Source organism: Papilio machaon, chromosome 27 (genome assembly GCF_912999745.1).
Source record: "Papilio machaon chromosome 27, ilPapMach1.1, whole genome shotgun sequence".
In the NCBI taxonomy this organism is placed as follows: Eukaryota; Metazoa; Arthropoda; class Insecta; order Lepidoptera; family Papilionidae; genus Papilio; species Papilio machaon.
In genome coordinates, this window is record NC_060012.1 from 3,469,113 (window position 1) to 3,541,201 (window position 72,089).

The following is a 72,089-nucleotide window of genomic DNA, read 5'->3' on the forward strand; positions in this document are numbered from 1 at the left end:
CTTGTCCTATAAAAGCTTAGTCTTTGATTAAAAAACGTATTATAGAGGTTGGTTACCGTCGCTAATTAAAAAACTTTGTTTAGTTGCTCTATTGAATAAGAGATGGCGCTACTGGTTTCAAAGTTAACGAATAAAAGTTTTGTTCATAAAACGTTTCTAGACTCTAAAGACTTATCCAAAAATTTGTGACAATTAACTTTATTTAAAAAAAACGAAAAAAATGGAGTTGAAAAAAAATGAGGCTATGTAAAAAGTAAATGTTTAAGATAAATCAACATTATGTTCTAAATAAGAAATGTGTATTACATACGCCATTACGAATAAAGTATGTACCTATGTCAATAATAAAAATGTATATTAAAACGTAATCATAATATATCTCTGTATTAGTAAACGTAAAATAAAACGTAGTACTTTTCTTAATTTAACATGAAATTAAAGAATACTTACATGCAAGTTTTCTTTCTGTTCTTATTTCGAATTTCATAAGAACAAAAACATTTAACTCACGAAAGCTACTAATTTTGTACATAAATTAATCAAAAAAGGAACACTTCATTGTTTTTTTTTACACTGACTTTTTTTTAAATAATGTTTTATCAAACGAATAAGAACACTTTTTTGGTTTGTTTTGAAAATAACGATAAATGCGATGCAAGTTTTTTTAAAAACATGTATCGAATGACGTTTCTGTGACGTAATACATTTTGATTTGTGTTTCATTTCACGTAACATGGTGACGACATAACATCAAGATGTATATAAAAATATTACATCCTTTCACTCCAAATTTATTTATTTCATATTAAGAAAAGTATTTGAAATATTGTTTATAAAGATAAATACGTACGATACGTTTATAAATTACAATTTTAAATGATATTTTAGTTTTTCTTATTATGTTACCCACTAAATGCATTTATTTCAACAATACTAGTGATTGGTAGGTAGACTGAATTTTAAATTTTCATACTTTCTTATATTTGTAAGATACTAGCTTTTGCGTGCGAATTGATCGAATTAAAAACAATCTAGTAATAATTATAGTATTTGTTACTCAGTCATAATGTAAATTTCTAATGGAAAAAAAATTAAAAAAATCGGTCCAGTATATTTTTAATATTATTAGCATAGATATAGATGGCAGAAATCTGAATCCTAGCCTTTTATTACACGTATGTATTACACTTTTGAAGGTAAAAGTTGAGTAATAGCGTAGGTAATTAAAAAATAACAAATTATCTACCAGTTAGGAAAATAAATGAAACGTCTGTATGAGTATCCGCGTGCAAAAGCTAGTAGGTATTATCACAAATCAGGCATTCGAATTACGAACACAAAATCTTTTTTCACAAAGTCAAAGGCAGGTGTGCAATACGTTACAATAAAAAAAATATTTTGAATTCAAAGCAACATTATAGGTGGCGTGCCAACATAAAAACATTCCAGACGTCACATTTAAGGATATTCGAGGAACCAATATGGACTTTTGTAGTTTTTCATCTCACAATAGCGTTGGAATTTCGATAATAATCCCAACATTTAACCTCAATACGCATTGGGATAGTAGGTGGGCATGAGTTTTTGAGCTTACATGCCGCGCCCTCCGCCCTCTTGTCCCGCAACCCCCGCTCGCGCAGTCGACAGTAGAACTTCGACGTTGAATGTGTTTGGTTGTGTTTTAAATGTCCGAACCGTTTAAATCGTTCTATGATCAAACGCTGTTGTTAAACAAACGATCCAACCTATTTATACGATCTAATTCCGTGCCCTTTGATAGCTGTTGTGATTTGTGTTTACGTCTATAAAATATACGATTGTTTTCCTTGTGTTTTACAATTTAGTGTTGGATTTTGTGTTGATGTGCACGAAACACTATTGAAATGGAATAGTGCATTTTTTTTTTTTTAACACGGTATGTATTATTAACTACTTAATTAGGTGTAATGCAGATCAAATAAAATGCCATAAAATGGCGGTTTATTGCTATGTGACATTTGGTTGCGTTTTATTTGAAACAATGAATTTCATTTTATAGTTTATTCGGGGACAGATTTTATAGGTTTTTATATTTAGATGTGTTATTTCTATAAAAGCAGAATTTTACTATCAAATAAAATGAAGATTTTAAATAGTCGATAGATACAACAAATGTAGTATTTAAGTATTTTCTAGATATAACAAGACTATTTATTTACTATTTAATTGCTAGATGTTTTGTTTATTGTGCGTCTTATATATTAGTCTCATAATATCTTACTAATATTATAAATGTTAATTATGGATGATTTGGATGGATGGATGTTTGTTACAAGGTTTTTCAAAACGGCTTTAAATCTCTCGAAGAAGAACCAAGAAGAAGTAACAAAACGGCTGCATGGATCTTGCTGAAATTTTTTATGGATGTAGAATATAGTCTAGAAGAACACATAGACTACTTATTAAGATTTTTCTTTTATTCCGTGCGGACGGAGTCGCGGTCGACAGCTAGTTGTTTGTAATGCAAATTTTATTGCGTTTCTGTTACTGAAAGTGCAGTAATCTAATGAAGTAATTCAAATACAACCATAAATCTCTGCCAAATTCGATATTTAAAAAATGGCGGAACAGTAATATTGGAATAAGACTTGCTTAATATAGTTCATAGCCGATTCGTGGTTTGTTTATTCTTAATAATTATTTAAAATATTCGTTGATATTTTTAAGTAATTGCTGTTGTAAATATAGAATATTTATTAATATTCAATTTCAGGGAGTGACTTACCCGAAACTTCCAAACGTCGTTGTACTATGGGACTATCGGATCTACCATTAATAAATTTCATATATACGAATAGACTTAAATATATTTATTTTTCTACAGAAGTAGTAATTATGCAAATTTAATGTCGATTAATTAAAAAATCAAATAACAAGATTTGATTGCGTCATGAATATGAATCGTAACTTGACTAGTTTTTTTTTAAGATGAAATTAATTTTATACTTCATATCGTTAAAAGAGTAGTAATTGCTGTTAAAAATAAATAAATATGATAATATTTACTTGACAATATTAGATCGGACACAAATTCAATAAATAAATATTGCGTCCTTGTTGGAATCTTACTAATATTATAAACTAGCTTTTACCCGCGACTCCGTCCGCGCGGAATAAAAAATAGAAAACGGGGTAAAATTATCCTTTGTCCGTTTCCTGGTTCTAAGCTACCTGCCCACCAATTTTCAGTCAAATCGATTCAGCCGTTCTTGAGTTATAAATGGTGTAACTAACACGACTTTCTTTTATATATATAGATGAATGGATGGATGTTTGTTAGAAGGTATTTTCAAAACGGCTTTATATATCTCGATGAAAGGTATAGATATATAACACAGTCTGGAAGAACACATAGCTTACCTATAATCCTGCGAATTATGAAGGTTCCTGTGGAATACGTTTGTTTACGTATTTACTTGCTAGTAGATATGTATACGTTCAATATTGTTGAAATTTGGCACAGATATAAAACATAGATTCGAGTAACACGTGAGATACTTTAACCCTTTTTTTTAATTCTGCGTTAACGAAGTTACGAGCAAAAGCTAGTATTTTTTATTAAATCAGTATTTATTATTTATGTAAAAATACTGGCATATATTTGCCTATATTTTTTGATAACAAAAATACAATTTTAAAAACAGTTCATACGTGTATTTAACTAATTTCTAACAAATAATAAATGAAGGTTTGTTAGTTACCATAACCTCCTTTGTCATCTAGTACTCTTCAAGGTTGGCGGGAATAATAAATTTAGCTCGGATGAATAGAAATTAATATCTATTCTTTGTGATAAATAAGAAAAAGAACAAAGTCACTGTCTGGCCGCCTTTTTGAACGAGTGAACGAACGAAGAGTGTATATCTAATGTCCACATTGGTGTTTATTTAGAACTGGTGGTCGCCCATTGGTTGAAATTCGATCATAATTCATAATCAAAGGATTTATTTTTATTAGTTATGCACCAATTAATATTAACTTGAAGTTCTTGTTAAGCCGTAAGCACAATTTAATTAAAAAAGGGTAATGTTTTCGGTTCACGTGTTTACGACTTTATTTGTAAAAGCGACGAATTTTTTTTTTCGTACATTATCATCATAACCCAATGCAATATTTGCGTAGTTGGTGCATTGTTTTGGTCGTCACTTTTTCATAATGTATAATGTCTATTGAGAATTGTTCGCTTTGTAATATAAGATTAAAAGCATATAAAATGTCACAACTTTCAATGTGCCAATACAGCGGTTCTCAAACTTTTTTAAGTCCAATACCCTTCTTGGAAGCGAAATGTTTGACGGAACTATAGATTCTCAGTTGATTAGTCTAGACTCTATAATTTGTAATTGTTTTTTTGCGTCCCTCGTTCAGTTCGTGTCCTAATTTTTTGTAGATAAGTAGTATTAATCTTTTGACGCATTTTTACATTTGTTTTGTTTTTTACAACTTTTTAGTTTTTTCCTTTATCTTTTTTATGACCTATTTTCGTGGATCTCCAGAAATGCTTCGTGGAGTCCTGGGAATCCGTAAACCACACTTTGAGAAACGCTGTACTAATAATTCTTCCTAAATAATATAGCAACAGAATATTATAGAGGAGTATATTAAAAAGGTTGTTTTTTTTTTCATAAAAGAACGTACCGTAAAGTTAATTTAGAAGTTTTGATTAAGTTATCAGTAAATTTGTTAACGCCAGTTCGAATCTCGGTGTGGTTTTTACCCTTAGCCGCATTTACGAATAACGAAGTAATACTCCCTAACTTGATAAAAATAAACTTCGAAATTAACTTTACGTTTCGGAATTTGTTTCACGAATCATATCTAAAGGTGAAAATTTCCTTGATCTCATTTCCTTATTTTGTGTTAACAGATATTTACGACCGAACTTAATAATTAAATCACGTGAACTTCGATGTAGGTACCGACCCTTCGGGGATCTCGAAGAATTATACATTTTTGTATACTATAACTAGCTGTCGCCCGCGACTCCGTTCTACATTTGTGCCAAATTTTATCAAGAGAAGTTCCGGAGATACCTTCAAACAAACATCCATCCATCTAAACTTTCGCATTTATAATATTAGTAAGATAGCAAACGAGCAAGCGGCCACTAAAATTGATCGAAATGTCGAAACCACCGCTGCCCATAGATATCCGCAATTGCATATGCGTCGCCTACCTTTAATCCATGGAGGAGGGGACACCCAGAAACATAATATTTCCCCTTTCTATGCGTCCCCTCCTCCATCAACTACACTTTCCCTTCCAATAATCTTCTTGTAAGAAAACAGGACAGAAATAAGGCCTCCATACGTACTCATCAGACTGTACGCGGAATTACTTCCACTTGACGCCTGTCTTCTGTGTAGTCGTGGTATTGGGCTGGTCGAGCCGAACCATTCGAGCAACAGATATTGTTGCTGGCCTATACAACGTGAGGCCGTGATGAATAAGTGTAGAAAACATGATCTATTATTTAGAGAGTCGATCGAAAAATTGTTTTAGACGAAGTTAATTTTTGACTCGAACTCTATCGAATTTATAGATTTTTGGTGGTTATGCAATAACTAGAGATACGCATCGTTTTCTCACAGGTAGAAACACAGCTATTAATAATTGATGAGGCTTATTACACTATTGGTATAATATTATAACTTATGGTACACGATGTGTTTTCACTGTCTAAACACTTGTATAAAAACATGTTGTAATCTCTCTATGAGAAAAAAGAGATGTTTTAAAACCAGGTATGGAATTTGACGGATAGGTTTTATCGCTAACTACGTAATTTCTCGTTAAATAATAAAACCCAATATTCTCAAATTTTCTTGGGTTGCGGGAGTATCATGGATGCGGGTGGCACAGGACCGATCATCGTGGCGATCTCTGGGGGAGGCCTATGCCCAGCAGTGGGCGTTACGAGGCTGAATGGATGGATGGATGGATGGATTCTCAAATTTTCTTATGATTTATAACTTTCCCTTACAGTATCATTAACATTGTTAAAGATATAAAACATTTTAATTTTAATTAAATAGCCCTTTACTTTGATGTTTTAAGATTAGCACTAGAAAATAATCCATACGCTACGAATTTATTAACAGTTTTGATGGAACTTTTCGTTTATTCCATTCCATTCCTTGTTCCAAGAATTTATTTTAATTTCCATCATGCCAGTTCGTGAAAATTAAGTTTTCTCAGCTTGTTTTGTTTAGTTCTTCAGCGAGACGGTTCCAAAGTCTAAAGTATTCCAAATCCGTCTGAAAAGTTGAATAATTAATATTATGATATTAATGTTACCGTCTGATTGTGAATGAAGTGAATTTAAAATCGGACTATGTATTTTTTTTATTGGGGCGGTATTTAATTACCTTCCTAATTAATGTTTGCATTTTTCTGTATATGTCTAAACCATTGGCACATTGCCGAAGTTAAGCATTGATCAATTGTTTCTATATCTGTAAGTAATCTATCTGAAATCAAAGATACGATGTCTGTGGTCACTATATCAAATGATGTTATGAAATATCATAAACATATTTGTGGGAATTTATTATAAAATGTGAAGTAACATGCACATCTCTGATTTCAAGGTGAAATAAATATAATAAATTTAATGACAAAGTTCAAGACCAAAAATCTTACTGTCGCATTGTGTATGTTTCAACGTGAAATAAACCTACAATATCGTAACAATTGTGTAAAAAAAGGAAGACATTAATAATTGATTTCTGAGAACAAAATCTTTGTTTAAAAGATATCGTCATCCCTGTCAGTATCTTTGGCTAAACAGAGATAACAATAAACGGAGATATTGGTCTCGGAAACCCACGGTAAAGCAGACGTTCCCTTCGCAAAGATTAAGGTTGCCATGATCAAAGTTCAAGAAAAATAAGCTTGTCTTAATGTACCGTCATTTCCAATCGGATAGGATTTCTTAATGAGACCTCCGTAGATATTTTTAAGCCTGTAGCACACTGTTGCATAAGCGAAGAAAGCAGCACGAAAAATAACACACTAGATAAAGACAAGTCTAAAATGGAACGCGCAGTTAGCTTCATATTAAAATCGATTTCGTATTGTTAGTCTAGATCAGAGATTTACAAAGTGGTTCAAGACCCAACATGAATTATAACAACGGCATAAAACTGAGAGTACAATTCACCGAGACCTGTAAATTAAAAAGAGGTTACAAGAAAAATGTATGAGAATCCTTAGTCTAGTCACTAAATGACTCGCTGGCAATAAAAAAGCCCATGCTTTCGTTTCGGAATCGGTAGTGTGTTAGAGGCCTTAATCCTATAAAGCGTAACGCTAACGACCTAACATTGATTATCTCGTAGAATTGATACCATTATCTCTTAGCTATCAAGGGCTATTAGAGCAAAGGTCGTATCTTATTAAAAGTGTAACTGCTTCTTGCCTTAATAATTTCTTGGTTCGTATTTTAAAACTGAATTCCCTCGTTAATATGACCGATAAACTCAAAAACTACCTAAAAGATTTTAATATGGTTTTTAATAGTTTTGTTTAAAAAATTCAGTTGTACGATTCATGATAGTTTTTAATTTAATTGTAATGTTACTTCTAATATTATAAATACGATGTTTGAATGGATGGATGGATGTTTGTTAAGTATCTCCAGAACAGATAATCGGATCTCGGTGTCTGGAAGAACACAGACTAAATAAGTATGTTTTTTATTTCCGTTTATATTTTTTAAATCTAATATATAAAATTCTCGTGTCGCGGTGTTTGTGGTTAAACTCCTCCGGAACGGCTTTCCCGATTCTCATGAAATTTTGTGTGCATATTGGGTAGGTCTGAGAATCGGACATATATTTTTCATACTGCTATTAAGTTTTTTTTTAAATGCGCGCGGACGGAGTCGCGGGCGACAGCTAGTATTATATCATAATTAAAATAAATAGGACAGATACTCGTATTACGTTAGCGTTGAAAGAATGTAATTCAAAAACTTATGAAAAAAAAAACTTTCCTAGGACTAGAAACTAGACAGGTAAGATCGTAGAATATCGAAGTATACGAAGTGAATGCGGAACTATAAAAAAGAGGTCGTTGGCTTGTTTAAGGTTTGTGATAAGGAAAGATGTTATCAGATAGCGCATGTTGCAGACAAGCATACAAGAATTATCACACGTTTTAGAATACTAGGAACGCATACAAATACGGAAAGTGCAATAAATCACCAAAGTGTGCTGAGTACTGGGCAGATATAAAATATTAGGTGGTTAAATTCTTTATTCACTTGGAATATATATACGCGTAGAAAATTTAAAGTATTTGTATGAATATGCATTTAAGAAGGTATTTTTCACTTGTTTTGTGCATGTCTTAGTTTTTTGTTAAACTTCTTACTACTAACTTCTGACTTCTGACTGAAATTCCACGGGCAATAGCTAGTTAATAGTTATAATATTATTTGATTCAATTCTTAGTAAATTTATACTTACAAGTAAAGGATTTTCACAGCTTTTGTCAGAATTTGTTTTGTTATTTTTTACTAAAAGGCTTGTCTGGGTCTTGAAGTGCCCAATGAATTTCAATAGTCCATTTTAACATTTTAACTTAAAAAACACTTAGATGTACCCTTTTCAGATTTTCTTTTTACGTCCTGACTTAACTGTTTCATCAACTTTAAAGGACTTTACGGGGAAAAATTTTCAAGTTCCCAATTTATTATTCAAGCCTTAAAATTCTGTTATTAAAATTTTTAAACCCTTAAAAACGTCTTACTTTTCTTTCACTATAAAATAAATTTTGTAGTATACTCAAATAAGATTCAGATTTATTAAGGTCTAAAAGAAACTCTGTTCTGTTTAGTAAGCAAGCATACTGATCACTAGTCCACTACCGAAGTACCAGGCGTGCAGAAATATGTAAGAGCTACGGAATAAATGTAGTTCAACATTATTAAATGCCAAGTATGCATTCCTTCAGCTCAAGTAGGAGAGCATGAATTACGTGATGAATAAATTCTTTCATTCGAGAATATTCCAGCTTTAAAAATGGAGAATTTTAATATTCCTCATCAAATAGTTTTTCATGTTTAGTTTTAAACAAAGAGATACTAATAAATTCATTTACAGAATATTCCAAACAAACATACGATCTTACTAATATTATAAATGCGAATGTTTAGATGGATGGATGGATGGATGGATGGATGGATGGATGAAGGATTGTTTGAAGGTATCTCCAGAAGGCCTCAACAGATCTGGATGCAATTTTGCATGGATATAATAACATAGTCTGGAAGAACATATAGGCTAGTTATTATGTTTTTTTAATTCCGCGCAGATGGAGTCGCGGGCGACAGCTTGTTTAATCATACTCGTAATCTTCATTAATAAATGCCACGTGTAAACCTAGACTTGTTACCTAGTGGTAACAATTCGTGAATTATGGTTTGGTTTGTACATTAACCTCCTCGTGAGTTTCTTTAAACAATTAATCTATGGTAAAATTATGCTTGAAAAAATTCTAAGTAACTGTTATCTATAAGTACCTATAATATTAATAAATTAGGATTTTCGAGAATTCATCTTTAAGGAAATACGCCTTTCATTTCTGTCTCATATAAGCTTTGACAAGTACGTGTAATGTGAAAAGAACCTTCCCGAATCCGGTATGGATGTTTCTTGTAAAGGAAATTAGATGATGAATCTTTATCTTCATATAAACGAAACAGAATTCTTTGACTTTCTTTATTTGGGATGTTTGATTATGTATTATTTATTACTTTACTCTTTGTGACAAAAATTATTCTTTTTTTAATCTGTTATGTTTTAAGGTAACATGTTTTAAATTTTACTTCATCATCAGTAATGTCCCCAATGTGGGGCTGAGTGCCTACCCTAAGTTAGGGGTGACTAGGCCATAGACAACCACGCTGGCCCAGTGTGGGTTGGTTGACTTCACACATATCTTTGAATTTCTTCTCAGATATGTGCAGGTTGCATCACGATGTTTTCCTTCACCGTTCGAACATCGAACAAATGTACATATGTAAATCGAAAAACACATTGGTACATGGCGGAGCCACCGACGTTCTCAAAGCATAGAAAACTTTCCTTAAAGCGTAGAAAAATCTATTGAAATCACGTAGAGAGATGGTCTGGTTTCATGAAACGGGCAATGCAGATAGTAAAATTGGTTAAAAATAGCCTTATATTTATAAATAAAACTAGTATATTTATAAATAATATATTATATATATATAATATAAGAAGGCTACGTGTTCTTCCAGACTATCTACAATTATGCTAAATTTCATCAAGATCCTTTGTGCCATTCCAGAGATACCTTTTAACATCCATTTATCCATCTAAACTTTCGCATTTATAATATTAATAGGACTAGTAAATGATGCACCAAAATACTTTTTCAACTTCAAAAAAATGTGAACTACTTAACGATTTTTTCTCCGTTATTCTGTGAATTTTCATTGTTTAAATTCTAAACAGTTTTACTTTAGTATGCGCATTTTATGTCTGTACAGATCAATATATCTTTTGTTGTCTGCAACAGACGTGCTTGTTCACCCTCGTCGACTAAAAGCATATCTCTCGACGTGAAATGACTGGGTTGGGCACTCCTGTTCTCGGGCACTCCGAAATCCATTTTACAAGCTTTTATTTAGTTTCACCTGTCCCTATGTTTAACATCAAATCTTTAAAATTAAATTTGATCCACTTCCCGGTAACAGATTAAGCTAAAATTATGAGTACATATGTAAATTGCGTAACAATACAATATTATGATGACATGGTGCTGTTCTGATTATGTATCTGGAAGATGGCCATAGGAATTTCGCATTGAAACGACATAACCTCATCGAGTTTGGGCTCAAACTCAAGCTCTTTCAATCGTTAACATACACTTCTTTATAACGGAGGATCGTAGCAACCACGGCAAATTTTTCAAATTCTTATTGTAATTAATAGCCCTATTACTTTAAGGCTATTTTCTGTGTAAATTGAAAAAAGTTTTTATGCGAGACAGGGACAAAAATTGCAAGCCAATAGCAGTAAATTCCCACCCAATGGCGAAGGCCTTCGTTCTCATTTACGCATCTGAATTTTGACATTTGCAATTGAAAGTTTTAACAAAGATTTTTTAGATGAAGTCGCACGGGAACAGCTAGTAATATTATAAGAATATATAAGTGTAATATTGAATAAAACATATAATATATAACTATGTTTTGGACACGTTATTTAGACAACTATGTTGAGACAAAGTTGTACAAGAGAATATGTTTGCTATGTTTAGTAACTCCAGAATATTCTCTTACATTTAAAATTCCCTATGTACACAAAACGTATTCCTGATTACATATATAAAATTTACTATAGTTTTGTATTAAATCTATTTTCAGTACTAAACGTGAATGTTAGAGACAGATTTTAATATTTAATACAAATGAAATATAATGTTCTTTGTGTTTGAAATTTATATTATGTTTTCCATTTCTCGTCAATCCCAGCTTTGTTAAACAGAGCCGAGGCAAAATTGGATGGATTTACAATTCAGTCGAAGGATTCCCTTTTAATATTAACCAATGTATGTACCTATCGCTAAAGTTGGCATGTCATGGAAATGAGAACTCTTATTCCCCACGTGCCAACTCAAATGCTTGGATATTGTACGCATGTTTGTATTAGAATTCGTTACATTACCAAAACGTACTTGTAATGCCGTAAGCCTTTTTCCGATACAGTAATACATCGTGCTAGTTATACGAGGATTTGATGTAGTTTTCGCATAGAAATATACACCACAGCAGATAATGTTTTACGTGATTTTTGTGAATTCGATTGTATCCAAATATTTAATATGTTTTCTGTTGTATTCATTAATGTTGTCAATTTAAATAAAAAGAAGAGAAAGAATAGACCAAAAGGAGAAAATTAAAAGAAATTAAAAGGGAAAATAACTTTTAGTTCCTTTATTTTAATCTGTAAATAACTTATTATTGGAGTACATAAATTGTTAATTTATTTAAACACTCGAAGTTTCTTTTCCTGTCTAACACCAAGGAAAAAGCGGTGTGTTTAATCCGAGAACAAAAGGGCAAACATTTTTAATTAAGTCGAAAAAAAATCACGCGTTAACCACCCGCACGTGCGTCTCTGCTTTTATATTAGCGTCAAACTTTTTAACAAACCTTTTTTCACGCCGATTTAAATGTACACGGCCCTCATGAATCCCTAGTACTTAAGCCTGTACAATCACCCCTTCCGTTTCCGGGTTTAAAAAAAATCCTAGGGTTTGATACTGGTGAAACCACAATGAAATCGAGTGGGGTCCGACTATTGACCTCTTTTGTAGGTACCCGATAAAAATCGCGGCATTCTTTTGTTTAACCGCTTTTTGTTTTTTCGGCATTCTTTTTATTTTTTTTTAGAGTATTTCTTTCATGCTCGAATGAATAGAGAAAATCGTTGAGCTGTTTGCTTTTATTAATGGTAGAAATTTTTATGCAACTTAGTTTGAAAAGAGCTAAATTCGTTTTTTAATTTTTTATTATTTGTGTTGGAAGTTTTCGTATAAAATCGATGCATCACTGTATTAAAATTAGCCATGATTTTTAATGACGTCAAAAAATAAGACATGTAAATTTTTCTGTGTTTTTTTTTTTAGATTTTGTCGCATTTTCATACAAAAACAACAACTTAATAGCATTTCTGCAGTATCCGATGAATAATAAAAGGTTTATTTATGTTAAAATTTTAATACTGGCTGCAATAAGAAATAGGCGTAAGAAATATCAATAAGGCGTAGTACAGGTTAAAAAAGTTTATGTGTACGCGTCATCCAATCCGGTCTGAATACGCGAGTCAATTAAAAACGAAATAAAAATTTTTTCTTTTTTAAATGGCGACAACGTCAATACGGTCAAGTTTTTAAATATTCGCATGATTGCTAATTAAATTACACAGCATCAATTATTTTTTATTACGTCCACAATATCCGGTATAGATTATAAATCATATATTTAATTAATGTCAAATGTAATGCGTCCAAATGTCAATAGAAAAATTAATTTTACTAACGTTTTAGTTATTTTTTAATAGTTTCGTTTTTAAAAGGTCTAGAAATCGATCTTTTATTGGATGGATTATCTGAAAAGTTTATGCATATGTGATGGCTGATAGAAATGTATGGAAGAGTTTACTTAACGCTTCTGTCCAAAGACCTTATATAACACAATGATGTATTATTGAAAAAAAAAAGAAACAATGTACAAGACAAGAGTCACGGCATTATTACTCTGCAAGATCGCTGATTATTAAATTAAATAACATACTAAAACGAGTATGTAATGATATTAAATCAACAGGTCTAAGTAAACACAGGCGCATTTAGTTAACAACTGGACACATCCGCTGCAGGTTGACATGCGAGATTGTGAGATAGGGGCAATTTACTTTCAAGAATACCAACATAATAGCTTAAATTGCATTACCACGATAAAAAACAAATAATATTACATACCAGTTTGAAGGAAGCGTTTAAAAATATATTTTTATTTATAGTAGCTTTATTAATGTTTGTAATTTGTACTCTCTGTAGAATGACTTGTTTACACTACGCCAGTTCAGTGGGTACAGTAGCGCTCAAAATCACTGGCATAATGTAAACACTACCTGGTGTCAGTAAGCCAAACAGCCCATATACAAAGCCAGCGCTACTTTCGTACTGTACTGACATAATTTAAACCAGGCATAAATACGTTTTCTGAGTGATGCTTCAGTCCATCTAACCTTTCGAAAGAAAACAGCTGTATTTTATTTTAGTTTCCAAAAAGAAAAAAGTCATAATTAATAATTTCATTATTCACATTAAACGCATTAGACTTCTTCATACCCATCACGCCCAATTTATGTTCTTCCAGTCTAGCGCTGGATTGGATTGCTGTACTGGAATTATGTAAACTGTGTATCAACTCAATGTTCAGTAATGCCGGTCAAGTCACGAAAACGATGTTAATATTTAACCTAAATATGTCTTAATGTTATCCTAAATCGCCCTAATTCCCCCTTATCAATATATCCGGCGGAACTACAAATCCTCCCTTATATCCCCCCTTATCGTGAAACTTGAAGTGCGGTCTATTTATTTAGCCTGATAAGGTCTGCATTGTTATAAACAGTAGAGGTTTCTTTCCGTATTAAATTATGTTAAGAAAATATTTATTTTTCCTTAATTAGATCTAACCTGGGGTCTATTTCAGTTCTTAAACATTTTAAGGAACGGATATTCGAATTTATTCTTTGTAAAAGTCAAAACCTTAATTTCTCTTTTAAACTATTCCTCCTTCTAAATTAATCAGCCTTAAATATCGTCAATCGCAGGAAGTTACAAAACATTTCCCGTAAAATATATTTTTTTCCACATAACTAGTAACATATATGAAAATTAAATATATATTTTCGCAAAATTTAGTATGAGTTTTGTACACTAAGGGGCTGTTTAAGTGAACATTAAATATGGTTCTGAGTGAGCATGTTAGTTATTTTAGTCTTACAACTTAAAAATTTTAAACGTGAATTTAAATAAGTGCAATTTGTTTACGTTAAAACGGGCAAGCGATGTGAACTTCTTTATTTGTAATTCGCTTACGTTGCTTTTAACATTTCCAAGTAAAACCTGAGTAATTTTTTTGTTGTCATGTTTCTCGAGTCAAAAGCACTTGTGTGAAACATATAGTCATCTCTTTTTTGTTCCCTTTGAAAGGACAGAGACAACATGTTTCAATAACAGTCATGACACTAGAATTTCTCCGTTACCTTTGCGTGTTCGTGTTGTCAAATTTTTCATAATTATTATTACTTATTTTTTGTTTTATCGTTCTGTCGACAATTACCCGCTGCGGATATTTATATTTGAAATATTACTACCAACTAGTATCGTTATTAAATTTGTATTAGCCTTTTTTTTTCGGTGCGGCACAAATTACCTTTTTTAGTTTTATAGTTCGGTTGTGTTTTATGTATAGTTCATTACAATCATCGCTGCGGCGTGCCCTCCCTCCGAATCTCGCTACGTACGCCACCTAATCATTGTGTTCTGGGCAACAACTCCCGCGATGTTAAGAGCCGCCAAGATATATGAAAACTTCTATAACTACCTACTATTATCCGACCCTGCTTCATTTCCCTGACCTTGTCCCATACGTAGGGTCGGTGCACCAGGTTTCCGTTTTCCAAAACAATCTGTCTGCCGTCATCTACATTGTCTCCACCTTCTTGATCATATCAACTTTCACGCAATCCATACTCTTCCTAGACCTACCTCTCCCACTGTACCCTGTGTTCTCCTTGCCACATGCGATTTTTTCCCTTATAACATGCCCAAATCCGACAATGCTTTAATAATTTAAATGAAGAAGATTGGATTACATCCTACTACTAAATCCTTCTATTGGTAAAAAGTTTTTTTTTTCAGTTTCTTCAGTAAATTGTACAAAAAAAATGTAAAGGATTAAGATTTATATATTAGTAAATACGTATAAAAATCTATTAATAAAATCAAGCGTCTTCCGAAGGAAATCTTAATCCAGTCTCATTGTTTAGTTTTCTTTATTCTCGTATAATAAATCTTCTAATCAGGACAACTGTAACCGAGCGGCCATCTTGATAAGAGAAGTGATACCGCAATTCTAGATGTAATATATTAAGAAGGAATACAATTAAAACAAAATCTGAGATAACTTTATTTTACAATTAAAAAAAAAAAAACTTTGACGTATTAATTTAAATTTTAATTACTGCCAGTCTTTGTTCATTTATTAATATAGGGAACATATAAAAAAAAAATTGGAGTGTGTATATCGAGAAAAAAAAATTCGTACACATGATGTTGTATTTGCGTTGCTGAAAATGATAAACCATTTTTTTTTATATTACTGTTTGTTTATATGTCTGTCCTTAGCGCGTTTGTTCCGGGTAATCTCCGGAACGGATGGATCGATTTTGACCGGACTATAACATGAAGGTAGCTAATGCATGCAGGCATATTATAGGCTACATTTTTAAATTCTACGCTGACGTAGTCACGGGCGATCGCTAGTTTAATCTAAATTTGTTGTTTTCATTACATAATTGCTGTAAGGTGAAAAATTTCTTCCAATATAAACACTCGAACAAATCGCCATGATGAGGAAGAGCGAAACAATTTATCGTTGCGAAAATTGGAATTGATGCAAGCAATTGGCTCAAGTAGTATGCGAGACAAGTGTTAAGTGATAGCAATGAAGGCAATTGCACCAATCTGTTCTCAGTTCAATACTACGCTCGAATAATTAAAAACAAACTTTGTACATATTACATTACGTACTAAGCGCTAAGAGTTAAGTCGTGGGTTCAAAATATTTGCCTATTAACTTATTGTACAAGCTTAGATTAATAGATATTTATATGTGATTGCAATAAATAACAATATTTAAATATAATTTTAAAATTAAGCATTTATGTATCATTGGAGTTTGTAGAAAACAAATGAATATTGCACAGCAATGCTGTCTGCCGTTGCGGCACATCACTTCGCCGTCTGCTGCTGCCGTCTGCCGCGTCCTGCCAAATTGTACCTTAATAGATCTTATTAATGAATCAAAAGCGAATGTTTAAATGGATGGATGGATGTTTGATAGAATGCATCCCCAGAATGGCACAACGGAACTTTATCGAAACTTTTTTTTTAGTATACAGTCTGGAAGAACACATAGACTAATTAAGTTTTTTTTTGGTACGGAGCTCCAGGGGTATAAGAACGATGTGTTACACATTCATTATTCTGATTCGACTTATTCAATCAAAATTATCATTTCTCACGAAACGTATTCCGGAATGAAAAAAAAATACTTTTTTTAAATGAAAGTTTACGAAAGCGTTAAAGTTTGTCGATGTCAGTTGCTTTAATCTCACATCAAAGGACGCGCTTACACGTACACCAAATCCCTGAGGCTCGGTATTTACATAAAGGTACACACCAGAACTGTCAGGCAGAGCAGTTGGACAATACAGTACTACTGGCAAAGCGATATAGTATATCAATGAAAGATTTCTCTCAATGTATTGATCTATGTTCGTAATGTAATTTCATTAATTGTTTCAATTTTGGTATTAAAATTTTCATGCCGAGAAATTTTGTGGCACATTTGACGACACGTTTGTTTTTTTGCGTTAGGTAGCGTGACATTCAGAGATCCACGGTAACAGTTTGTGTTCAAACAATAGCAGTACTGCACTGTCATTTTGCTCTTTCTCTTGTCATCGTGTGAAACTAGCTTAACGCCACACTGTTTGCCGCTTTGAAATTATTTATCATCCCTTTTAACCGGAAATCTATCTTAATGTGTACGTAATACGGGTTAGTATTCCGGATCAATGATTGCTGTGTTTATTCGTGAATATAGCCTCACCTGTACAATGAATCTAATATATGTTTATAACACAAACTGGTTGAAAATATACAGGATTTTTTTGAGACTGATATTTAATACTGGAAGTTGAACTTTAGAACATAAAAGCAAATATACAAGTTGTTCCTATCATTTTATTAATAAAAAAAAAGAACTAACAAATAGGTTTTATCAATGTATTTGTTTTCATGGAAATAAGTTGTTTATCTTACTTTTTTTGTTACAAGGTATCTCCAGAAAGGCTGCATGGATATCGATGAAATTTAGTATAGATGTAGAACACAGTCTGGAAAAAGACATAGGCTACTAATAAGAATCGCGAGTAACAGCTAGTTAGTTTAAAAAGTAAAAAAAAATTGTTAAAAATTATAGAAATTTGAAAACATCGTAGTTCTTTTATTTATGATATAGTTTAAACAAAAAAAAAAAACAATAATAATAAATATTGTATTTGATAATAAATCTTTTATCGTCTCAAACCGTTAGGAATGTTTATTGGATACAATAAATCTATCGAATGGGAACTAAAAAATGTTACTGTTGCGTGTGAAATAAATGTTTAGATACAATTTTCTATGATGACAGCAAGATAGAAGATGTTCTCGATTGTCGCATATCGATATTTTTTATTTCGAATCGATTTCTCGCATCGCAATCTACGTTTTGCGATCTTGTATGTGGTGTGGAATACTAATCCTTACACTGGATTCTTTAATTGATTCCTAATCGATAATCGAAAAAATTACAGATATTTAAGAATAAATTTTGAATTATTAAAAACTAGCTTTTACCCGCAACTTCGTCCGCGAGGAATAAAAAAAATGCACACAAGATAAAAAAGTTCCTATGTCCGTCTCCTAGTTCTAAGCTACCTCCCCATCAATTTTCAGCTAAATCAGTTCGACCGATTTTGAGTTATAAATAGTGTAACATTTGCTTTTATAATATTAGTAAGATTTTCTATATAACTAAATAAAATGTTATTTTGTTCCAGGTAAAAAAGTGGCAGAGACAACAAATTAGTGCTGTGAACCGGTTAAAATATCGATATTAGTTAAACATGTGACAATGACATATTCGATACCGTCCAGTCTATGACTGGTGTTTGAGTAACACTAGTGATGTGCCGATGTCGATAATGAGTGTGCCGCGGTCGCAACTAGTGCTGCTCTTCATGCTACTACATTACCATGTCGATAGTCAACAAGAGGTGCTTATTGAGGAGTCGTGTGAGTATACATTTTTGTGACGTTTATAATATTTTATTTCCAGAACTAAATCAACACTAAGGGTAGTCCTAAGTAGTGTGGGGGTAAGACCTTTTTATTTACATTTAATCTTTCTTACTAATATTATAAATGCGAATGTTTACATGGATGGATGTTTGTTTGTAGGTATCTGAGAACGTCTCAACGCATCTTGATGAAATTTGGCACAGTTGTAGAACATATTTAGGAAGAACACATAAGCTATTATTTTTTTAATTCTGCACGGATGGAGTCGCTTGCAACAGCTAATTTCTTATAAAAAGTATCTATAAGCAATGTGTCTCTAAGTCTGCAATTCTCCTAGTGTTGCGGATGTCCATGGGCGTCGATGATCACTTCGGTGTTCGCGCCGCTCGTTTGCCCCCTTCTCTTATAAAAAAAAAAGTTTTTTTATACTTGTAAAATTAAGTGTAGGTACAGGTTCATCAAATGTCCCTACTTCCTTGTATCACTGAATACGAAAACAGATTTTAAACTAAAGTAGTCAATGAAAATGGACAATACCATATAACTCGGATGTCCGAGTATTAATATGACATTAAAACTCCTACCAGGTCCAACATTTTATTTGAGTATAAGAACAGGATCTGACTTTACCATATGTGGGCGGTCGTTGTATCAAAGACCACCTACGAATATGACGTGTCATTTGTCACTTTCATAAACATAAGAAAACAAATGACTACTAGGGTTGCTAATGCGTTTTTTGAAGTATGAAGTTTTGTCAATCTTAATGACTAGCTGCTCGACTCCGCTTTGCATGTGTGGATATTTAAATTTAAATAATCTTACTAATATTATAAATGCGAATGTTTAGATGGATGGATGTTTGTTTGAAGATATCTCCGAAACCGCTCAACGGATTTTGATGAAATTTGGCACAGATGTAGAACATATAGGTTACTTATTAAGTTTTTTTAATGCCGCGCGGACAGAGTCGCGGGTGACAGGTAGTGTAATATAAAGATAATTTTGTATTTAGTTAGTTGTTATAGATTCAATTTCTGCTAGTTTGCCGAATAAGGTATAATTTAATTATAATAAAATGTTTTGCCTCGGCCAATTTTGAGGACAGATATAATTCCGGCTTTTCAAACCTAATTGATGCCGGTTTCTGAAAAGCCCATCATTTAAGATTAATCTCTAGTCAAACGTTTAATATAATCTCAATTGCTAGAACGTCTGTTTTAATAATTTAATACTGACTGCATGGTTGTCAAATTGACAGAAATTTAACTATAGTGTGTCTATTTAAGAATGATTAGTTTAACAATTCATTTAGAAATTCACTAGAGGTGGTTGAGTAAAATCGGTTATAAATCTTTTTATGTTCGATGGTTATTCTCATAAAACTTGCAGTCGATAATTCGTGATTATTATTTTCTAATCACGAAATAAATGAAATTGTTTCTATTCCTAACTTGGGGTAGGCTCCGAGACCCTCGATGGAGACGTATAGTGAGCTGATGATGATTCCTAATTTATTCTACAATACATTAAATCTAAAATTGAGGTGTTCACATACATAAAAGAAATGTGTCATATATAGACAAATAACTGTAATAAATTAAAAAGCAAAACACCTAAGTTGTAACACTTACTTGTTAGTGATATGTTTTCTACAGAGATTTTGGTCTCAGAAACCAACGATTAGTAGAGCAAAAAAATTATTACCATGGTCAATACAGTATTTCGTAGTCTGTGCCTTAGCAATTATCGTAGCTCTAACGAACGACACATGGAATACCGACAGATAATTGGCACTGATAATCTTCGCGTTTCAAACTTTGAATGATGAATGAACGACGCTAAATTGTATTAATTTTCGTCAATCATTGTGCCAGTTGAGCGCCACACAATTAGTACGCCATCAAAATGTGACAGGCGTTATTAGATACTATAGTTTGTCAATGTAATTGCTTTTCCTTTATGTCAGGTTTACTAACATAGTCAACAAAGATAATCTATTATGAAGACTAAGCGCAAACTTAACAGAGAGTTTTTGGTGAATGTTGCGAAATCTGCCGCCGAGTTCCGTCATCGAACGACAGGACAGATCGCCAGGTTCCATCCACACAATCTCGATGGCTGGTAATCCGCAACTGTATGGTTTTCGCGAAATTTTCTCCCTCGCACAGCTGCGTTGTGGAATGGTCTGTCCTCGGCGGTATTTCCAAACCGCTGCGACTTAGCGACAAGAAGCGAGCGTGTCACCATCTCAAAGGCCGGCAACGCATCTGCGGTTCCTCTGGTATTGCAGACATCCATGGGCGTCGATGAACACCACGGTGTTCTCGTTGCTTGTTTGCCCCCTTCAGTTATAAAAAAATAACACTATGTGCTCCTAAAACAATTCCGAAGTTTTTCCTTTGCTCCGATTGATTTTATGGATTCGATTAGCTGTGGCCTATGACTCCGTCAGTGTAGAATTAAAGAAAACTTAATAAGTAGCATAAGTGTTCTTCCAGACTATGTTCTACATCTATACCAAATTTCATCAAGATCCAAGGAGCCGTTCCGAAGATACCTTCTAACAATCATCCATTCTTAATTAATTAAGAAACGGCTTAACTCACGTTTGATCGTCCGGTGACGGCACCGACTAGTTTCGAACCCATCGGGGGTCCATCTTCAGGGCGAGTGTTTGAAGATGGACCCCCGATGGGTTCGAAACTAGTCGGTGCCGTCACCGGACGATCAAACGTGAGTTAAGCCGTTTCTTAATTAATTAATTATGATGTCTCACGAAAGTTTAAACAATTTAATCATCCATTCATCTAAACTTTAGCATTTATAATATTAGTAAGACTGGGCAACTGGAAACACTATGTACAACTCCACTGCTAGAACAGCTGCAAAAATATTATTATTTCTCTCATTATTTTTGACAATATAGAAATAACAATATATACGGGGATTAAAAAAAATACAAAAGCGAAGAAAGCTAAAAAAATGCGTAACTCAAATAAAACAGAAAGAATTTTTGTTGAATCGAGAACATTGGACGATTGGTGTTATTGATAAATAGGCCGTATTGATCGTCTCGAGAGATTTAGAAAACGTTCACTCTACAGACAGATCGACCTACTTGTCTTTGAATAAAGTTTCTTTTGCAGATTAGTTGGCCTTAGATGGAAACTTATATGTTATATGTTGAAGTGGTCGCATGGAAGTAATACTGTCTAGTTTCTTTTCGTTCTTCCTTCTATTTAAGACTATTAAGAAATAAGATGTGAAACACAAATAACTTAATAATTAATTTTAAATCAATAAGTTATATGTAATTTCATAATTATTTTATATCTCTGAATTAAGGCCTGATAACAAGGTTACAAAGAAAAGTAAATTCTTTTGATGTTAAAAAATAATTTTCACTGTTTATTAAAAAAATGTTGATGTAAACTTCAAATTCGTTCAAGTGTTGAGCCAGTTCATTAACGGCTTTACATTTAGAACAAAGGGAAACATCAAATGGTCGGGTACTAAGAAACTTTCTTTAGTATCTACCGTCCGCCCGTCAATCCAACTGTCATAAAAAATAGGCCGCGTGTTCCGTAAAAAGTAAGGATAAAATTAATATAGAATTTCTGCGAAAGTCATTGAACAATGAGAGAAATTTTGTATCGTTACAATAACGTCAATGGAAATTCCAAGTACTTTTAATTCAATCCCAAATTAAAAACAAAACAATATTGATATTTTAAAACTTACGTTGTTTTCTGTGTGATTGGTTTTTAAAGGTATTCCGTCTTACTGAGCAACTCACAGTAGTAAACATTAATGTAGTTACTAAATCTACGATAAGTCGCTACCTTAGTAAACTCTTAACGCTAAGTGCGGTAGTTATAATGGAAGATAAACTTTTTCAACTATTTAATAACAACAATACAATACAAATATACTTTATTGTGTACTATCATGGAGTTACAAAAAAAAATATATATATATATATATATATATATCAGTATCAATATATATATATATATATATATATATATATATCAGGATTTTCACAAAATGCAGTTTTCACTAAGCAGCGATCTCTGCCACCTTTGAGTAGAAATGAAACTATGTAAACCAAATCAGTAAGGTGCACACGAACAGTGTAAAGAAATAATATAATATTTTAGCAATTCTAATTTCAAATGCAAATCTAATTTCTACTATATATTTCTACTATATAGTAGAAATATATATACATAATATATATATACAATGAATAATGAGAATGTTGATCATGTTATAGCCAAATTAGAGCTGCAGATAGTGATCTTTGACGTGTTTTTAAACCATGCAATATAGGTACTATATACATTCAATAACACAAGTATACTAACAAGAAACCAATTCAAAATAAAGTACATCATATGTTTTATTTTTAAATTCATCGTGTAGTCAAACTTTTATTATTGCAAAACAGAAATTTTTGGCTTAGATTAATTAAGAACTTTTCAAAGGGTCGTGTTGTAGTTACGATGTTTTCCCCACTTTTAATGACTTCCACAAACATCCCTTATAATGGGCTCAGCGATGCTTTTAGCGTGTATCCTCGTGACTTTTGTTTTAAACAATACAATGCCTATAACCTAGAAGGGTAGGCAGATTAAGGATTTTTGGTACGGTCCTCTCTTGACTCGTCCCAATTCATTTATCTCGGAGATACTTGAAAACAAACATCAATTCAAACTTTCACATTTATTAATATTGTGACATGACATAATGTTAGTAATATTATAAATGCGAAAGTTTAGATGGATGTATGTATGGATGGATGGATTTTTGTTTGAACGGCTGAACGAATCTTAATGAAATTTAACACAGATTTAGAACATAGTTTGAAAGAACATATAGGCTACTTATTAAGTTTTTTTTAAATTCCGAGACGATGAAGACACTGGCAAAAGCTATTTTTGTTATTCAGCATAATGTTCCTAACAAATCATTTATTGAATACATTTAAATTCGTTGAAGCGAATTCCAAGATTTACTAAAGATTTTCCTTGGCTTTATGAATGGAGTGAAATAGGACCGTTTTTGAATCAACTAAAAAGTATTGACCTACTTTTAACTAAGTCGACGTTTAAATTTTCCAGAATTTCTAATGTAAACAAAATATCGTAGTAGGGTATTTTAAATTCGAAATAATATTGTAATAGAACCCTATTGAACGGTATTTCAGTTCGTTTATGACGCTTAAAGGCCGAACACAATATTTGAACTAGCTGTAGCCCGCGATTCCGTCTCCGTCCGGAATTTAAAAAAAAAAACGTAGTTAGTAGGCTACGTGTTCTTCCAAACTATGTTCTACACCTAGGCCGAATTTCATCAAGATCAAGTGAAAATAGTTTTTGGATTTGGTTATTCGGCTTTTTAGATTATGACGAATGAGGTGTCATAAGATTTGCATTATTTCCTAGTTTCGTAGACAGTATGAATATTTGATTAATTAAACATTATGTATGTTCTGCTATAAATTTTTGTGTGATAAAATGACATGTAACTAAGGCATATACAGTCAAAACCGTTTATGGCGACATCGTTTAGAACAACATACCGGTTAAATTGACCAAAATCAAAGGTCCTGGCTGAATGTTATATACATATCTTTCCTATTAATACCTGTCACCGGTTGTTACAACTATCGGTTTTTACGACTCAATATGAGTAGTCCCTTCGATGTCGTTATAACAGATTTTGACTGTAATTACGTAAAGTCAGAGCCCTTCGCGGTGTTCCACTTACAGAAAAATTGCCTTGTTCCTTGCAACGAGAAAAACTCCGACCCTTTATACAACATAACCAATTGAGTAGCAGCTTTGCGCAAACGACGACATAATAGTAAAGAGTAATTAGTCGTGTACCACTGACCAACCTTTTTTGTACACTAAAAATCTGTATCCTATTAATTATTCAATACTTATGAAACGTTCAAACGACTGTTTCTTGTAAGATGGAATACCGACAGAATCCCCGATAGTACATGTAAAGGTCAGCCTAATTGCCAATAGTGAGTGAACATTGTACAAATAACCTTCTGTTCCTATTGTGCCTGTAATGCTCCAGTGACTGCTTTGTCCTTCCCTTACTGTACTTTATTAAACACATTCGCTTGCTTCCGTTTGAGGCAATATCGACGTATGTAAATATAATATACTGCCGCAATTAAAATGTTGAAAATGTTTATATCAAAATCTCTAGAAAATAGAATGGTTTATCAATTTAGAAATGAACTATGTATGATTGAAAAACTATGAAATTCTTTCTCAGTACACAACTTTGTACTTCATCATCATCATCAGCTCACTATACGTCCCCACCGAGGGGCTCGGAGCCTACCCCAATTTAGGGGTTAACTTTGTACTTACTAAGGAAGTATTTTTAAATACTTAAAATATTGTTACGATCGATAATAATACGAGTATATATTTTTAGTTTATTTCAATTAATTTGTTTGAGAGGGTGAATTAAGAAGGGAGTGACAACTGAAAGGAGGGAAGATAGATCGATTTGGAGGACGAAAACTGGTGCATTTACCCTAAGTGAGTGGGATAAGGGCAGCGAAATGATGTTAATAATGAGAAGGAAAAGTAATGCTGCGGGTTAAATGGTTCTAGATCGATTACATGGTTCAGCTGTTAATATCTGTTTCATTGTGACTTTTAGCCTGAAAGACTTGAATTTTGATGGGCGAGTTTATTTGATTCATGTTATACCCGTATTGTTTAGGTAGGAATAGACTACGACAGAACTTGCGACATTAATATCTATGGACCTAGCACGAATATTTGTGACTATCGGTTTCGAATTGTCATTCAATTATGTTAAAATTAGTAAGAGATTTTTGATGTGCGGCCCTCTAAGGTCGCTGCATAAATAATACAATTTTTTTCGATGACGATACAATGGCGGTTATCACACATATTCGTAATAGGCCTACTGTACTATTTACAATACACTTCAAAGTATACACTGAGTGTATTCATGTTTTAATTAATTATTGCTTTCCTACAGTGGAAGTGGAATCACTACACGCGCCTACAGGTGGTACTGTTGAATTGCCTTGTGACGTGCGACCGGCCCAGCCTGAAGATAGAGTCGGATTAGTCATCTGGTACAAGCAGGGACACGAATCTCCTATTTACTCGTAAGTTATTTATTCTAACAATATAAAATATAAAACAATATTAAATAGCTTATGTTACTCAGGGATAATATAGTACTGTGATGATGAAATAATTTTTGAAATCAGTTCAGGAATTTTTGAGGTCATTTATTACAAATATGTATTAACCAAATCTTTACTATTTATAATGTTAGTGTAGACTAGTAACTTGCGTGACTTTACAAAGGTAAAATAACATTTTAAGAAGGCAATACGGACAGAAGATTGATTTTTTTTTATATAGATGAAAGCTTTCGCTCGCGATTCTATGCGAGGAATAAAAAAAATAATTAGTAGCATATGTGTTCTTCCAGACTATGTTTTACATCTATACCAAATTTAATCAAAATCCATTGAGCCGTTTTACAAAATACCTTCCAACAAACATCCATAATCGCATTTGTAATATTAGTAAGATTTTACATGTACATGTTTTGTTACGAAATAATCTTTTCTTTCTTCATACAAAACATTCTGACATATATTTCAAATCGAAATATATGTAAATTTTATATAAATATACACGAAGTTGAGGTATACTAAATGAAGATATAAAAATACAGACATATTTTCAACATAATATGAAAAGAGCAGTCATAAAAAATACCGCACAATTTTCATATTACATTTTCCCTGAAGCGGGGTTAGCCTTGAAACTTGTACAATGGAAAATGTTACCAGCTTAAAATATTATACTAGTTTTTCCGTTATAAGGAACTTTGCACGTGAGTTGGCGCTTAAGCGTAGCTTAGTGCTTACAAGTTAGGTTTAAGCTGCGTTGAAATGGATTATTTTGCTCAACTCATAGCTTAATGGTAAGGAGTCTGTTACTTAAACTTTTGATTCTCATCTATGTTTTTACTAAGTGTGATTGGAAGACTACGACTGTGAAAGGTCTTCTATAAATCTAAAAATAAATGCGTCGATTATACGCACATTTTAATGTTATAAATGCGAATATTTAGATGGATAGATGGATGGATTTTTGTTAGAACGTCCTTCAAGAATGGCTCCATAAATCTGGATGAAATTTGCTGTATATGTAAATACTGTCTGGAAGAACGCATAGGTTAACAGGTTTTTTTTAAATTATAGAGACTAGATTCTAAATAGTTTATGTATTCTTCCACACTATGTACCTACTACATCTATCCCTAATTAGTAAGATAATAAGAAAGGAGAATTCTCTTATCTTTTTAGTATAGTACAGAAAATATCCAAAGAGAATAAGAGCGTTAACAATATGTATACGTTAATATATTAGTATTTGGATTGTCGAAACTGACAGCAATTTGTTTACAGATTGGACACACGAGAAGGTGTGACGTCACACTGGTCGGATCCCACCATCTTGGGCACTAGAGCGTCATTCAGAACTAATACAACTCCTGCTGTACTCATACTTACGAGGTTAAGGTATGTAAATTAAAATTATACATATAGCTTATTTATTTCATAGGAATTGTGAATCGTATGGAATTCCATTTCAATATAACCGACGATGTAAGTTCAATACCTCTTATGTGATCACTTTTACCGGTTTCTGAGATCAAAATAGCCGTTTAAATTAAAACATACGTTATCTCTGTTTTGTCAAAGCGAGCGTATACCTTCTCAAAGGCCGGCAACGCATCTGCGATCCCTCTGGTAATGCAGATATCCATGGGCGTCGATGAACACCTTGGTGTTCCCGCTGCTCGTTTGCCCCCCCTTCTTATAAAAAAAAAGATAACCAGGATAGCAATATGTTTTAAACGGATATTTAGATTCTAGAAATCCACGGTTAGTCGATTAGTTTTATTCAGTCCATCAGTGATTCAAAATAAGTTCAGACTAATAGAGATTGTTTATGGAATTTTATTGTTCGTATTACAAACATAAACTTCTGAGATTTTATTTAAGTTTTCTAATCTAATATTTAATTGTAACTATCATTGAAATAATTTTAAATCGATAATATGGTAAGCTATACATATATTACAAATTGAAATGTTGATATAAAACGACTGGTTTCTAGCCACAGTAAAACAAGTTGCATGATAAAACTCTGATTTATTACATACAAGATATTTTCCTAAGATTCCCACGATTTTTTATAACATTTTCGAGGATAGAATGTAACATGTAATCTAACGTAACCTAAGAAATCTAACAATCATGAAAATTACATAATTTTCAATGCCGAACTATTTATTAAATAAATACATATCTACCTATCTTATATATATAAAAGAAAGTCGTGTTAGTTACACTATTTATAACTCAAGAACGGCTGAATCGATTTGACTGAAAATTGGTGGTCAGGTAGCTTAGAACCAGGAAACGGACATAGGATAATTTTTACCCCGTTATCTATTTTTTATTCCGCGCGGACGGAGTCGCGGGTAAAAGCTAGTATGTAATATTATTAATTTAATGTAATTCAATTTAATGAAATATTTCATATTATGGTTTTAAATTAAAATGTACAATGCGACTGTCACATAAATATTAATTTTTAGGTTAGTTTTTATAGTACATCGACGGGCGGTCATTACTTCTATTACATTAAATACAGGCAACTCCGTTGGGTACGTTAAAACCCCCGTTCCACTAGCGCGACAAGCAATTCATCAGTTATTTCTATGATCAATGTACGAAATCATTCACAAAGTTGTGTGCTATATTTTGACTACACACTATCCACAAGTTCGCGATACTTTGTAGGTTGCAAAAAATCAAAGCCACTCTCATGTTTACAAATTGCCGAAATATGCAAAGTACAAACAGGTCTACGATTTGACTTGACATATTCTCCATATTCACTTGCGTGTCCACCAGTCATACAAAGAGCTGTCTCTCGCAACTTGGCTTAGTGGAAAAAGGGTCAAAGGCTAGTTAATTAGTACTAGCTGGTCGCGTCGAAGAATTTCCTCGCTTCATCAACTAATTAAACATGGCCGTTGCAACGTCAATCTCAGATAACGATAGTTACAGTACCTTTATAAAGATTAACAACCTCTATAACCATTAAAGTTAACGTACTCACATTTTATTTATTATTTAGTTGCACATGACATCGTAATTTTATATTAAATAAAGTAAAATGTTTGGCAACATTAACTATCTATTGCGAGCCATTGTTGATAGAGCGGGTTTGAACTGTCCCGTATTAGCCATGTGGACACGTCTACATGTGTTGTAATTTTATTTAATTTCTAAGTTGATTTTGTATGGAACATGTGTGCATATTTCCATTCATATTCATTTATTAACTTTATATATATAATACATTTTATAAAAAAAATTAACAAAATATATTATATAATAAAAAATACTATACCACCGGCTGCGGAATCCAATGACTCAAGCATATTTTTTAGTATTATTAACATGATATGCTTTAATAACTGCCTAGAAAGGTTTGGTGTACTGTCCATTAAAGGTAAACAAAATATGCAATCTTACAAACAGACAGATTTTACAGTAGTAGACGCTAGCAACAACACCTGGTGCACGAATTGGCAGGCTCGCCTCGTGCAGTACCACTACCACACAGAAGACACGCGTTAAGTGGAAGTCATTCCGCGTTTCGTCTGATGAGTATGACTACGGGTGCCTTAAATTTTAATCCTCTTACCTTCCCACCTTTTTCTTATATGAAAAGGATGGTAAGGGGAAGTGGATTTCATGGAAAAGGGGACGCGTAGGAAGGGGAAATGTTCTTTTCCGTCGCCGCATGCTCGGTTGCTACCTTTTAATATTTGCAAAATAAATGCTGTTAAAACATCTAAAGGTTTCTACCATTGGACGATAGATTCTTTTTAAAGTGGCATCATGCCATGTTTTTATTTTATTTGTTGTAATGTGGTTGTTTTCCGCAGGGCTGAAGACAGCGGTCAATACAGATGTCGAGTGGACTTCATTAAATCACAAACAAAGAACACACGGCTCAACCTAACCGTACTTAGTAGGTATACTTTTAAGTTCATACCCTGCTTTGTATAATGTGTAAACATCAAGATCTTAATAAGACTGCCGAAAACTTGACCTCTTTTAAAAGTCTTTAGAATAAGTCGTTAGAAGGTTATTTCAAAATTTTAGCTAGCTAACGAACAGGTCGCATAAAGCTAAGTGATCCAACACCAAAATGCATCTGAACCCAAAACAAAAACTCTTCAGAAATACAGTTGAACCTGCATAAGCGAGAAGTATCTCTATAACCCGAGTTTCTAGCTTATGGAAGTCGACCGTCAGGACCGGACAATGACTGGCTTATGGAGGTTTCTCGCGTGTCCAGGTTTAAATGTATAAGTACCATTGACTCAATAGTGAGAACTCAGAAGACAAGATAATAGTGACATTGAAACAGTTTGTAAAAGATTCTACTATTACTGCTGTGTTTAATTAATTTTATTTTTGTTCATAGTACCACCAGACAGGTTGCTGATAATAAATCAAGATGGTAAGGAAGTGGATGGAAGTGTCCTTGGCCCTTATGACGAAGATACCACAGTCAATCTCACATGCATCGCTGTTGGGGGTAAGTCAAACCATCATCTCGCCATAGTCATCTTACTTAGGTAGGGTAGACGCGACAGATTTCGTCCTTAAAAAAGATCCATCGTAGTACACTTTATATAGCCTAACCAAGAACATAATAATTGTTGTTTTAGTATATCATTTAAGATATTTTAAGCATTAATTTTAACTCTTTGTTGTAAAGGTCGTCCAACAGCTCGTGTATCGTGGTGGAAATCTCACGCATTGCTCGACAACTCTGAAGGCAAGGCTAAAGTGTCTCTCAATCTTCATAGATCTGATTACGGCACTGAAGTCACATGTCAGGTAACACTGTTCCAAATTATGTCTGAAACAATGTAAACAAAAAATAGTTTATTTTAATATTTGTGAAAACAACTTATTACAACAACAACAACCGTAACCCCGAGTTGTAGGCAGAGACCACAGACCTCAATTTGGCTTGGTCCTGACACACCTCTTTCGCTTCTTCTACATTTATACATCTACACATTCCTAATCGTAAAAAAGTCTTTTCGTAAAAATCACTCCAGTAGTTTTTGTATTTATTCATTACTAGCTGTCGCCCGCGACTCTGTCCGCGCGGAATTAAAAAAAAAACTTAATAAGTAGCCTATGTGTTCTTCCAGATTATGTTCTACATTTGTGCTAAATTTCATCAAGATCCGTTCAGCCGTTCCGGAGATACATTCAAACAAACATCCATCTAAACTTTCGCATTTATAATATTAGTATGAAGTAGGATTACGAGAATACAAATCCTATTTATAACATTGTTGTTGACGTTAAAAATGTTTTCCATTCAGTAGTTTATTAGTTATTTTAAAAATAAAAACATAAACGTATTGTCTATTAATTTTTATTATTCGTAACAGGCTGTGACGGATCCCTCAATAACTCCATTATCTCGGACACTGTCCGTCGATATGAACTGTGAGTATTACAGATACGTTTTGAATTCCGTCAGTTTATAATCTTACGTAACATTCTAACTACTAGACTAAATTAGATTATTGTCACTTATTTTAATAAATGTTTAATAATATAATTTTTACTATATTTTTATATCTTAAAGTATATTTAAAATAGAATTTAATATAACTACATATAAACGTATTTGTCCAGTCCATTTGTGAATAATTCAGGGCGCCCTAGAAAATATAGCCTCGCTTTTATGATAAATACAGGTCACTTGTTGGGAATTTTTTTAGATTCATTTATTTTACAATTTTTTTTTTAATTATAACCTCATTTTAATTTAAGATGAATGACATAATAATTGTCGTTTCTCTTTTGTATTATGTTTAAAATTAATAAATGAAATCATTTAATACTTTAGCTATAACAGCTTTTACAGATTACTTTCTTTATACTTATTAATTTACTAGTTGTCGTCCGCGACTTTGTTCGCGCGGCATTAATTACTTAATAAATAGACTATGTTCTACATCTATGCCAAATTTCATCAAGATCCATTGAGCCGTTCCTGAGATACATTCAAACAAACATCCATCTAAACTTTCGCATATATAATATTAGTAAGAAATAAGATAAAAATGATTTTATTATGACACTTGTCTATGTCCAGTACGTCCGCTGTGGGTACGTATACAAGGTGGACAGCGACCTCTGGTGGCAGGTCGCAGTACGTCTCTCACCTGCCAGGTGGTGGGGGCTCGGCCCGCGCCCACCATCTCCTGGTGGAAGGGAGCCAACAAAATGAATACTGTCACACAAACGGTTAGTAAACTGTAACCTGGTGAAATAGCTTTAAATTAACACGATTTGTTATAAAAAACCAATGAATTTCTTTCTCACACTTCTAACTTACCAGTTCTATATTCATCGGCTATTGGCTGTGTCGCCCACGAATCCATTCGCATGGAATTAAAAAAAAACTTAATTAGTAGCCCATGTATTCTTCCAGACTATGTTCTACATTCATGCCAAATTTCAACGACATTCTTTTAGCCGTTCTGGAGATACCTTCAAGCAGACATCCATAAATCCATCCATCCATACATTTAAGCATTCGCATTTATAATATTAGTAAGATAAGGTTTATGTTCACGTGAAAAACATTACCTTCCTGAGTCAGCCGGGTAAAAGTTAGGGTAAATGAATAGATATACCCTAACTTTTATATATATATTTTTGCACGTGTGTTTCTTCAGTAGTAAGTCACAGCAATGTTAGTCCACATTTCCAATCCGTTCATTTCTAGAACTTAGTTCACTTCTTAATTTTAGCAATTAATTAGTACCTAAACTAATATTGTTTCGAACCAATAAAGAACTCCCTCCGAAAACAGCCAGGTAGAGGTGATTAAGTAAATGTTGAAGTAATTAAATAGCAATTAACTGGCAATACTCAACGAAAGCGTTATACACGAATATCAATTATAAAGGCCTCCTCCATATTAATTACTTCTTTAATATACTTAATATCCGACCTCCGTGGAACCTTTAGACTAAATTTAGGAGAAGCAATTTACATTATTAATAATGTTTCCGAAATAAATTACCTACCTCGATACCTATTTAAAGACATTCTGTGTTTTTGTGTACAAGAATAATTTTCTTTGATTAAAAATAAATCTCATTACATTCTTGTAAATATGCTCTTAAATAAATACAATCAATTGGGGTAATTGCAATGGTTATTACCCTCTAAGTTCATTGAGATTTAAATACCTTTTTTAAGGGCGGAAACGCTTCGCGTATTTTCTAGTATTGCGGATGTCAATTGGCGTCGGTGACCTCTTTTCTTTAAGAAACTTGTTTGTCCCCAATTATAAATAAAAATATAATTAACTAGCTATGTCCTGTGGTTTATTCACTCAGTGATCTTTTTTATTTCTTCTCGGCTATACAAATTTGTGACGTGATGTTAGATTTTTTAAATTCCTTAATTAGTATACAGTGAAATTGAATTTTTTTTTGAAGATTATGTTTTATGGAGGGATTTAGTTGCGAGATGTGTTCATTGCACATACTTGTGTGGGTTCCATCTTTTAATTTGAAGTTTGAAGTTTCTTTTAGTCGTAATTATTATTTTTCAATTTAATTATAAATTATTTTTCTTTCGTATAGACGGCATTGGACGGCAACATAACGAGTAGTGTGTTGACATTCGTACCAAGTATTGAAGACAGCGGTAGAGCGCTGTCGTGCAGAGTGGTGCAGCCGACTCTGGTACATTCCACAAGAGAAGACGGCTGGAAACTGGAGATACAGTGTAATTTTTTTATACAGTATTAATCTAGAAATTTACTACAGTCTAGTGTTGAGTGGTCAAAAATTGTACGCGTTACCCTAGGGAAGGTCTATTTACCCTATTTTTCAAGGTATCAAAAACAGTAACGCACACGCAGGCGTTATTTACTCTGTCAAAAGATTATTATATGCTTTCATGTATAGCTTTGACAATATTAGAATAAAAATGGATAAAAAGAATTACCCCTAATATTATAACAAAAAAAAAAAAAAATCTTTGCAATATTTTTTTGTTTTCTTTCTCAAGATATAAGTCTTTATCAGTATATTATAATTAAAGAAAGTTTTATTTTCAGATTTACCAGTTGTAAAACTAAGTGTTGGTGCTAACATCAACGCTGAGAAGGTGGTGGAGGGATCTGATGTTTATTTGGACTGCAAAGTGCGAGCAAATCCTTCGCACAGTCATGTTTCATTCACACATAACGTGAGTTATACTAACACATGTGTCATTTGTAATGTCTGTTTGTTTATGATAAAAATTAAATCTTAAAAAAAAATAACTAGCTGTAGACCGCGACTCCGTTCGCACGGAAATAAAAAAAACAATAAGTAGCCTATGTGTTCTTACACTCTATGATCTATATCTGTGCCAAATTTCATCAAGATCCGTTGATCCGTTCTGGAGATACATTCTAACAAACATCCATCCATTAATCCATCCATCTAAACATTCGCATTTATAATATTAGTAAGATTTAGCATTTATTATTGTTTATTAATATGTTATGAAACACAATCTTTGAGATTTTCAACCTTCTTTATTTTTAAAGACCATAGAATAGACTAGACAGAAAAAACAAATTATAATGCTCTAACAATCTTACTAATATTATAAATGCGGAAGTTTAGATGGATGGATGTTGGAAGGTCTTTCCACAACGGATCTTGTTTAAATTTGACATAGACATAGAATATAGTCTGTTATACATAGCCTACTAATTAACTTTTTTAATTATGCTCGGACAAAGACAAAGACGACAACTAGTTTATTAATATATGAATTAATATTCAAGATAGATAAAGAACTTTAGATTTGGGATTCAACAAACATTTTGTTAAAATTACTGCCATAGAATTAAAAAGCACCTTCCTAAGGGACGTCCTAAGTGTTCAATAATTAATAACTAGTTAATTTTAATTAAATTGTAATGCCCAGGGTGTAGCAGTAAAGCCAGGAGTGGGAGTTCTGTTGGCCAATCAGAGTTTAGTACTTCAACATGTGTCTCGAGCTGCTGCCGGAGTGTACATCTGCTCCGCTAGGAATGTACTGGGAGATGGACACAGTCAGCCTTTGCTCTTGGATGTTAAATGTGAGTACACAATAGACACTATATTCTAATTCCCTTCCCTTTTCCAATCTTTTCTTATACAAGATATCTATATATATAAAAGAAAGTTGTGTTAGTTACACTATTTATAACTCAAGAACGGCTGAATCGATTTGACTGAAAATTGGTGGGCAGGTAGCTTAGAACCAGCAAACGGACATAGGATAATTTTTAGCCCATTTTCTATTTTTTATTCCGCGCGGACGGAGTCGCGGGTTAAAGCTAGTATTTTATATGAAAAAGTGGCAAATGAAAAAACGATCACCTGAATTCGTCGAAATAGCGAGGCGGCCGTTGCCCATAGACATCCGCAAATACAGATGCGTTGTTTACCTTTAATCAACGGAGAAGAGGACGCACAGAAAGAGGACATTTACCCTTCCTATACGTCCCCTCTTCCGCCCAGTCTACTTCCCCTTCTCATCCTTTCCTAATAAGAAAAGAATGTGAAGGGAAAGAAGACTAAAATTAGTCCTCCGGCACCACACTCATCAGACGAAATGCGGAATTACTTCCACTTCACTCCTGTCTTCTGTGTGCATGTCCCCTGTTGATTTAAGTTAGGCGTATCTGCAATTGCATATATCTATGGGCAGTGGTCGCTTTGCTATTTCAGTGAATTAGTTGGTCACTTGCTCGTTTGTCAACTTTATGATATAAAAATTGGTAGGGGATATTGAAGAAGTCGATTCGATCGAGTATTAAGAAACAGTGGTAGGGGTTCACTCATAAAATACACGTGATAACTTATTTTAGGTCATCCGTATTGTGATTTGTGGTCACGTGATTATTGAACAATTAACTAAAGTAACTAAATGAGATTATTTAAATAAAGGTTTTTTAAATTTAATTCTTTATTCACTCGTTAATTTCTGAATACCAGAAAAACCTGTTTAAAAGGCAATTAAAATGATTTATTAAACCTAAAACTGGTAAACATTCATCGCCATATTTCTTTATTTATAATTTATTCAGTGTCGGTTTTTCATATTACGCGGCATAGTATTATAATTTTTTAATCAACATGCTAATTTTGTACTTATATTTTCGCTTTGAATATATTCAAGTTCATACATAAATTGTTAATTTTTAAGGTTAAAAAAGATTTTTGTGACAATACATTTTCATAGTTTAATCAACTGTATTAAAAAATTCTCATCTCTCATATACTCTTTAAAATAATAGCAAATAACGTGTCCTTTTTTGTATAGTTCGTATAGTAATTTGGGTCGTAAAAAAAATAAAGCAATATATATTAAAAACCATAATAAAATTTCATTTAAAAATTCTCTTAGACCCCCAATTTAAATAATACGTACTAACCGTGGAGTTGCCAAAAATCGAGCCCATACAAGTTATTAGGCCACATTTCAATACTAGTTTGAACCCCCTGCTACTATTAAGGTGTATATATACACTAAAGCATTTTTTCAAACATTTCTGTGTATAACTTTCTTATGAATGATATAATAATAATAATAAACTCATTTAATCCACTCAGTAAACAATTATAATGTAAAAAAATAAACATGCTGAAAGGAGGGAAAAACACAAAAACTAAAAAAAAAACAACAGGCATATTAACAAGTATAAAAAATCAAAGTTCCTACTAGATTTGCAATGCTGAATGGACAAGGCGTTTACTCGACATTGTGCTTATTACTTTTCAGAAATAAGCGCTTATATAATATAGGTAAAAGCATAGTTTCTAAAACACATCTGGTTCGGCAAAGATACAAACAAATCACAGAGCGGCTAGTTGTTTTATTACAAGTAAATACTCTAATCTATACCCATCTTTACATTTATTCTTTAACTTTTAAACCCCTAATTTCTTTTCTCGGTCTTATGTAGATCTTAGGGGGTCTTTGTTCATATTGGGGGTCACTAACAGTTTTGGGGGTCCTGAAGCATTTAGGAGGTCTGTGTTACAAGTATATGTTGTGACAGTTGCGCCGACATGTAAGTCGCGGGAGCCGGGTGTGGTGCGCGCGGCGCGGGGAGAAGTGGTTACTATACGATGCGAACTGGACGCCAATCCTAAGGTAGTATTGATCATCATCAGCTCATTATACGTCCCCACTGAGGGGTCAGACCCTACCCTCAGTTAGGGGTGACTAGGTCATAGTCAAACACAGCTCAGTGCGGGTTGACTTCACACATATCATTGAATTTCTTCTCAGATATTTGCAGCATCACGATGTTTTCCTTCATCGTAAGAACATCAGATAAATGTACACATGTAAATCGAAAAACACATTGGTACATAGCGGGATTCGAACCCAGGATTGCAAGTCAAGTGCTTGACTTCTGAGCTATCGAAACTAGAAGTATTAATGCTTTTATAATTAGATAATTAGATATAAAATGTCAGATATGTTAACACAGAAACCGATGACATACCGATGGTGGTTCAACAGTTCAACTCACAGTAAGAAGGAACTGAAGACTTCTGTTATGTACTCACCTTATGATGAACTGGGTGAGTACTTTTTACTTCTTACTTATATTATAAATGCGAATGTTTAAATGGATGGATGGATGGATATTTGTTACAAAGTATCTCCAGAACGGCTCAACGGATCTTGATGAAATTTGCCATAGATATAGAGTAGTTTGGAAGAACACATATATAGGTTACTAATTCTTTTTTATTTAGGTATCTTTAAATATTTTTGGAATCAAAGGAAGCCTCTTTATTCCAGACTATGTTCTACATCTATACTATTAAGATCCATACAATAATTCTGGAGATCCCTTCAAACATCCATCCATTTAAATATTCGCATTTATAATATTAATAAGATAAGGTGTTGCCCGCAATTTCATTCGCGTAACATAAAAAAAATTAACTAGTCTATGTGTTCTTCCAGATTATGTTCTAAATCTATGACAAATTTCAGCAAGATTCTTTCAGTTGTTCTGGAGATATCTTTTAACAAACATCCATCCATACATACATTATTTATGATATAACTATAAGTAAGATAAATTATAATTATTATAGATGGAATGTTTCATACAAGTTTGACGTTTAATTGTATTTTAAATGACAACACTGAATTATTTTGTACCAACAAAAGATCTCCGGAGACTTTTTTGTTAATTTGATATAGTTTTTTTTTTAATTTTAGATATTTTTATATGTAACAGGTACATTCCAGTACGTAGTGAACAGTTCAGAAGACTACGGATGGGTACAATGTACTGGACAGAACTCTATTGGTTCACAAATTGAACCCTGTCTATTTCAAATCTTACCAGCTGGTGAGTAAATACAATTTTATTTGTTTTTATTTGTTATTCTATAAACAAAAAAGTAATGAGATTGAATGTGGATGGCTATAAAGGTAGAGGAAGACCAAAGAAAGTATGGATGGATTGTGTGAAAGAGGATATACGTATGAAGGGGGTAAATTCAGATATGACGGCTAATAGAGATGTATGGAGGAGTAGTACATACTGTGCCGACCCTTCATAGGGATAAGGGCAGGTTGATAATGATGTTATTCTACAAGATATAGTTATATTAATAGGTAATTTAACTTCGACTGTATAGTTATATTAAATATGTCACCGATAAATTGTGAATTTCGATAGTTTTAAAGCGTATTAAATACTTTATAAAACTAACAATTTAAAATAAAGCTTCAACTCAAATGCGACTAATCTAATTCCTAATTTGTATTTGTTACAATTGTTAGTGTAAATATAAATTGTATTTTAACTAGCTGTCGCTCGCGACTCCGTCCGCGCGATATTAAAAAATATAACTTAATTAGCAGCCTATATGTTCTTCCAGACTAGCTATGACAATTTTCATAAAGATCCGTTGAGCAGTTCCAGAGATACCTTCAAACATTCATCCATCCAAACATTTTAGTAAGATTGGCTTAATCTTTAAGGCCTTAATATGTATTCTACTCGAGAGGAATTTCAGGAATAATTGTCAAATAACACAAAATAAAAAAATAAAAACTAATTTCTAATCTTACTAATATTATAAATGCGAATGTTTGGATGGATGGATATTTAAAGGTATATCCAAAACGGCTCAAAGAATAAGAAATTTACCATAGATATAGAACATAATCTGGAAGAACACATTAAGTTTTTTTTGATAACGTGTAGACAAAGTCGCGGGCAACAGCTAGTAAATAAATAAATGTCTTTTAGAAAAGCCATCGAGTGTGAAAAACTGTGAAGTCACAAATGTGACTTACGACGCTCTCTCAGTTAACTGTACTCCGGGATATGATGGCGGAGTTAAACAGTACTTTGTATTAGAGGTCAGTTATTAATTTAAGTTTAAACTTTGATATAATTTCAATTTAGTTAATTTTGATATTTCTTCAGAAATTCATGTTTCAATTTTGATTGTTTTTCTTTGAATAAATGATATTTGAAATGTTTCTGACTGAAATAAAGAGAAATCTTTTATTGAATATGTCAAAAGAATATGTATATGAGAAGTTATAACGTCAGAATTTAACGTATTCAGAAATAAAGTCAAACCTGAATAAGCGAGAGCTAAATGGACTGCAATATTTTTTCTTACTAACTAGAGTTTCACGCTTATGAAGGTTGAATGGACAGTTTCTTGTTTCTCCTAATTTATAATTTATATTTTATTTAATACTAAATAAAAAAAAATATTCCTATAGATTTACGACACAGAAACCGGATATTTACTACGTAACTTAACAAATGAGTCTCCTACATTTGAAGTGACGGATTTGTACTCTCGCTCAGCTCTCACTTTGTCAATAAAAGCGAGTAATGCTAAAGGTTCCAGTGATGCCTTCATACTTACTTGTAGCCTCATCAAATACCCTGAAAGGAGGACAGGTAAATTTCACATAGAATTATTATGTCATTAAATTGTTTAAACTTTCGTGAGACATCATAATTAATTAATTAAGAAACGGCTTAACTCACGATTGATCGTCCTGTGACGGCACCGACTAGTTTCAGACCCATCGGCGGTCCATGGGTCCGAAACTAGTCGGTGTCGTCACAGGACGATCAATCGTGAGTTAAGCCGTTTCTTAATTAATTAATTATGTCATTGTTCGATTATGAACTTTGGCAGTTTATAATCCGACTAGAAATAATTTTTGCTATGCGAATTGTTGACTATGGGTTACTGAGAGCAAAATCCTTGTATAAAATATATTGTTATTTCTGTTTTTTAAAGATGACAGGGAGATTTTGGTTTCAGAAACCCATAGAAAGAAATCTTAAACGATTGGTCAGTACATTTTTTTTTGTGATATACTTTGTTATTGCAAATGACATAGTCGTGTTACAATTTTTTGTTACATCATTAACTTTTTTATATAACAAGTTGGCAAACGAATAAACAGTCGCCTGAATTCGCATAAATAGCGAAGTACCCATTACACAAATACATGTGCAAACAAATGCGTCGCCTAACCTTAATCGACGGAGAAGGGGACGCACAGAAAGTGAATATTTCCTTTTCCTGTACGTCCTCTTTCCGCCAAATCCATTTTTCTTTTTCATCATTTCTTAATAAGAAAAGGGTAGACAGAACTCATAAGACTGTACGCAGATATACGTCTACTAGACATCTGTCTTCTTGCAAAAGATTTAGTTGACAATTTCCTCAATATTTAAAAAATGTTTGATGAACATTTTGATCAAACTTTGTTAAAAAACATATCGAGGGGTGAAAGGCTATTTGTTTTAAGTGACATTTTTTGCGATATTGACTTATATATATTCAGAATCAGGTAATTTTTCTGATTCTGAATATATATATATAAGTCAATATAAAAAAATGTCGCTTAAAACAAAAAGCCTTTCACCCCTCGATATGATCTTTTATAAGATACTTATTTACTTTTATTTTTTATTAATTTAAATTTAAAAATAATTTTTATCCTACATTATTTTAAATAATTTTGGTGGGACGTAGTTGTATTTCCAAAGGGTAAAAAAAACAGAGAAGCAGGAAAATAAGAATTTGTCATAATTTTGCTTTGACTTGTATCAGCGGCCGTGCCAGTGCGTGTGGAGTTGACCACATTGTTGGTGGTAGTGTTGGTCGGTGTTGGCCTGTTTGCGGTGGCAGCCGCAGTCTCCGTCACAATGTGCTACTGCAAGTACTTCAATAATAACAGAGGTAAAGAAACATTCATATTAAAGAAACATCCGTCCGCAAAAAAAAAAAACTAGAGAGGTGTGTTGGGACACCCGGATGGAACGTAGTTCCTTTCAATTAATTAGTGAAGGAACCAATGTTTATTCTATGAATAAAAAACTTAAGTCTTCACAAGAAGTACATTTTATTTCTATGAATTTTCGTTATATATTGTCACGTCGTTGTCATGGTGATATAGCAAAAAGTGTCGTGACAACTTTTCGTAAGAATTTTTTCCGTCTAGCCCCCTTTCACAACGCGCGATAAGGAACTTCGTTCCAAAAAATTGTAGCGTAAGTGCATTAATATCCATCCATCCATACATGTATACAAATATTTGTATTTATAATATTAGTAACATATTTTGAGGTTAGGATATAAAATGTCGTCTAAAATAAAAATAATAGCATCTCTATTGCAGTTGTGTCGTGTCTGTAATTTACTACCGGCAAAGATGATTAAATATGGCGTCGTAACTCATGTCATATGTTTTACGGCACACATTTTTAGGTTATGTCGTACATTACACAGATGCGTAAAAACGAACATTTTAGTTTATTTCGGAAGTAATTGTGGAATAAATATGTTGTATTTGATTTTTTTTTAATATATAACAGATATAGAAGCGAATTATTAGCTCTTTCTAAAGAAAAAATGCATTTTATTCGATTTTTTTTCTTTTATTATCATATTTCTATAGAATTCAAAATATATTTAAAAAAACTCCTTAAAAATGTCCAATAATCTACAAATAATATTATGAATAGGTATTTCTATATCTTTTGTTATAAATTGTTGGCTCAAGAAGGCAAGTTTTAGTTTCATTCAGAAGCCGCTCTTGTCCTAATTACAGACGTCTGTTTCATTTGTGCCTTTTCTTTTAGAAAATAATGAAAAAGCTAAGAGGCCTCAAGACGAGACCTCAGACGTGTTGCTGTCCGGTATGAAAAAGACTGAAAGTAATGATAGCGTAGGTAGGTAGAAAAAAAATCTGAACTTTTTTTCTGTTTTTTTTTTTTATTTTCATATATTGTGATGTTTTTTTCAATGAAATTAAGTCCAATATTTATCACTTTGAAATTACAGTTAATTATTTTGGGAAAATCGCCCCTTTTATTTAATAAAAAAAAAATCGTACAAATATACCAAAAAAATTTTTTTTTTACCTTCTTAAATTTTCGTAGTCAGGATTTTTTAATCCAGTCCAAGATATTTTTATTTAAATAATTCACTTCTTTCACAGATAAAAATCCAGATATAATACCAATAAAATCTAAAATCAGCGACAACTGTTCGATTAATTCCAATAGACCTCTGATGTCAAAAACCAAGGACAAATTCGAGCCAACATTCGACAGTTTCCAATTGCCAAACAGCAGCCAATACGATACAAAGTATCGAATGCCGCAAACATACCAACATACATTGACACCAATGGCAAACGTTGGCGCCAATGTTTGCTGGCAGCCATGTGACAATGTTTACGAAGATTGGTTGAGATATAAAAATGCGTTGCCGTTGGATACCAGTGATTTGGTAAGTTTATTATTATACTAGTTGTAGCCCGCAACTTCGTCCGCGCGGAGTTAAAATAAAACTTTACTAGTAGCCTATGTATTCTTCCAGATTATGTTCCACATTTATACCAAATTTTTTTTGAGATCCATGCAGCCGTACATTAGATACCTTCAAACAAACATCCATCCATATCCATCTATCCAAACATTCGCATTTATAATATTAGTAAGATTACATTGTACTAATGTTTTGTTAAGATTGAGAGACTAAAGCAGTGTTTACTATATTGGGCGATAACGCCCCCTTGGAGGCGTTGGAAACATAGGAGGGGGCGATAAGAGGCCCAAAAAATTGGGGGCATTGAAATTAATTAAAGTAATGAAATTGTGGTTTTTAAGTTTTAGGGCTGAATAAAAATTAGGGGGCTCTGAAATATAATTGATTTTCAAAGGGGGCGGTGAAAGAAATAAGTTTGACAATCACTGGACTAAACCATTCTTTACATCTTTACCTAGATTGTTTATACAGTATACAGTTTATGTTTTGTTTACTGTTCTTCTACTAAGGATTTTTTTGGCATTAAACATGTTAATAGGACCTACTAGATATAAAGTCGAACATTGATAAGCGAGAAACTTCTATAAGCGAAAAAATATCGGAATCCCATGAATTCTCGCTTATCCTGGAAGTCCAGGTTGGACTGTATATTGTTTTCACACACCTTTTTTTACTTATCTGACAAGTTCACGTATGAACTTCTGTTTAATAGTTTTTTTTAATTCTTCTCTGATATGTTACTAAGACAATGTCAGTCTGATTTATTTGTTTTAGCCTGACTAAGAGGTCCCTTTTTTATTCTTCCCTCAGGTCCCTTTTATCTGACCTCTAATAGTTAAAAACAATTAATTCGGACGTTTGTTTTTAATGTATTCCTTATTTATAGTTACCATTGGAACAATTACGACCACCAGAAGAGTATTTACCACCACCTTTAGTATACAGCGATACACTGCACAACACAAGTGTGTCACAGTTACAGGACTGTGACATGTACGCGAGCATGTCGCGAGACTTGCTCGTGTGTCCAGTACGTGTCAGCGCTGAACATAATACCGCGTATTATACGCGTGAATCTAATTACGTACGTAATAATCGTGAGTATTTTCACTTACTTACTTTGTTTAATAACATCAGTTGCAGGAATTGTCCTCGCTCAGTGAAATACCACGACCTTACAGAAGACAGGCCTCAAGTGGAAGTCATTCAAAGTACAGTCTGATGTGTGTGGTGTTGGAGGACTCATTTTAGTCCTCTTTCCCTTCACATCCTTTTCTTATAAGGATAGGATGGGAAGGGGAGGTGGATTTGATGGAGGAGATGCATAGGAAGGTTAAATATTGTCTTTTTGTGCGTCTCCTTCTTTGTTGGTTGAGAGTAGGCAACACATCTGCAATTGCGAATGTCTGGACAGTGATCGCTTCGCCATTTCGGCGAATTTATAGCCGCTTGCTCGTTTTCCACCTTGTAATATATAAAAAAAATTTTTTTTAGGAGACTGAAACACACGTTTTTTTTTATTCAAACAGTCATATTGTTTCGCCGAAACAGCAAAACGACCGTTGTCCATAGACATCCGTAAATGCAGATGCGTTGGATTTAATCGACGGAGAAGGGGATGCACAGAAAGAGGATATTTCCCCTTCCTATGCGTCCTCTCTTTCGCTAAATCCGTTATCGTGATCTTGAGCCGATAAGATATTTGAAATGATGTATACAATGTTTGGCAGATGTAGAATTTAAGTTACAGTAATTGTTTAATAAGTTGTTTTTATTTTTATCCAACTGACTCTGAAAGGAAATGTTATTTCTCGTGTATGAAAATATGTATGTCTGTTTGTATGTAAACCTAAACGACTGAATCAGTTTTGAAATGTGAATTGCCATCCAATTTTTCTTCTTTCTTCTTAAGTGTCGTAGGACAGGTGTACTTGACTGTACTTATTCACCGAACGACAATGTGGTTAATAAATTGGACTGCAAAGTAACAGGGGGCGTAGCTCAGATGGTAGAGCGCTCGCTTAGCATGCGAGAGGTACCGGGATCGATACCCGGCGCCTCCAATTGAAACTCTTTCCGGTGCATTCCTTGGAAAACCCGGAATCCTCTTCATTTGCACTTGATTTTGCCCACCGAAGGGGTTTTAGTGGGTCGAATCCCACATAACCTTGTGTTTTCCCTTGCCTTGTTAAAGGCAGGGTAGGGTATCTTTAGAAGATTTCCCCCCCGACAACAAAAAAAAAGTCATAGTACAGTCAGTCTTTTTGTTGGTTGTTAACTAATTCTAACATAAATTTAGGAGCATTCAAATTTCTATGTAACGTTAATTTTTTTTTATTAAAAAAAATGTATACATTTTGTTCTAGCAATGTCACCGAAAAGACTAGCAAAGGAGACAAAAACGGGCGCAAATAAACAAATAGACACGAGTTTGGGGTCGACAGAGTTAACAGAATAATTATATAATAACTAAACACTTTTGGTACGCAATGTACTAAATTTAAATAAGTGTTGAACTGTACATTCGCGAGTAAATATATGTTATATAATATTGGAGAATATACAGGGTGTTTATGTTTACATTGTCGAAACATGTACAAAAACATGTTGCGATACTTTCATGCATTCTCCTTTGAAAATATGAAACAGCAATATTTTTTGTATGTGTGCTTTGATAATGGGGAATTGACTTTAAGTACAGTCAGTTACAAAGTGAAAAATAAAATTAATTCACAATATTTGTCTTTGAATTATTATTAACTAAATCTCTGTTTAAGGACTTTATCTTTGATGATTAAATAAATTCAATAAATAAAAACAATTCAAGCTTTATTTAATACAGGATGATGTATAACAAATAATAGCATTTTTTTTGTTTTTTTTTAGAATGATTTTAATTTCTTACTCCAGTGATTTTTTATTAATAAGTGAGTTTCTGTCGCTGAAATGACTGTACAAAAATATGGTTATCTCTATTTTTTTCTAAGTAAATAAAAGAGAGGAGAATATTTTCTTGTATTTGTTTCAGCTGTGGACATTAACAAGTTAAATTATTGTCGGCCATATTAAAATGTGTAATGTACCAAAATATTTTTTGTTTCAAAATGGGGTCGTTAAAATATAAAAAGGGCTAAAACACTCATGTATCTGTCTGGTGTCGGCACCGACTAGTTTCGAGCCCTTCAAAGGCCCTTCATTAGGTTGACTGGGACTAGTATTATTTCGTGGACGCGGCCCGTCGCTCAGTGAGCTTCAGTCAGTCCCCACCCTCCGATGGGCTCGAATCTAGTCGGTGCCGACACCAGACAAATACATGAATGTTTTAGCCATTTTTATATTAGTAAATGATATATCACGAAAGAATAATTTATTTTGTTGATATAATTGATCAGTATATGATATTAATTAAATTTAATGTTACCACTTGATTTATTAATAAAAAAGAATAAGATAAAATAAATTTTCCTTTAATATTAAACTTTATTTTGATGTTTGATTTATTGAATAGTTTGTTGTACTTAAAGGAACAATTTACAATAATTATATGAAAAAAAAAACGCGGACAATTTCATTTTTAGTACAATTAATTGTTTAATTCATAAATGTTTCTTTCTTTTGTTTTTAATGGGAAAAAAGATTTTTTAATTAACCTCTTTGATAATTTATTTCACTGTCGAAAAAAAAATCTAATTATTCTGTGTGTCATTTATCCCTCTCCCTGACCTTATCTCACTCATTTTAACATACTTTGTGTTTGTTTTTTTTTACTGTCGTCTCTTTCATTCTGTCCGAAAAAAAATGAGATAGCAATAATATGCTTTTCTATGTATATTTCGGTGGAAATTTCATTTTTTTAAAATATATTTCATGTTATACTGTCGAATGCATAATCTTAGTGTAAATCTCTCACTAAGTTCGCACTAAAGGCCTTCCTTAGTGATCATTAAAGTGAATACAGATGTATTCATAAAAAAACACCCTTTACACTGTTTTTTTTTCGTTTAAACATATTTACGAATATTGAATACTTTTGAGTTTGTTAATTAAAATATTAAATTAATTAAAGATATTACGAGTTAAAAGTTTAAATTTATATTGTTACGTATTTTTGCTCGCGACTGTACCAACTGATTACTGTATATATTGTAGAATAAAACGTCGTCTGAAAAGTTATTTGTGATTAAATCTATTAATAAATAAAATTTTCAAATGTGTAAAATTATTGAAATTTAATTAAAAATTTGTTAATAAGTAATTAATTGTGTTTTTTTTTTTACTCCTTATAAAAGTGACAAAACAATGCATAATTCAATACTAATATTATGAAGAGGAAAGAGAAGTTTTTTATATAACGATTACTCTAAAACTTATGGACAAATTTCTAAAATTATTTTGCCATTCGAAATATATCTTAATTTCGAGCGGACGAAATCGCTTGTTAAACGCTTAAAAAAGTTAGAATTTAATAGATTAATAATAAAAAAGTCAGTTAACGAGTCTCTTTAATTACCAATTATTTAATTATTACTTAAGGTATCCTTTCGTAAAGATTTCTAGTATTAAATAAACAATCTCAATGTCGAAATCGATGGCTTAAATATTTTTATTTTTTAATTTCGAGCAGACGAAATCGCGTGCAAAAGTTACAATTGAATAGATGAATAATAAAATAGTCAAACGAGTCTCTTTAATTACCAATTATTTAATTATTATTTAAGGTATCCTTTAGTAAAGATTTCTAGTATTAAATAAACAATCTCAATGTCGAAATCTATGGGTTAAATATTATTATTTTTTAATTTGGAGCGGACGAAATCGCTTGCAAAAGTTAGAATTTAATAGAAATGAATGATAAAAAAGTCAAACGAGTCTCTTTAATTACCAATTATTTAATTATTATTTAAGGTATCCTTTAGTAAATAATAATAATCTCAAATGTCGAAATCGATCGACATTATACGAAAATTCATTTCTTTTCTAGTCAAAACCTTTGTATAGTGACACTAACAATTAATTTAAATTTCCATTGACCACAACTACGGTAGCAATTCTATAGAAGTTGGTAGAAATCAATAAAATATTTAATTAACTCACATGTATCGGATACCGACAGAACAAACATCCACTGGGATTACAATATCCAAATTAATATCGACCGCTAGATGTCGCTGTTTCGACGAGATATAAATAAAATTGGACACTCAATAGTATTAGATATTGCGGCAAGAATTTCAATTGGAATGAAATAATACAGGGATGGTAATAAATATGAACGAGCAAATTTTGTAGATTTTATTTCCTTCGTTACTTCGTCAAGTCAAACATTAAAAATTCCAAAAAATTATATTGCAGCTAAATTATTAATGAATTTTAATATCAAAAGACTTACGTATGACTACAATATTTATCCTATTTATAACATTAAAACACTAACAAAATTTAATTTAGTTACAATAAAAATAAACCAAAGTCTAAATCTTTTATAAAATCTATTTTCTTCAGCTTAAAACCAACTATATCATACAGTTGAACCGAGAAATTAAATAAACAATTTAAAAAAAATTAAAATCTTTCATAAATAGTGGTTGTGTTGACTCAAACGTGGAGGGGACTTGACTTGAGCTGGGTTCTTATAAACTCCTGCACGTCAATGTGACGACAAGTCAGAAGGAGATACGTGAACTAGCCAGAAGTTGCTGCAAAGTATTAGTGTTGTGAACAGTAATGTGCTGTGCAGTACGTCATATTGTGAAGTTAACATTGAGGAGTCGGAGCCTTCAATTCTGTTACACCGTAAGGAAGCTATGTTCAGAATTTCGTATGGATTTCCTCGCCACGGCCACTATGTAAGTAACAATTTTTCATTATAAGTTTATAATATTGGTAAGGTTCGTGTTGCCGGTAACGTTGTCAATAGAAAATATTGAATACTAAATTATAGGTTTAATTTAAATGAATTTCAAAGCGACTCTTACATAATCGTCTTAAGCAAGACGAAAGAGTGACATATCTGGCGGTGGTCTTTTCTTTATGCTGACGACATTTTGCCAACCCTGCGTGTTTGTTTCCTCAGACGCAGGTGAGGATAGCCTTGGTGTGTAAGTCATATTACAGCTTCAATTTAATTCAATTTATAATCCAAATAACTAGATGACATTATTATTTTTTTCATCAAAAATTTAATTTCAATACACCAACATGTTTTTTTTTTCAAAAGACCACACTTTAGACACTATATTATTGGCCATTTTTATCAGAACAGAATGACAAATGAAATTGAATTTGAATTAACAAAATTTTCAATTCAATTTCCAAGCAGTGGCTTTTAGGTGTGCCAACTGGGCACTGATTGTTTCGCCAGTGTCGCGTTTAACAAAATTTTAATCAGTGACAGTAAAAGGGTTAGAACACGTGTTCAACCCGAGCGTCTAAAAGTATTTTTTGGAGCAATCCAGAGATAGTTTATAGCCTGGAAAAGCACATAGGATACTTTTTAATTCGAAAGAAGGGTTGTAGAGATTGTAATGTTTAAGGAAAATAATAAGCCTAAATAATAAAAAAAATTTAAAAAGTAAACAAAACAATGGGATATTATTCAAAAGGCAAAACAACAAAAAGTGGCCTAATTTTTCCACCGGCCCTAGTAACAGTTAAGAATGGAAATGCCTTAACAACGGTAATAAACACATCAGAAAACGACATTATTCTTAAAAATAGTCACCACCTAAACTTACAACGCCTTAGTATAGAAAAAAAAGACCTAAACAAAAATAATAAACAAAACGACATAAACACAGATAAATTTTTAAAACAAAATCTAGAAAGACTTAGGACAGCACACATGAATCAGGAAGAATACCGCGAAATTAAAAAACTTTGTTATAATTATAGAGACATATTCCACTGCGAGGAAATACCATTAACTTTTACCCACGAAATAAAACACCAACTAAGACTATCTGATAACAAACCGATCTATGTTCGTAATTATAGACAGGCACCGAAACAAAAAGAGGAAATAAACAAACAAATAAATAAACTCCTCGAACAGAATATAATACAGGAAAGTAACTCCCCATGGTCCTGCCCAGTACATATAGTACCCAAAAAACTAGACGCAACAGGCGAACAAAAATACAGACTTGTAATAGATTACAGAAAATTAAACGACAAAACAATTGAAGATAAATACCCATTACCAAACATAGACGACATATTAGATAAATTAGGACGAGCGCAATACTTTACCACCCTAGACTTAGCATCAGGTTACCATCAAGTCGAAATGCATCCTGAGGACATTGAGAAAACTGCATTCACAATCGACCGAGGACATTATGAATTCCTCAGAATGCCGTTTGGTCTAAAGAACGCTCCTAGTACGTTCCAAAGACTAATGGACTCAGTCCTAAGAGGCATAGATAATGTACTAACATACCTTGATGACGTAATAATATATTCCACATCCTTACAAGAACATCTAGATAAATGTAAACAGGTATTCGAAAGATTCAGAACTCACAATTTAAAAATACAGTTAAACAAGTTAGAATTTTTACAAAAACAGGTAAAATTCTTAGGACACACTTTAACAGACAAAGGCCTTCAGCCAAATGAAGATAAAATAGCCGCAGTAAAAAAGTTTCCGATACCAAAGACACAGAAAGAAATTAAATCATTTCTAGGACTAATAGGTTATTATAGAAAATTTATACAAGATTTCGCGAAACTAACGAAACCTCTAACCAATTGCCTAAAGAAGGGTAGTAAAATCAACCTAACACCCGAATACATTCAAGCATTCGAAAAATGCAAAGACGTACTAATTAACGCACCTATATTACAGTATCCAGACTTCGAAAAACCTTTTATACTCACTACAGATGCATCAGACGTAGCAATAGGCGCAGTATTATCACAAGGAACAATAGGAACAGATAAACCAGTAGCATACGCTTCTCGTACGCTGTCAGATACAGAACAAAGATACTCCACAATAGAAAAAGAACTCTTAAGTATAGTATGGGCAATAAAATACTTCCGCCCTTATCTATACGGAAAAAAATTCACCATCTACACAGACCATCGCCCTCTCACATGGATTATGTCCATAAAAGACCCAAATTCAAAACTTACACGTTGGCGCTTAAGACTAGCAGAATATAACTTTGACGTCCAGTACAAAAAAGGCAAAGCTAACACAAACGCAGACGCTTTATCAAGAGTACAAATAATACACCATAATGAACTAGGAACACACACTAACGACCCCCAACCTAGCACATCAGCGGACGACATAGACCTCGAAAATATAGATATTAGAACATTATTGGACATGCCAATCACGCCCGATAATATGAACCAACCCCAAGAGACCGAATCACAACCTGACATTTTAACACCGCATCAAGAACAAACACAACCTTCACAAACAGAAACTACATTGAACCCAAGTAGTGATAACATACCCAAAATAGACGACGCCATCGATAGACAATTAAAGCAATTCCACATCAGAAAAACACCGGGAGATACATACAGAATAGACGATAGGTCAAAAGGAAAAACGATAATTAAAGACGTATGGATTCCAATAAACAATACGAGAGAACAAATCATACAATTCTTAAAAGAACACACAATACCAGACAGAATATTCCACTGTTACTTCCATCACGAAGAATACTTTCCAATATTTTGTGAAGTATACAAAACAATATTTAGTAATCGCGGCCCAAAACTAATTAGATGCATGAACAGAGTCACATTAATAGAAAACGTTTCCGAACAAATCGAACTAATTAGAAAATATCACGAAGGTAAAACAATACACAGAGGTATTCAAGAAACGTACAAACATATTCACAGAAACTATCACTGGCCTAACATGTTAACTTCAATTCAAAAATTTATTAATAAATGTGACAGCTGTCTAAAAAGCAAATATGAACGCAACCCGCTTAAACTACCCCTATCTCTAACAGACACACCTCATAAACCCATGGAACATATGTTTATGGACCTATATAGTAGTGGAGGTACAACATTTCTAACTATCATAGATAACTTCACAAAATATGCACAAGCTATACCACTAACCGCTTCAACCAGCGTACACATAGCCGAAGCCTTACTAAGCTTATTCTCGATAGTAGGAGTACCTAAAAAGATAACAACAGATTCTGACTCAAAATTTGTTAATGAAGTAATAACAGACATATGTGCAATTCATAATATACACATACACTTCACTACACCCTACAATCCCAATTCCAATTCACCAATAGAAAGATTACACTCTACTCTAGCAGAAATCATTAGAATACAGCGTTTAACAGACAAAGATGAATCAATCAACCTCATGAAATACGCAATAATAGCCTACAATAACACTATCCATTCCGCAACGGGCTTTACTCCCTTTGAACTTTTATACGGACATACGGACAGCAGAAATCCACTAGAACTACACTGCCCCAAAGAATTTTATCAGGAATACGTGAGAAAACACAAACAAATCATGGAAAACACACAAAAACTAATAAACACCAAACTATCAAACGAGAAACAACAAGTTATAGAAAAAATAAACAAAGAAAAAGAGACGGCACAGTTCAAAGTAGGCGACGTAGTATATAAACAGATAGCAAAAACCGCAAGAAATAATAAACTCGAACCAAAGTACCTAGGACCTTATACAATAGTACGTATACACCCAGAACAAATCGCAGAAATCGTAGGAAAGCATGTGAACGCTAAAACAATTAGAGTCCACTTCCGCTTATTAAGGCGTCCTGAAAATGTTTCAGGAACGCCATCGCCTGCTTCGCAGTGTTCCAGCTCGTCGGAACAACAGCAATCATACAGCCAGTAGACAACCATAATGGCATTCTGGTATTAACTGAAGCAAAAGCCCAATATCAAATTGACACATACCATCTAGCAATCATATACAACACAACAAAACTTAAGGATATATACATAGATATATGCAGCAATTATTATACTATAAAACTAAAACAAAATAGTTCAGTAGATTTAATGACTACATTTAAGCAAATAGATTACATTATAGATAACATAGAAAGTAAGCTACTTTATTTAGGATTTGATAACATAGGTTTTAAAACAAGTTACCGCCAAAAACGTGGCTTAATAAACGGCTTAGGTTCAGTAATAAAATCAATAACGGGAAACCTCGACCAAGAAGATGCCATTAAAATTGAGAATGAAATAAAGTCAATAAAAACATCGTTAAATAACAACAGAATAAACCAGCGTAAAAGTATAAATATTATGCAGAATTTCATCAAAGACTACGAACACAATTTAAATATAATCAAAAATAATCAAATAAAAATTTATAGGGCTATAGATAGATACGCAACGCAAAGAACCGAATTTGAAACCAATTTTTTAACAACAACCATACTCAATCAAATCGAAAACTCACTTCAGCAACTTTACGACAGATTAGAAACCCTGGAAAACGCAATAACATTTGCACACTTAGAAAAGATGCATCCTAGCATAATCGACGTTTCTTATCTAATCGAAGAACTTAATCAAATACAAAACGAAATTAACGGTAATTTAGCTTTTGTCCCAAGTATGAATAATATTCATTTGTGGGAAAAAACAATTAAAGTAAAAGCATACAGCACTAATGAAACACTGAACTTCATACTGGATCTGCCTATAGTTGCAGAACAACAGTACAATCTCCTACACCTTTATTCTATTCTTAACAATAATAACACTATCCTAATACCCGAAAATCCTTACCTTGTCTTGGGAAATAACGAGTTCGCGTATCCCCACGAGCCCTGCAATAGCATAACAGAAGATGAAGTAATCTGCACACATCTTGAATGGAAGACCTTATTAAACTCCAACGATTGCATAGCCCAACTTATTCAACATCAAGAACCACATAATTGTACGTACGCCACAGCAAGCTACAAGAATAACATCATACAACAAATTAAGGACAATAGCTGGATAGTAGTCATGAAACAGGAAGAAGTCATAAAAACCATATGCAACAAGGACATTCAATACCAACGCAACAAAGGCGTTTTCCTTATAACTACAGACAGTAGCTGCAAAATACAAATACAAGATAGAACTCTGTCAACTCATCAAAGATACATAAACATTAGAGAAACTATACCACTACCACGTGCTTATCAAACGCCGAACGTGGCATCAATTAAGTTAAATCTGGATAACATAAATCTGGACAACCTAAAGAACGCCCTACACCATTCAGATGATATTGATATCCCAGAAGAAGACACAATAAATATACCATTAACACCCAGTTGGCCATCCATAATAATGTACACCTTGGCATTCTTCACCGGAGTCGGAGTAGCAGTCTACAAACTCTGGTGGAAACCTAGATCGGCGCAAATCACAGCTCAACGACAACCTGAACCTGTAGAAATCCAGCTTCGGTCGCAGCCACCATTGCGCCTCCATCTTAAGGGGGGAGGAGTTATGTCCTCGTAACAAGGTCCTTACACAAGGACAACCTTTGTCATATAGAATAATTAGATAATAAAGATATTGTATCACATATCTTCCTGGTATTCAATGACAGGAAGATATTAGCATTAAGTTAATAGCTCTTTGTCTTCAGTAGTAAAGATAAGCCTTTATAATGATGATTGTAGAAATAAAGATCAGTCTTGCTCTGCTCTTCAAGCAGTACACACATACAGTTGGTTTTTAAAAACCCTTTTGCCTTCGCCCACTACCTAACTCCCGTCCGACTGGTTTTTTTAGTAAAGGGATCAATGAACTACCTATGAGATGGAAAAAGTGCATAGAAAATAATGGTTCATACTTTGATTAATTAAATATATTATATTAAAAAATATTCGACTTTTTGTTCCTCCCATACAAAACGCCAATTTCATATGTAAGGACCTAATATTAGTAGGATGTTTGTAATGTATGTAAGTCCGTTATTTTGGTATCCGTATCCTAAATACCTAGACGGATTTTGAAGTTTGATGCTTCATTCCATTCTATTTCGGAATAGGTTGTACTGTGAGTCGGGGGATTCTTGATTATTATTTTTTTTAATTAATTAGCACTTAAATTTAACATAGTTAATATAACAGAGTATCTTCCTCTGTTGAAATAACTACCAATATGATAATTACCCGTAACAGAAACAAAAATAAATATGACAAAACCCAACCTTTTCTCATAAATAGCTTCGGGGCGCAGCTGTCAATTACTGGGACGTGCTGTCTGGATGAAATGAGAAAAAAATGGCCGCCCGCCATCTCACCACCGACTCTAATGGAATGCCATGAATTTTTGCATGATATTTTTATAAATCCGTGTGTGGTTTTGGAGTGCGTATGTCCAAGGTTCGATTCACCTAGATATTGATAAGTCTAGAAAGATATTGAGTCTTTTATTGTCTTAATAGTAATGTGAGACTGCATATAAATCGACGTAACGAAATTTTCAGTTGATATTTTAGTTATTTCTGATTTCTTTATGGGTAATCGATATCTTCTTATTTCAGCTCCTGAAACAATGATAGTATATTTATTACGGTGGGGTAAAAGAAATCCATTATTTTAGATAGTTGGCTGTAAACTTTGGTATCTCGTAATGTATTTATCATACAACTGTAGATTTATTCTCGGTATAAAGATAACCTATGGCTGTTCTTTATTTGGTCCATTAAGTTGTGATATACGGGATGTTAAAAATGTGGCATAAATGTAGAACATAGGCTACTTGCTACGTTTTTTTTATTTGAGCTCACGGGCGACCGATAGTAATAATATTATAAATGATAGATGGATGGATGGATGTTTGTTAAAAGGTATCTCTCGAACTGCTGAACAGATATTGCTGAAATTAAGCATAAATGTAGAACGTATTGTGGAAGAACACATAGGCTACTAATAAGGATTATCTTTTTATTTCTGCTCAGACATAATAGCGGGCGACAGCTATAAGAGATATATGATCGCATAACAAACTGTCAATTACTTAAGACGAACGGAAATATATTTTTTAAAAGGTATGTGTCCTCCAGCCGACTTTAAATGTGTTCTTGGAACATTTTTTATTAGTCACTTACTAATTAAAATGTATCTTACTAATATTCTAAATGCGAATGTTTGGATGGATGTTTATTTGAAGGTGTCTCCAGAACCGTTCAACGGATCTCGTTGGGATTTCGCAAAGACGTAGAACATAGTCTGGAAGAACACATAGGCTACTTAATTAATTAATGCCACGCGGACAGAATCGCGTGCAACAGCTAGCATTTTATATACGAACAAATAATTAAAAATCCAAAAATAATAATTGGAAATGTAATCTATAATTTAAAAGTTATGTGTTTTGAAAAATAAAATCCAAAACGGCATTTTATTGTAATATTTAATACTAATTTTGAATTTAATTTTCATCTTATTTGTTTTATCTGATTGTTGTTAACGGAATATTTTAAATATAGAAACACAGATTATAATTATAGGTAAATATCTTAGTTAAAAATAATAGTAAACTTGAATGGAATCAAATGAGTCAGAGCTGCACACGTGCATTCAAAATAAGGCGCAATTAATTGGCACTTTCTGTTGTCTTCCTCAAATGGTATTGGTACTTAAATCTCTTCCTTTTACATTATTGCTCATTCAATATTTAATTGATTGTGCAATTTCATAAGCTTTAATATAACAAATACAGACATTCCGATTTCATTAATCTAATATATAAAATTCTCGTGTCACAGTTATCGTTGCCATACTCCTCCGAAACGGCTCGACCGATTCTCATGAAATTTTGTGAGCATATTCAGTAGGTCTGAGAATCGGCCAACATCTATTTTTCATACCCCTATTAAGTTTTTTTAACTGCGCGCGGACGGAGTCGCGGGCGACAGCTAGTAAAGATATAATAATTAGTTAATAATATTATATAATTATATAATTAGACAGTTTTAGTGTTTAAATTGATTATACCAATATGTTTATTTTAGTAAGTCTGTAAATACAGTACATATTATAAAGGTAAAATTGTTATGCATGTTTCGAATGTAAAAAATCTCCATAAATAGAAAAACATTACAAAGTAATATCTTGTAAATATGAATTATTATCTTTTACTATTGACATAAGTAAAAGGTTAATAGATGAAGCACGAAGTCCATTTACATGACACAAAGAAATAAATGAATTTATTCTGTTTTCCTTTTGTTTTGTTTGTTTTATTTTATATCTTTTGAAAGACAAAAGAAATACTTGACTAACCTAATTGTACTTCTTTTTACTAACCTGTTTTATTTGAACATTTACAAAGTTCTTAAAGAATATTTTAACTCATCTCACCAACTCTCGTCAGCCACTTCGTTCGTGTAAAAAACAGTATTACCAAAATCGAATTATTAACTGAAAGTTTATCTATCTATCTATCCAATCTCTGTGCCAAATTTTATCCAGATATAGTTTTGGAGTTTTAGTAATATGCAACCATCCATTCATCCTAACGTGTCTTGACATAAACGGGACGTTGTAGTCTTTGGCATAATCGGAGATGGAGTTATAGACTTAGTCTTAAAATTAGACGAAGATGAAAGTGTAGACGTCACGTATTAATGTTACTAGAGGATCTAGCAGGAATACTTGCGAAATACACTTTCGTAACGTTATCGTCAAAATATTTTAAAATTTGTGTGAGATTTGTTAGTGTACTTCCTGGTAAACCGCTGCACAAATTTTGTGGATGACGTTACGAAAACGTACTTACGAAGGACCTCTGGTAACAAATATTCCATCCAAACATTCGCATTTAAATTGAGATTATATACTTTATCTGTACTTGTTAGTTAAGTTACATATTTAAGCAATCGAAGTGGACTGTTTATTTGTTGCTATGAATTATTCATTTAATATCTTACTACGACACATGAAGTATGACGAAGAAAAACTCACTCTTGGATAAATGTATAAATAATGCATGACTTCATTTATCAGATGTCACGATTGATGTTTGCTGTTTGTTTTTTTTTTTTCATTTATTAAAAAAAAATAAGATTCAACCTAAGAAGATAAAACGACATTGAAGGTCGCTGCAATTTTCAGTGTTAATAACTGATATTGTTTTGTTTCAAAGGCAGCTGACATATTGGTTGAGTAGTTTCACCCGAAATCGTGTTAAGCAGTTTGTGTTGTTTTATTTTTTTAACTAAGACACAAATTACATTTATAATCTAACCATACATTTGCATGACAATCCATATATGCGTACTACCAAAGTGAAAGTACATCAAGAAGTCACAATATGAGAATTGTTGTTGATCTCTTGAGACAGACTGGAAAGCACTCGCCTTGTGGCGTGTCTAAACAGATGTCGCCACTTTCGCCTTGCCAATTTACATCCTGCCTACTTAAGGCACATTTTGTTTTAAGCACGTAGCTAGTAACGTCCGATGTGTAATGTAAGCTTTAAAGTACATCATTAAAAGTCAAGTTAGATCCTTTTGTGTTTGCTACGAAATAAAAAACTATAGGGTGTTTCTTTTTAAAGCATAAGGTGGAAAACAAGCGACAACTTAATATCGCTATTAAGCGAAGACCGCTGCCTAAACAACTGCGTCGAGGTCAAGCTGTGCCTGGTTCACATTATGCTAGTATAGTAGGACAGCACTCAAAATCATTGGCATACAGCTTACGTAATGTAAACACAAACTGACGCCAGAACAGTTCAATCAAAACTAGTGTCACTGTCCTACAGTAGGTACTGGCTTGATTTAAACGGTTAATTACTTAAATGGACAGAAACGAGGTTAAACAAAAGAATAATTTCGTTTTCTTATCCATTCCTTTTCTTGACAAATCATTAACCGTTAAAAAAAAAACGTCGTAGTTGTTACTGGCAATTATGTTTCGACAGTACATACAAAGAAAATATTATAGTTGAAAACATACACTAACACAGATTTATAATGTAGTTTTCGATTTTGGGTCATATATCTGAAACTTTTGCGACGTATACAAATTCGTAGAACAAAGTTTTGTTACGCTTAGGGTATATGTACACTCGCCAGCAAAAGTTCACAACAACTTCCGTACGCAAAACTACTGTACACGAGAATTACCTTAACTATTCTTGTTTTATTTATCTACTACTTACTGGAGTAAATCTGTTTGTGTAAAATACTCATAAAAAATCTATAGTAAGGGGCGCACTTAGTGGTCCTTATACTACTCTGGGTGTTGCTGTAAAACTGGATTGATTATCATGGCACGTAGATTGTTTGATTTATAATTAAAAATAACTTTATCTTTAAAGTTGCGTGATAAAAAGTAGCAAATTAATGTTAATATTAATAGACGGAGGAATGGACCCATAAAAAGATAATACTGCTCATTCCTATGTATCCCCTTCTCTGTGAAATATAGTTACTCTACCAGTCTTATAAGAAAAGGGTGGGAAGGGTAAGAGATCTAAAATTAGTTTACCCAAAACGTAGTTTACATCAGTTAATTAAGCTTGTATACATACTCAAAACTTAAAGTGACCTGAATAACAATTTAAATCCTTTTAAAATGAATATAACAAATTTCCATATTCTAAGAGAACTAAATATTAAACATAAAATGTAGAGTAAACAGGAATGTAGACAACAGAATACTGTTCAACTGGCGATTTACACACACACTCTCACAACTCATGTGTCAGTAGCCATTGTTGACACACATACAAATCATTTCGTGATTGATTTCAGGTACAATAGCGTTGTGCTCTATTTCCATTGACTATAGAGATACGGACTAGGCAGAGCTGCTATTAAATAAATTCTGGCACTATTCGCGGAGGTGAATGTTAAGGCGACAATCACACACGTGCATGCTGAGACGTAAATTACAAACGTATGTACAAACGCATCATAAAATGACATAAAAGTTTACACACTAAAACGAGAAAATTCAAGTTTGGAAATTATTGTTCTTGATTATTTGACAGATAGGAATGTGCGCGCTTGACAGGTCCAGTCACATAAAAGTCAAAGAGAATAGTGTTGCGCTCTATTTCCATTCCGTAGCGAACAATGCGGTTTTATTCAATTATCAAAATACACGGACGTTGTATTACTTTGTCTGCATCGAAAATGTTTTGGATATATTCAACGACCTTTTATTGACTGACGTCAACAATTGTACATATCGCCTCATCTAAAAAAAGTTGAACTATTTCAATCGGAAATAGGGACATTGCAACTCAAATTCTTTTTTTTTTAAATGTGCACATTCTGGTGCGAAAATTCCGTTACAATTTTTCACAATAGTGCATAAAATGATCTCGTATAGTGTAATTTTCTGTCAATAAGTTTGTGCGTTTCTATTGCAGAACCTGTTCCAAAACATTGTTATCTCTCCTTTAAGATAATGAGAGGGATGACAGTATGTTTTTGTGTGTTTCTGCAGTGGACATCAACGGTTATACATGTACATGACATGAAGTACATAAATACTTTATTCACATGATTAATTAATAATTAAATACTTTACATGAGCCGAAAGTATGTATTTATCGTTAAAGTTGTGATAATTTGAACAAATAAGGTTTTAATTAGTAACTGTTAATACCCATTCATAAATTAAAATTCAGCTTTAACTGAACAGAACGAACTGTTCTGTTAAAACTGAAGCAGTCATAATATTGAAGCACGTTAAGTCAGAAATTTAATTGGTTAACTTTGTAAAACAAATTTTTTTTACGAATCGAATCGAAAGGAAAAACCCCAATCGTCAAAATCGATCATGTTTTGGAACCTTCGGGCTAATTTTATTAAGGGTTAAGTTTTAAATCTAATATAGACTTATATAATAAAAAATACTCGATTTAAATTAGCTTTGGAAATACAAAGCATACTCGAAAATTACTTCCGGCAGATTGCGAAAGCTATTTGTTTCAAGCTTTCACTGTATTCCAATTTTCATTCGTAATTGTTATGAGGAAATATTAAAGGATAAAGGCCTATAAAAAATTCGATATGAGTTTTACAGATAACATTTTACAACATAATATCGTCTTACGTCATCGTATTATTTTATGTTTATAACAAACAAAAACACCGGAAGCAACTTGCGTCATAACAGCGAAGTCTGAACAAAGAAAATTCATTCGAACTTTATATGTATCTCATGGATTAATCGATTCTTATCGAAGAGACGTTAAGAAAGTAAGAGCGCTAATTTTTTTAAAAGGGCATTTATGTTTTAACACGTTCAATACACTGTGACCCGTGTACAGCCTGGCTTTGATCTTATTTGAGTATTATTTACGGTGGGTCTTCACTGTCATAAAACCTGTTGAACAACAATATGTCATCATATTCATATCGAAAAAAAAAACTAAAAAATGTGTCACATTCTTCACGGTTAGAATGACACTTAACCATGAGTACCAAAGACTTATACTTATTATAAACTAGCTTTTACCCGCGACTACGTCCGCGCGGAATAAAAAAAAAAAACGGGGTAAAAATTATCCTATGTCCGTTTCCTGGTTCTAAGCTACCTGCCCACCAATTTTCAGTCAAATCGATTCAGCCGTTCTTGAGTTATAAATAGTGTAACTAACACGACTTTCTTTTATATATATAGATGAGTAAGTTTAGATGGATGGATGTTTGTTTGAAGGTATCACCGGAACGGATAAACTGATCTTGATGAATTTGGCACAGATGTAGAACATAGTCTAGCAGAACATATAGGCTACTTATTAAGTTTTTTTTAATAACGAGCGGACGGAGTCGCGGATGACTGCTTGTTTAACACACATCAATAGACAGAACATTACAAACGAAACCATATTCCCAAAAATGTCGTATCTTAATCGCTTTGTGGTTATGAAAGTAATTCAAATTATAATACCTAATAAAACTCGGTATAAAATTTTTAAGAAAAATTGGAATTAAATATTAGGTCCTTACATATGAAATTGGCGTTCTGTATGGGAGGAACAAAAAGTCGAATATTTTTTAATATAATATATTTAATTAATCAAAGTATGAACCATTATTTTCTATGCACTTTTGCCATCTCATAGGTAGTTCATTGATCCCTTTACTAAAAAAACCAGTCGGACGGGAATCAATAAAATCTTTGAAGGCGATTTGGACTGCCCCATCGGAGTTGAATTTTTTCCCTTGCAAGAAATTATCCAAATTTCGAAAAAAATGGTAATCTGTTGGAGCAAGGTCCGGGGAGTACTTTCCAATTGAAGCTCTTCTAATTTAGTAGCCGTCTGTTGCGCAGTGTGTGGTCTAGCGTTGTCGTGAAGCAGCAGTGGCGTGGAGCGATTGACCAGCCTAGGTTGTTTAGCCGCTAGCTTTTCCATCATGGTTTGCAATTGCTGACAATAGACATCAGCCGTAATAGTCTGGCCAGATTTGAGAAAACTGTAATGAACAATACCGGCACTAGTCCACCAAACGCTTACAAGTAACTTTTTTGGGGTTAATTTTCGCTTGGGGCAGGATTTGGCTGGCTGGCCAGGATCCAACCCTTGCGCTGAGCGCTTCCGATTATCGTAAAGAACCCATTTTTCATCACAGGTAATGATTCGGTTTAAAATACCTTCATTATTGTGCCGGTTTAGCAATGTAACGCAACAGTCGACGCGCGTTTGCCGGTTTGCTTCAGTCAATTCGTGAGGTACCCACCTTTCAAGCTTTTTAATCTTCCCAATTTGCTTCAAGTGAATTAAAACAGTTTTATCACTAACATTGCAGCCTGCAGCTAACTCGGACGTGGTTTGCGATGGATCCGCTTCCACAATAGCCTTCAACTCTTCATTACCAACTTGAGTCTCAGGCCGTCCACGGGGCTTGTTCTGCAGATCAAAATTTCCAGAACGAAAACGTTGGAACCAAAAACGAACTGTGTTTTCTTTTGCAACACGACCGCCATACACATCATTCACCCTTCGAGTCGTTTCCGCAGCACTAGTGCCACGGCGGAACTCGTACTCGTAAATAATGCGATATTTTAAGTTTTCCATTTTGTAAAATGAGTGACGCAAACAGAAAAAAACAGAAGAAAAAAAACAAATGAATGACGGTCATCGAACCACAAATACATGAGTCTATAGCTGCACAAATTTGAATTTGGAATTCCTTACCAAAGAGGAGAAATTCGTGATTAAAGTGGCCAGTACGAAAAACGCCAATTTCATATGTAAGGACCTAATATTAAAAAAAAAAATGTGTTGCAATCAAATATAATTTCAACGTGAATATGATTTAAGTCTTTTTTTCTAACATCTACATTCTTTTCTCAGTTTTTTTCTTTATCTTTTATCCTTCACATAATAAGGAAACTTAGATCAATAAACTCCCAAGTCGGGAGAAGTGTACTCGAGTTCAGAGCCAATTGGGGAAAGTAAGAAAGTTGAAGTGCACAGAATTCATTTGTTTCTTCACTACAACAGAAAAATACGATTATGTTTTGCTTCATGTTGTTTTACTGCGGGTTTCCACTGTTGAAAACATGTTTAAATTATTATTTCACACTCTCAATACTACAATTGTTACAGCAGTTGAATTTTATGGTTCCATAGAGAAAAAGAAATGAACGAAAGAATTTCCAAATTCAAATTCAATTTCGTTTAAGATCAGAAAGTTTATTTCTTCACAATTGCATAGCGTTTACTGAATCAAAGCTATTTTACGCAGAAGTTATTTATTTAGACAGAGTTTTTTTTTTAAATAAATACACTTTTTACTTTTAAAGAGTATTTTTTAATGTAGAATATAATAGCTTAATATTTTTCTTAACTTGAAAAACCGTTGTACATTTTGCGAATTACTTGTTCAGTTAGTTACGTGCATCGTTGCTTAACTGGAAAGTAAAAAGACCTCCGAGCGGCTTCTGTATAATTTCAAGCTATGTGACTTGCAGTCGCTGAAAAAATATTCCTTTTCAGTATTAAAAAGTAACATTTCAAAAGAAATTGGACACACAATTTTATGTACAGTTGTGACGGATTTTGAATAGTGTTGCGTTTAATAAAAAAACATTTCATTATTTTTTTTAATTCATTTAATACTGATAAAAATACAATCATTAAAAATTCAATAAAAATAGCGAAATAGCGCCGAAATAGCGAAGGGAACACCGCCCATAGATATCTGCAGATGCGTGGCCTACTTTTAATCAAAGGAGGGAACGCACTGAAAGAGGGTATTTCCTCTTCCTATGCGTCTCCTCCTCCGCCAAATCCATTATATATTTATATATAATTAAATTATACTTATTTCTTTGTTAAATCAAAAAATGAAACAAGTAAAATAACAAACCTTAACAAGTGAATTATTCACAACGAGAAAACGCGCCACTTTTTCCCCGGTTAAGTTTAACTGAGTGCAAACATGCATTGAAATCGCGCCACGTATTGTGTGTATTTTTGTGTATTTTTTACACACTCCAGACCTACACGTCCGGGCGTGTGCCTGAAAACTAACTATTGTTCTGCACATAGGAAAAAAAACGTGTTCTTTTTTCGTTGTCATGTTGTTTTAATTATGTCGATGGAGCTGTGGGAATGGGATTTGTCGACAAAATAAAGTCCATTTTAAAAACAAAACTATTATTTAATGGGATTTTATAACTATTTTGAGTGGTAGGATAAATTTTAGGAAATCATTATTTTAAACTTCGAATAATACCTATATAAGAGAAAAATGGTTCTCACGTACTCACTAGATGGCGCTAAGAGCATTATAAAACGCACTATTAAGGTGCATTAATTAGCAAGATTGTAATGATCATCTCTCCTTTGCCATAGCTCCTTCATTTTAAAATTTTTCGAACAACCACTTTTGCCGAGTTTTAATCAAATAGATATCAAAATGAAGGGAAATTTAAGAAAATATAACCTCTTTTTGTGACGAACAAACGACACGAGAGTTATAAAACGAGGCTTCGACTTAAATGAAGAAATTCCGGCAATGCGTCACACAGAGCAATGTGTTTTAATACCATCTTAGCCTCCATTCGCACGGGCGCTTTTTTATCGCGCGTTTAAAAAGTATAGATACATTTGTATCTGTTCATACGGCAGCGCTTTTAAAACGCGACGCTTATTTATCACCTAGTGTTGCATTTTGAGCGCTGTGCCAACGGAACAAGAGTGATTTTAAAGCGGTCGTCGCTCGAGAGCAGCCAACATTGAGTTTTAACTCGTCGTTAATAAAGCACCCGTGCGAATGAGAGCTTAATAATGTGGTTGTAATAACTTTTATTTGTCTCAGAATCACCAAATATTAACTATGTCATATGTCATGAATACTATGGAACTTACTATACTTACTATATTTCAGTTTTGTATAAGGTTTCTATAAGGCCAGCAATCTTTGTTAAGTTCTAAAGGTCAGAGGCTGGAAAATATTGTATTTTTACATTAGTATGTAAAGCTAGTGCTTTTGCACGTGATTTCATTCTAGCGAATTAAAAAGTCTAAGTCTTAATTGTGGAGTAATTGAGAAATGAGAAAAAAATCTCTGTACTAAGGAAACGGAGGATGAAAGATTATAATCAATGTATCTTCCAATTTTTATACAGATCGTTTCGGTGTTACCTGGTAAAAACAACCATATAAAATTTCATGCATAACATTACGTAGAGAAATAAATACATACATGCGACATTTCCGTACCGTGAACAGATATATATAGAAGCTGTAAAGTTTTCTCGGAACGCTGGTGCAATCGGAAGAGCGCATTTCAATTCATTTTAAAAGAAAACATCCAGGTGAAGACTTTAAATGGAAAATATTTATTTTACTAACAATTGATAAGTAGTTTTCTAGCAGTTGTATTTTTCTGATAACTTTGTTTCCTGGAAAAGAAATAGAAGCTTTTAAAATACTTTTTCAAATCAAGCTTTTATTATTTCTTTGTTAATTAAAAGTATAAAAACACAAAATATTCATGAAGAATAACTATCATTTTAATTTTCCAGCTCCATCATCAGATCAGCACCATGTCACTGGGAAGTGGATTAAATTTAATTTGCAAGATTTGATTACAAACATCGGGACAAGTGAAACGAAATAAAAGCTTGTAAAATACTTACCTTTTTTGTACTTTATACAAACGAGGAAAAGATTTAAATCTAAAAATTATATCTAGAAGATAATATTAAAATATTAATAAATAAAATCTTAATCTAGTTCGTACTATTATTCGACCAATATTAATTAAAATGGCTTCTTCTTCCATATTATGTACAAAACATTATATTAACTAATCTTTGTTTTTCACAAAAACAGTGAGCGAAATAAACGATGTTTTTGTAATATTATTTGTTTGGTACCACACTATAAAATAAGTGACAATAAATTAATCAAAAACACGACTGATCCCTAAGATACTTCAGAAAAAAATCGAATTAAATGACAACTCACACTTAAGATCAGTCAAGCCTATTACACTTTAGGTTAGAATTGAACCGACTTGTTAATAAACATCCTTTTGTCAGTCGGGAATAATATGTCTACTCCATTTTGAAATACCACCGTGAGTACAATTATGTCAGTAGCGTACGCGTTATTTAATCCTATCAAATATAACAGAGTGAGGTCGTAAATCTTTCAACCACAATTAAATATAATTGTGATATATATTAAAGCATTTTGAATCATTGACCCGCAAAAAGCCACATTAAAATTACATAAGCAATAATGATTCAAACTAAATTATCATTAATTAATTCACGCATAAATGCTATTGTAAATATTTTAATAATGATTGGTAGAATTAAACATTTCATTTTTTTACCTACTGTTATTAGGTACATGTTTATAAATTCTTTAATTTTATTATCCTTTTCTTGTCCTGGATTGAAATAAAATAGCTACCCGGTATTCAGTTAGTACATCAGCCTTCATACATAATTGTTGTCGCCCTTATTTTCGGTGTATCCAAAAATGCTTAAGTATTGCAGAATAATCAATGGATACGGTTGCTTTATTGACTTTGTTTACATAAACAGATGTTAGAATGGATGTCACACACTTGAATTTCTGACAAGTGTAGTGACCATACATCTCTTGCAGATGTTGCGTTATTAAAATTATAGTCCAGTATAGTGAGTACAGTATAGTTTAAAGTCAAAGTATTGAATTAATAGCAGCGTTAGATTATATATTGTCCTCTTCATTATCTCTCACTGAAACAGAAATAAAAAAAAATTGTAGATGACTTTCGTAATAGAAAAAGGACAATAACATTTACCAGTTAACAAGTTTAATTATAAGTTTAATAGTTAAGTTCATCGCAAAAAAAAAAAAACATTTTCTTTTATACCGTAAAAATCTCACGTTTAAAAACACAGCAGTCGACGAATAAAAGGTTGATAAAAGGTAACAGAAATTGCGAAACAAGGTAATAAATTGTCGGGGTAGCGGTAACATCTGGACAATAAAATTTCATTACGATCGAAACGTAAAGCCTCAAGCGTAAAATTGCAGGTTATATTATTACAAATATTGATAAAGAAACACTGACTTCTTTCGTTCAAATTAAGTAACAATTTATTTTATTTCAATAGGTGTGTAAAATCTTAGTAATACATTCATTCGGTTTATAATCTCACTAGTACTATTGTAAACTAACTGATGGATGAGGTATCTGCAAACGGGACAAAACTATATTCATAATCTTGCTAACTTATTATAAATGCGAATGTTTAGATGAATGGGTGAATGTTTGTTAGAAGGTATCTTCAGAACGGCTTAACGGATCATGATGAAATTTGAAAACATAGGTTATTAATTAAGTTTTTTTTTAATTCGGTGCGAACGGAGTCACGGACGTCAGCTAGTTTCACTAATAACCTGAATTGTATCTTAAACTTTTACAGCAATAGTTTAATTTGACGAGTTGTCACTTTATGAGGTATGGAGTTCGAGTAATGTGATATATCAAATTGTATTTGATTCATTTTTTATTTATTTATTTCATATAACATTAGGTTACACATATTGGAAAAATATTACATTAGTTTTTTTTATTTACTATTAATAAAATTTGCTGTTACTTTACGTGTTTAGTTCGATTACAAACTGGCAAACATTTAAACTAAATGTGGTTGTTGAGATTAAAGGAAATATACTATACATTCTTTGACAGAAATAGTTATTTTGGAATCAACGGTAGATACGACATAATCGTAAAAAAGCCGATGTTTTCTAACCTTTGACATTTAAGTGACAGGACCAGTCGAGAACATTTCCCGCTGTATAATAATAAGGAATAAGTTCTAAATGTGCTTGCTTTTTGTATTCTTTTTGTGGATGTAAATTTTTGGATGCATTCATTAAGACATTTTAATTTGAAATAAGCTTCAGAATGATTTACAAATATGCAGTATTTACGTTACCTCCCACAAAAAGTAATAGAAACTATTAAGTTTAACGACGTTTCTTTGCCCAATCCATTTCTCTATAGTCAAAGTTTCCAACGAAAAAACTATTACATCGAATTCCAGTAACTGTTTGTTCGCTGACAGCTTTATAAATGTAAAAGCATTTCAAAATATTGAAACAGTTTAGTTTGAATTGGATATAACTTGTCACAATTTCACACGATGCGTAAAATCCATGATTTAATTTCAAATTGTTGCTTTTTTTTTTTTTGATCAAATTTAAAGAAATATAATTTAGACAAAGCAAGTTAGTTAACCGTGTGTATCTTTTTTTTTTTAGTGTATTCAGCACCATCAAAATTCCAACATCTATGCATAGAAACTAATGTTCTGCGCCCAAAACAAAACCGTTCACCAGGGAGGATACCCGAAATAAACCGAGTTGGGTTGTGAACTCCAAAGGCGGCAACCCCGTCAACAGCCTAGGGCACAGTGGACTCATCACCTGCTTGCTCGAACTTTATTGATTCAAGAAACGAACACAGTAAAAGGCAGCCGACATGAAGACAGTTGGGCTGACATGGCTCGAGACCAAACGCGGAGCCCAAGATAGAGCGAGCTGGCGACGCACTGTGGACACCCTCTGCCCCACTACAAGGATATAGGACATACTAGTCAAGTCAAGTCATACTTAGACGTATAAATGGATTTACAGATTGATCAATAAAAAATGCTAAAAAAGTATTTCGCAAGAAAAAAAAATAGATTACTTGCATTCAAATTCAGCCGTTATTTGGCATTTAAACTAGTATTAAAAATATAGATTGTATAATAAAACGTTTTGTTATCACGTTAATTATTCCAATAATTTGATCAAACTGTGACCCATTTTTGTACATCTCACGTGTTTGGAAAAATGCCAGAACAATAATAACAACGGCCACAATTTCGTGAAATATGTGATTTCTTCCGCAGACGTGACTTGGAGGAGTTACGATACATCTCTCTGATACTATTTCAGTTCAACCGACTGTGATAAATATTGATTCAACGATGGTATTTCAACATTTTCCGCGCTTTTCTCTACTAATCTTACTAATATTATAAATGTGAATGTTTGGATGGATGGATATCTCCAGAAGAGCTCAACGGAACTTTATGATATTTGGCACATATGTAGAACGTAGTCTAAAATACATATGCATGAATGACTGAACTCTAAACTGCCCCTGTACTAAATAACCTTCATCTTGTTAAAGTAATTACTGTGAAGCTAAAACCAGCGCTGCCTTTAGTGACAAGCTGTATGCAGAATCAGCTGAGCCTCTTTCCATTAGCCAAGAATTTTTTTTTATCTTAAATTGAGATCTCTTGTAAATGCAATAATTTTTTTTTTGGTTAATAATCTTTTTTTTTTATCTTTAATTGATATCTCTTGTAAATGTATTTTTTTGGTTAATAATAATAATAATAATAATAATAATAATAATAATAATAATCAAATTATGACAGCGGCCGTCACCGAAAAATGTCACTGAATTTTTAATATTTTATTAAGAAAAATATATAAAATTAAACAAGAAATAAATATGTGGAATAATAATAATAATAATAAGGAACCATAATTCAGAGGACAAAATTGAGCCGCGTCGGAGATGCGCACGCCTAAGACCTGCTGCGCTCACCTCGCTGAGCCTAATACCATCAACGTCGGAAGAAGATGAGTCCCCGACCGCTAGTGAGGAGGAGCCAGCGCCGTCCACCCCGCCACGAAGACCTGTGCGGGGCCGTGGTCGGCCACCGTCGGCACGCTTGGGGCCTGCGGGACGCATCCCGCACCCGGCCCCCGCTACCGGTGGTGTAGTGCGCCGCATGAGATGGACTTCAGAACTAAACGAGAGTGTCATGCGCGCGTATTACCAGGCAACAGAGGTGGAAACAAACCTCACAGCGTATCGTGGTAGGATGTTGTCTCTGTTTCAGGTCCTTCAACCAAATACCGCCGTCACGGCTCAGCGCTTATCGGATCAAGTGCGGGTCATACTGCGGTCGCGTCGGCTGGATGACTCCGTTCTTGACCGTCTACGCACTGAAATACGTTCCAGCCTTAGGGACACGGAGTCTGCACCTACGGCGCCGCTAAACGTTGACTGTGTAGACAGCCGGCCACCGACGCCAATAGCACCGTTAAACGTAGGCGCAAGTGATACTATAGCTGAGAACGTAAGTAGCCAGGATAATGAGCATATGAGGAGAACTTTGGAGGAGGCCATTAAGGAATTTAAAGATGTCCCTACATTAAGTAGATCGCGGTTACCGCGTTTGCCTATTCATAGGGGTAGTTTGGCTATTGTAAATCAAATGAACGCACTACTAGCGCCGTATTTTGATGCTAGTAGTAGCTTAGCAGAAACACACTCTATTCTGTATTGCGGGGCTGTCGCAGTGTGTCGTATGGTAGGTGTCAAACTTAATATCAAAAATACCCAAACCGTACCACACACCTATAGCAAACCAGCCTGGCAAGCCAGAATTGAACGTCGCATTAACACCTCGCGAACTTTAATAGCCAAACTACTAAACTTCCGTGCTGGGAATACTCGGCCGAAAGTTATGCGTTTTGTGACCCAGGCATTTTCCGGGACTAATATTAGTCCCAATAATTACATACTTAGAGTCACGGAACGCATAGACTTTTATAAGCAGAAGATCTGCGCTTGGGCGAACCGCATACGCAGGTACAAAAAACGAGCGGACAGATTTATTCTTAATCGTCGCTTCCAAAGTGATCAAAAGGGTGTTTATAGAGGCTGGGAGCAACCTAGTGAAGGTGTGAATGACAGGCAACTCCCAAATCCAGACGATTTAAACAATTTTTGGCGTGGAATATGGTCGGTGTCTGTCAATCATACAGAATCAGACTGGGTTGAAGCTGTCGGACAGGGATGTGAACAGATACCAGTTATGGATCCTATTACAATAGAACCTTGTGAAGTGAGTTGTGCAATCCGTTCGGCTCATAACTGGAAAAGTCCTGGGCCGGATGGATTGCCCAATTTCTGGATCAAATGGTTCAACAGTTCACATTTCTGTCTGGCAGCTCAATTCCAGGCTGCCATCGACCTGGGTAGTCTCCCAGCCTTTATGACCACAGGGGTCACCCACCTTTTGTTCAAGTCCGGTTGTACCACGGAAGCTAAGAACTATAGACCCATTACTTGTTTACCAACATTATATAAGTTGCTTACATCCATTTTGAGCTCAAAATTAACAAAGCATCTCAAAGATCTTTTGGCCAAAACTCAAAATGGATGTAGGCCTGGGTCCCGTGGTACGAAGGAACTACTCCTCATAGATATGACCATCAACCAACAGGTCCGTCGAAATAGGAAAAACCTCTGCACTGCCTGGGTCGATTATAAAAAGGCCTATGACTCGGTGCCGCACTCGTGGTTGAGGAGAGTACTAGAGCTATACAAAGTTGATGTAACTCTATGTACTTTCCTCAGTTCATGTATGCGGCAGTGGGTTACTAGACTCTCTTTACCTGGGAGTGCAGTGCCTATTTCGAACGGACTTATAAAGATTGAGCGGGGGATTTTCCAGGGTGACAGCTTGAGTCCGCTGTGGTTCTGCCTGGCCTTGAATCCTTTAAGCACATTGCTAAACGAATCAAGGCTGGGCTTTCAGCTTCGTAGAGGGGGTGAAGTCATATCTCATCTTCTATACATGGATGACCTCAAGCTTTTCGCATCGAAAAAGACCGACCTAGTGGAACTGCTCAAAATAACTGAAAAGTTCAGTAGTTCCATCGGGATGGAGTTTGGTGTCGAAAAGTGTGCGGTCATGTATGTACAGCGGGGGAGAGTTGCAAGCTCTGATGGGCTACAA

General features: G+C 33.3%; 2 protein-coding genes and 1 non-coding gene across 3 annotated transcripts in view; all 3 read left to right on the forward strand.

Annotated features, from left to right (window-relative positions):
- Positions 1 to 1,669: 1,669 nt before the first annotated feature.
- LOC106709417 (nephrin) lies at positions 1,670 to 45,340 on the forward strand. The gene is made up of 22 exons (XM_045684747.1): positions 1,670 to 1,915; positions 18,480 to 18,714; positions 25,765 to 25,897; positions 27,218 to 27,331; positions 29,779 to 29,864; positions 30,324 to 30,437; positions 30,621 to 30,742; positions 31,312 to 31,369; positions 32,025 to 32,176; positions 33,529 to 33,673; positions 34,008 to 34,138; positions 34,871 to 35,024; positions 36,993 to 37,087; positions 37,431 to 37,524; positions 38,196 to 38,309; positions 39,219 to 39,331; positions 39,707 to 39,890; positions 41,062 to 41,190; positions 42,093 to 42,182; positions 42,452 to 42,744; positions 43,670 to 43,880; positions 45,150 to 45,340. The coding sequence occupies exons 2-22, from the start codon at positions 18,615 to 18,617 to the stop codon at positions 45,239 to 45,241; spliced, it is 2,724 nt and encodes a 907-aa protein (XP_045540703.1). The 5' UTR covers positions 1,670 to 1,915; positions 18,480 to 18,614; the 3' UTR covers positions 45,242 to 45,340.
- Positions 44,774 to 44,846, forward strand: Trnaa-agc. The gene has a single exon. It is a non-coding gene; the product is annotated as a tRNA-Ala (tRNA).
- Positions 45,341 to 53,301: 7,961 nt separating the features above from the next.
- Positions 53,302 to 72,089, forward strand: part of LOC123722556 — a 20,108-nt gene continuing 1,320 nt past the window's right edge. Inside the window, exons 1-2 of the mRNA XM_045684689.1 lie at positions 53,302 to 54,106; positions 69,829 to 72,089. The exon at positions 69,829 to 72,089 is cut by the window's right edge and continues 1,320 nt beyond it. Of these exons, the coding sequence (XP_045540645.1) occupies positions 53,302 to 54,106; positions 69,829 to 72,089 (3,066 nt within the window). The remainder of the gene's footprint in view (positions 54,107 to 69,828) is intronic.

Coding starts and splice junctions, on each gene's coding strand:
- LOC106709417 (XM_045684747.1), top strand. CDS start 18,615: ATGTCGATAATGAGTGTGCCGCGGTCGCAACTAGTGCTGCTCTTCATG. Junction 29,865..30,323: donor GCTCAACCTAACCGTACTTA/GTAGGTATACTT, acceptor TTTTGTTCATAG/TACCACCAGACAGGTTGCTG. Junction 42,745..43,669: donor CGTTGGATACCAGTGATTTG/GTAAGTTTATTA, acceptor CCTTATTTATAG/TTACCATTGGAACAATTACG.